Genomic DNA, 71,797 nt, shown 5'->3' with positions numbered 1-71,797 from the left:
GCAAACAAGCAACGCAGAATACACGCACACCAGGGGTCAGACACACCAGAACAACAGTATAGCTGACAGAGAACCCTGGTAAAGAGTGAGTATAAATGCCCCTCCCAGATCCATAAAGAGGCCACGAACACTTAACCGTGTGAGTGCAGGGCAAGAACCCTATTCAAACCATGACAGTACCCCCCTCTTAACGGGGGGCCACTGGACCCCCAGACTTGTCTGGGTATCTGGCGTGGAAAGCCCACACCAGACGATCGGCATGCACCGAACAGGCCGGAACCCATGACCGATCCTCCAGAGAGTACCCCTTCCAGTGTATCAGATACTGGAATCTCCGGCGCACCCACCGGGAGTCGACAATGCGCCCTACTTCATACTCCAGCTGCCCCTCTACCAGCACTGGCGGAGCATTTGATGAGGGATCCTCTCTCACCGTCCCCACAGGCTTTAACAGGGGCCTGTGGAAGACATCAGAAATTTTAAAGGAGGTGGGCAGCTGCAGTCGGTAGGCTACTGGGTTAACAACCTCCACAACTTTGTATGGGCCAATAAACTTGGGGCCCAGCTTTATACAGTAGATGGTATCTTAATCTTGATATTGCAGGTGGATAGCCACACCTTCTCCCCTACTGCAAATGCTGGACCTGACCCCCTCCTCCTGTCAGCAAACCGCTTATAGTTTTCCTGGGCCTTGGAAATATTCCTCTGGACCTCCCTCCAAAGAATTCTAAGACGTTGTGTCGCACCCTCATTTCCAGGACAACCTGAATCCATGCGGGAAAACTCTCCAAAATGTGGGTTAAACCCATAGTTGATCTGAAAGGTAGACTTCCCAGTAGATTGACTCACACGACCGTTGAATGCAAACTCTGCCATGGGCAATACCTCACACCAGTCCTCCTGCCTGGAAGAGGCCAAGCATCTCAGAATCTGCTCCAACGATTGGTTCGTACGCTCCGTCTGTCCATTAGACTCTGGGTGGTAGGCAGAGGAGAAGGACAACGAAATCCCCAGCTATTTGCAAAAAGCCCTCCAGAATCTGGCTACAAACTGTACCCCTCTGTCTGACACCACATTCATAGGCACTCCATGCAACCGAATTATATGCTGCATAAATAAGCGGGCCAGGGTTTCAGCAGATGGTAACGTGGGGAGAGGTACAAAGTGGGCTTGTTTTGAAAACCTATCCACCACCACCCATATCACCGAGTTGCCCCTGGAAGGAGGAAGATTTGTGATAAAATCCATGGACAAATGTGTCAATGGTCTATCCAGAATTTGAAAAGGCACCAACTCCCCGGCCGGCCGGACCTGAGAACTTTTAGAACGAGCGCACACCCCACATGCAGTCACAAACTTTTTAATATTTGTTACCATAGAGAGCCACCAGAAACCCCTCGCAATTTCCCCCCGGGTAGCTGCAATCCCAGGGTGAGCACTCAACATAGAATCGTGAAATTCCTGCATAAGTCCGAGACGGAAACGTTCCGGTACAAACAGTTTACCCGTGGGTTTACCACCCGGAGCCCGAGCCTGGGCCTCCAAAATCTTTCTCTGTAACTCAGATGAGATTTCGGCCACCACTACTCCTGGCTGAAGAATGGAGGAGGGAGTTTCTGGAGGGGACACCGAATCAAAGCTTCGGGATAAGGCATCAGCCTTGATGTTTTTAGATCCCGGGCGGAATGTGATGGTAAACTGAAATCGAGAAAAAAAAAGCGCCCACCGAGCCTGTCTGGGGGTCAATCACTTGGCAGACTCGATATAGGCCAAATTTTTGTGATCAGTGATGACTGTAATGGGATGAATAGCCCTCTCCAGGAAATGCCTCCATTCTTTAAAAGCCAACTTTACCGCCAACAACTCTCTATTGCCGACATCGTAATTTCTCTCGGCAGAGGAAAATTTTTTAGAGAAGAAGGCGCAAGGCCTCAGATTAGAAAGGGTAGGAGGGCCCTGAGACAAAACTGCCCCCACCCCTACTTCCGAGGTGTCAACCTCCACGATAAAATGTCTTGACGGGTCGGGTTGTACCAATACAGGGGCTGAAGAAAAGCACTTTTTTAATGTCATTAAAGAATTTTTTGCAGCTACAGACCAATTTTTTTTACATCAGCTCCCTTGAGAGTGAGGTCCGTTAGAGGCTTTACCACCTGCGAGAAGCCTTTAATAAATTTCCTATAAAAGTTAACAAAGCCTAAAAATCGCTGCAACCCTTTCAAGTCATGAGGCTGCACCCAATCTGTAACAGCCTGGACCTTCTTAGGATCCATGCGGAACCCCTCCCCTGACACAATCAACCCCAGAAAGGATACTTCTTGCATGAAAAATTAGCATTTTTCCAACTTGGCATACAAATGATTCTCCCTCAGTCTCAGGAGAACCATCCGCAAATGGTGCAAGTGAGATTGACTGTCCACCGAGTACACCAGAATGTCATCCAAATAGATGACCACAAAACGACCAATTAAATCAGAGAAAATTACTTTAATAAAATTCTGAAAAACAGCAGGAACATTGGTGAGACCAAAGGGCACAACCAAGTTTTCGAACAGCCCTTGGCGGGTGAGGGAGTACCATACATCCTGCTCGCTCCATCTGCAACAAGCTCCACGTGATCCACGACCTCTTTACCTCTCGCAACCTTTCCTTCCTGGCCCTCACTGAGACCTGGCTGACACCCCCTGACACGGCCTTCCCGGCCGCACTGAGTTATGGCGGCCTCCACTTTGCCCACACTCCTCACCCTGGCAACAGACAAGATGAGGAGTGGGTTTCCTCTTTTCTAAACACTGCTCCTTCAACCCTATCCAACCACCACCCTCCCTTATCCTCCCTTCTTTCGAGGTTCATTCTGTCCGTATCTACTCTCCCTCTAATCTCCAAATGGCTGTCATATATACCTTCATTGACCAATTTTCCACCTGGCTCCTCCACATTCTCTCTGCTGACATCCCCACCATCATCATGGGAGACTTCAATATCCCCATTGACACCCACCAGCCAGCAGCCTCCAAACTCCTGTCACTTACCTCATCCTTTAGACTTACTCAGTGGTCCTCCACAGCCACCCACACAGATGGACATACATTAGACCTCATATTCACCCGCCTCTGTTCCCTATCTAATCTCACAACCTCTCCCTTCCCCCTATCTGACCACCATCTACTCACCTTCTCATCCTTGTACTTCTCACCTGCCCCCCACGTCCAGCCACTAGCACATCCTCGCCGAAACCTCACACACCTAGACCTTCACAGACTCTCAGACTCTCTTCTACCTCTGTCCTCCATATCTTCTCTCCACAAAACAGACAGTGCCACCGCTCTCTACAACACCACCCTCACATCAGCCATAGACTCAGTCGCCCCTCTCATGCATGGCAAAGTGCGACAATCCAATAGGCAACCCTAGCACAACAACCTCACCAAAAAACTTCGACAAGCATCCAGGGTGGGCAGCACGGTGGCTTAGTGGATAGCACTGCAACCTTGCAGCGCTGGAGTCCTGGGTTTGAATCCCACCAAGGACAACATCTGCAAGGAGTTTGTATGTTCTCCCCGTGTTTGCGTGGGTTTCCTCCGGGTGCTCCGGTTTCCTCCCACATTCCAAAGACATACTGATAGGGAATTTAGATTGTGAGCCCCATCGGGGACAGTGATAATAATGTATGCAAACTGTAAAGCGCTGCGGAATATGTTAGCGCTATATAAAAAATAAAAGATAGATAGATAGGGTCGCGAGTGGCGGAAGAAAACACACCTGCCAGATGACTTCACTGCTTTCAAACCAGCTACACTTGCCTTTAAATCAGCCCTCACCTCTGCTAAACAGACCTATTTCACAAACCTTGTATCTTCACTATCCCACAACCCAAAACAACTGTTCAGCACATTCAACTCTCTCCTCCGCCCACCACTGCCACCTCCTGTCAGGAACACCGCACTGAACTTGCTCACTGAGCCAGTGCGCGTGTCCTGAGTAAAGGGCATGTCACACTAAGCGATATCGCTATAACTTGTGACGTTATAGCGATATTGCTAGCGATATTGTTGTGTCTGATACTTACCTACAACCCGCTCCCCCGCTGGTTATCACTGATCGCGCGAGAACAGGCTGGACTGTTTATCGTTGTCAGCTTCCTGCGGCGCTTCCTGCTGTGACGACGAGCGACGCGTGGAGCCGGGCGGGAGGACGCAGGATCGCCTGGTGTGACAGGTAAGTAGCGACCCCCGTCCCCAGCGATGTCGCTAGTGAGATCTGCCTATGTGGTAACTCACTAGCGACCACTTAGCGATGCACCAGCGATCCTGACAGCATAATATCGCTGGTCGGGATCGCTGGTACATCGCTAAGTGTGACAGTACCCTTAAGCAAACTGTGCTCAAAGATACCTGTGGAGCGGGCAGCAGCCGAGTAGATGCGTACTTCAGAACAGCAGGACCTGAAGCTCCAGAGAGCTAGGAGCTGCAAGAGAACTCCTAGCAGGGTAACTGCGAGACAAAGTTACTAAGGGGCATAGACAGGGAGGATAGTCAGGACGTAGCCAATGGGTCATACACAGAGATAGCTGCAAGGTACAAGAGGGGCGAGCAGAGAGTAGTCAGATCATAGGCAATGAGTCATAGCCAGAGAGGGTAGCGCAGTACAGAATCAACAGGCAAACTCACAACGGGAAACAGAACCGGATCAGAACCATATAAACAAGCTATAACAACGAACAGGCGCAGGCATACAGAGGTCACCACACTCGGCGAAAGGCAAAAGTATAACTGGCAGGGATTGGAGCTTCCCAGGGGTTTAAGAAGCTCTCCCAGAACCAAAAAGAGGCCACAAGCATTAACCCCAGGTGTGCAGATCAAAACCTGCACTGAGCTCCAGACATTAACCCCTGACGTGCAGCTCAAAACCTGCACTGGGATCATGACACCTCCAACTCCCCTAATCTCTGCTGAGGACTTTGCCACCTACTTTAAAAACAAGATTGACCAAACAAGGCAAACTTTTACAGCTCCACCACCCCAACTGCTCCACATACCAGACCTCTGCCCTTCCCTTATAGCCTCCCTCTCCAACATCACTGAAGGATCTTACTCATCTCCTTTCCAAATCACGCCTCACCACCTGTGCACTTGACCCCATCCCTTCCCACCTGCTCCCCAACCTCACTAACATGATCATTCCAGCCCTAACCCATCTCTTCAACCTATCCCTAACTTCTGGTACCTTCCCCACTGCCTTCAAACGTGCCACCATAACACCCATCCTCAAAAAATCAAACCTTGACCCAACTGGTCTGCCCAGCTATCGCCCCATATCACTGCTCCCATTTGCTTCCAAACTCCTTGAACAGCATGTCCATGCTCAACTTTCCTCCCACCTCTCATCTAACTCCCTCCTTGACATCCTGCAATCTGGCTTCCGCCCCCACCACTCCACTGAAACTGCCCTGACCAAAATCACTAATGACTTAAGGTACTGTCACACTTAGCGATGCACCAGCGATCCCGACAACGATATGACCTGGTCAGGATCGCTGGTGCATCACTAAGTGGTCGTTAGTGAGCTGCCAGACAGGCAGATCTCACCAGCGACATAGCAGCAGTCGGAGGTCGCTACTTACCTGTCAGACGAGGCGATGAAGACGTCCTCCCGCCCGCGTCCACGCGTCGTTCGTCGCCACAGCAGGAAGCTGACGACGAGAAACGGCCCAGGCCGTTCTCGCGCGATCAGTGATAACCAGCGGGGGAGCCGGTCGGAGGTAAGTATCACACATAGCGATATCGCTAGCAATATCGCTGCTACGTCACAAAACCAGTGACGTTATAGCGATATCGCTTAGTGTGACGGGCCCTTTACTCACAGCCAAAGCTATCAGACAGTTCTCCATCCTCCTCCTTCTTGACCTGTCCTCTGCCTTTGACACAGTTGACCACGGCCTACTGCTACAGATTCTTTCTTCCCTTGGCATAAAAGACCTCGCCCTGTCCTGGATTTCCTCATACTTTTCTGACCGCACATTCAGCGTTTCCCACTCCCACACTACCTCCGCATCCCGCCCCCTCTCTGTTGGAGTCCCCCAAGGCTCTGTCCTGGGGCCCCTATTTTTTTCCATCTATACTCTTGGCCTAGGACAACTCATAAAGTCCCATGGCTTCCAGTACCACCTGTATGCAGAGGACACTCAGATCTACCTCTCTGGCCCAGATTTCACCTCTCTGCTGTCCAGAATCCCGGAGTGTATATCAGCTATATCCTCCTTTTTCACCTCTCACTTCCTAAAACTCAACGTAGACAAAACTGAACTCATTATGTTTCCACCATCTCAGGTATCTTCCCTACCCGATCTATCTATTATGGTAAATGGCATCATGCTCTCTCCCGCACGTGAAATTCGCTGCCTTGGAGTAACTCTCGACTCTGCCCTGTCCTTCAAACCGCATGTCCAACCTCTTGCCACCTCCTGTTGCCTCCAACTCAAAAATATTTCCAGAATCCGTCCCTTCCTCAGTCCTCAATCTACTAAAACTCTTGTACATGCCCTCATCATCTCCCGCCTTGACTACTGCAACACTCTCCTCTGTGGCCTCCCTGCTAACTCTCTTGCACCACTCCAGTCTGTCCTCAATTCTGCTGCCCGACTAATCCACCTCTCTCCTTGCTACTCCCCTGCCTCTCCCCTCTGCAAATCCCTCCATTGGCTCCCAATTCCCCAACGAATCCAGTTCAAACTACTAACACTGACCTACAAAGCCATCCACAACCTCTCCCCTCCCTATATCTCTGAACTAATCTCCCAATATCTTCCCTCACGTACTCTTCGATCCTCCCAAGACCTCCTACTCTCCTCCACACTTATTCGTTCCTCACACAACCGCCTCCAAGATTTCTCCCAAATATCCCCTATCCTCTGGAATTCCATGCCTCAACACGTCCGATTATCCACCACCCTCAGATCCTTCAAACGGAACCTGAAAACCCATCTTTTCAGGAAAGCTTACAGCCTGCAATGACCATTCTGCCGCCTCACCACCGCCTGAGCTGCCGCCTCATCACCACCAGAGCTGCTGCACCCCCGACCTTCTGTCTCCTCCCCACAATCCCGTAGAATGTAAGTCCGCAAGGACAGGGTCCTCTCCCCTGTCTGTCATTGTAAATTTGTAGTGGAAATTTGTTTACTGTTAACGATATCTATAACTTTGTATGTAACCCCCTTCTCATGTACAGCACCATGTAATTAATGGCGCTATATAAATATATAATAATAATCCTACGATAGGGATGAGGGGGGACCATGGGGGGACCATGCATTCTAGGATTGGGGGGTGAGGGGACCATGCATTCTAGGATTGGGGGGTGAGGGAACCATGAATACCAGGATAGGAATGAGGGGTGCCATGTATACCAGGATGGGAGGCCATATACCAATAAAACTGCTTGGTTCATAACTTATATATATATATATATATATATATATATATATATATATACAGCTCTGGCAAATATTCAGTTTGTCTGATTTTACCCTTTATATGTATATTTTTTAGTAAAATGTAAATTGTTCTTTTAGTCTAAAAACTTCTGACAAGTCTCCGAATGGCGGATGTTCTCCTGAAGGATCTCCTCCCAGACCTGGATTAAAGCATCAGTCACCTCCTGGACAGTCTGTGGTGCAACGTGGAGATGGTGGATGGAAAGAGACATGATGTCCCAGATGTGCATGACTCAATTGGATTCAGGTTTGGGGTACGAGCAAGCCAATCCATAGCATCAATGCCTTCATCATGCAAGAACCGCTGATACACTTCAGACACATGAGGCCTAGCATTGTCATGCATCATAAGGAACCCAGGGCCCACTGCACCTGTATATGGTCTCACCATGAGTCTGAGGATCTCCTCCCGATACCTAATAGCAGTCAGGGTACCTCTGGCTAGCACATGAAGGGCTGTGTGGCCCTCCAAAGAAATGCCTCCCCACACCATTATTGACCCATTGCCAAACTGATCATGCTGCAGGATGGTGAAGGCAGCACGGAGTCTCCAGACTCTGCCACGTCTGTCACATGTGATCAATGGAAACCTGCTCTCATCCGTGAAGAGCACAGGCCGCCAATGTCGAATCTGCAAATCTTGGTGTTTTCTCGCAAATGCCAATCACCCTGTATGGTGTTGGGCTGTAAGCACAACATCCACTTGTGGACCTCGGGCCCTCATACCACCCTCATGGAGTCTGTTTCTGACAGATTGAGCAGACACATGGATGTTAGTGGCCTGCTGGAGGTCACTTTATAGGGCTCTGGCACTGCTCCTCCTTTCTCAAAGGAGGAGGTAGTGGTCCTGCTGCTGGGAGATTGACCTCCTATGGCCCCCTCCATGTCTCCTGGTGTACTGGCCAGTCTCTTGGTATCTGCTTCATGCTCTGGACACTTTGTGGACAGACACAGCTACCCTTCATGCCACAGCTCGCATTGATGTGCCATACTGGATGAGCTGCACTACCTGAGCAACGTCTATGAGTTGTAGCCACCGCCTCATGCTACTGTATCTCTAGGGATGAGCGCAATGACAAACTGCAAAAGTGACCAAAACAACAACCAAAAACGATGAGAACAGAGAAATGGTCTGTGGTCACCCCCTGCAGAACCACTCCTTTATAGGGGTTGTCTTGCTCATTACTACCTGTTGTCTGTTCCATTTGCACAACAACAGGAGAAATTGATTCACAATCTGTGTTGCTTCATAACTGGACATTTTAATTTCACAGAAGAGTGATTGACTTGGAGTCACATTGTGTTAAGTGTTCCCTTTATTTTTTTTTGAGCAGTGTATGTGGACTAGTAGCGTGGGTGTTTGATGAAAATAGATGCTAAAAAGACCTGCTCCCCATACCTATAAAACGAGAGGACAAGATTGCAAGTGTACTATCCCACTTCCAGAGGTTTCAGAAGGGAACAAAATGCATACCAGCATTCATTGTAATAAGAATTCCTAATTCCAAGATGGCGATTGCGACGCCGATGAACATAGTGTGCGGCACGACTCTGATGCAACGAGATGTTTCCCCATTGGTCATATACACATTCCATGGCAGACTTACGCAGTAGGGAGTGTAGGATGCCAAGAACAGAGCTGCAACACTCGTAATTGTACCCGATTTTAATTATTGTTGGGTGAATCGTTCTCCCAAAATCAGAATCTACACCTGAGCACACTTGTAACAATTTGAGGCACAAAGAACTTTATTTATATATGAGCAAGTATTTTAGTTATTGAGATATATATATATATATATATATATATATATATATATTTTTTTTTTTTTCAAACAATGTGAAAAACATATAGCCAGCTCACCATAAAGGAGTTCCTCTTGATGCGGTAATCGGTGTTCACCTTATGTTTTGCACGGATCCAGGCAGGGAGTATGCCCCAACAAATAGAGATATGAGAAAATTGGGATCCAGCAAAAGGATGAAAGTTCACCAGATTTGTAAAAACTTCTTTTTTATTAATCCATTATGTCATAAAAAGTATGAGGAACTCCAAGCAATTAATAGCATTCCTTGGAATCTTAGTTTTGCACCGTTCCTATGAGTTTTAGTTTCTCTATAAATGGCTTATGCTTGTCATCTGTTGGTTCTATCACTGCCTTATGTCCCTTTTATTTCTTTTTGTTTTTATTATTATTGTTTTTAAACTTCCTGATTTTTCTGTGTGATTATAGGATTCCTTACCTCCCTTCTTGTGATATATTTAGAACTCTCAAAATCTGAAACGGCTGCAGAATTTTTGAAAAGAACCAAAACAGATGGACATACTATGATGACTCCCTCCTCACCTTCTCTGCAGCCTGTTTTATTGATTTACATATTCTTTGAGCTTTATATCACTTTGTATTATTTGTTCATTGTTTACATTGTATTGTTGTCATGATTGATGCATTTATTCACATTTGTCCTTTATTGTCTTTTCTGCTTTGTTCCTTTTGTACCTTTTTCTTATTTATGTGTGTTTATTTTGTTATATTTGGGGCGGATTACCTGCCTTTATATGCATTATGTATCTTGGGGTTCACCCATATTTATTATTATTATATATATGGTGGCAGATTGTGCTGAGCCAAGGTGGCTGTGCGCGTCCGCGGTGGTGGGCGCCTGTGTTCTCTGGCTGCAGGGCGTCTTTATGCCTCCATGCACAACGGGATAGTTTCTGTCCCGTCTGTGCATGAGATGACATGACGCCCGGGCTGTGTTGAGTACCTGGCGCGCACACCGCGCATGCGCCGTTACAAACCACCGCCATTGGCTCTTCTGCATCACGTGACCCATCACATGAGCTATTTTAAGGTCCTATTCCTCACTACTTACTATCCCCTTGAGAAAGCAGGCTTCAGAGCCCGCGAAACGCGCGTCGGGGGTGGACATCAGGCACCTGGGGCTCCCTCTCTGGCTTTTCAGATCCCGGTAAGCTGCACTATCCATTGGTTAAATCTGGCAGTTCAGGATATATTACGCTATTATTGCGATCCACGATGGGGACTCCCTGACCTGCCTTTTATATATTTTTTCTTTTGGTCACTTGACCTGAATACTTGCTTATAATAGGATTGCCTTGCCAGAGGGGTGGCCCTCGTGTTTTGCCTGTATGTTCCTTGGTGCACTATCTTACTATGTATGATTATTTATATATTTTGTATGCATAATAAACATTTCTATATTTTTATACAAAAAAGCATATTATTTGTTGTCACCGCGTACTCCAGTCTCTCTTGTTATGGTATAACTTATTGGAGTTGGTGCATTTGTTTGCTGGGAGAATCACCAGGTGGTGATGTCATCCTGTGCATTTTTTTGCACACTGGTTCTGTTTTTAATGCTGTTTTCTGTGTTTTTCACAGTTTTTTTCAGTGTCAATATGGACTTCCGTGCACGTGATAATACATGGCGTGCTCAAATAAATGAAGTGCTCCAGGATAGTACGGGCAATTCTAGTGATGGTTCCAACCTAGCCATACAGGAATCTATTTCTCAATTTAAAGATCTCCTTAAAAAGCGGACAAAGGTTTGGTGGAACCACGAGTTTTTAGATAGATATATTCAGTCTGATCTCATTCCAAGGGGACTACGTGTCCAGGTATTCCCCTCTTTCCCTATATCTGATGAAAATTTTAAAAACAGGTGGGAAGAATTAACAAATATATGCTCTAAAGGGTTCATGATCTTATTAAAGGAAATGAACCACAATACATTGGGAACCTTGGAAGCAGAGATTGATCAATTACAGGCTGGCTTGCGTAAAAATATGTCAAGTGATTCCCTAAAAAAATTCAATGAAGAAACTGATATTGAATTACAAAAATGGGCCCATGACATACAAGTAATTAAATCTAAAAAGTTTAAACGGGACATTTTGGATAAACAGCAGTCCCGTGTTTATCACTGGCGTCATGGTTATGAACGTTCAAGACCAAGACACAGAAATACATCTTTCTCTAGGTCAAGGTCTACTTCGATACGTTCAAATAAATAATTTGAGGGTGAATCCTCTGGTAAATCTACTTCTAATCAGGGATTGTCGCCCAGTGATTCCTTGAGTCAACGCATAGCCACACGCCAATTTACAAAGAGCAAGACGTCGAGTGGGAGGTCTACTCAAAATGGATCTCATAATAAACCACAGGTATTGAACCTTTCTCAACACGTTCTGACTGAGGTACAGATTGATGTACTCAGCAGGGGTCTCTCGTTTTCACCTACTAACCAATTTAATTTTTTTACAGCTTTGAAAGATTTACAATTATTTTCTCGTAAATTATTATTGAGAAAATTACATCATCGTGGTCAAACGTCGGCATCTTTGAATACTCTTGAGATGGAAGCCTTACGTAATCTTGAAGACCTACTTGAGGAACAGGCAGCACCCCAGACAAGTAGGTTCCCTGTTGCATTATTGCCCAGATCGACTAAGTTCCCTCCCTTGTCTTTGAGTCCAGCTATTGAGATTTTTACAAAACTCGTCATGGATGATTTTAAGAAATTATCCACTAGAAAGAGATCTGATAATTTAACCTTTAAACAGCGTCAGGCAATCCAACAGTTGCAGGCTCTTCCTGACGTTGTTTTTAAATCTGCAGACAAGGGAGGGAACATTGTCGTCTGGCCTTGTGATAAGTATGAACGTGAAGCCTTTCGGCAACTTAGGGATTCAAATACTTATACTAAATTAACATCGAATCCTATGGCTTCCTTCTCAATTGAGCTTCAAAAGATTTTATTTGAGGCTTATGAATCCAATATTATCTCTAAGAAGGTTCTCGATGGTTTGATTGTTTCTAATCCAAAGGTGCCGACGTTTTACTTGTTACCTAAGATCCACAAGGATGCCCTCAACCCCCCAGGGCGTCCTATTGTGTTGGGAATTGATGGCTTATGTGATGTGGTCTGTAAATTTATTGATTTCTATTTGAAACCTATTGTTGAGACCCTGCCATCCTTTGTTCGCGACACAACGGACGTTCTGGCACGGGTTGACGGCATCCTTGTGGAACATGAGACCATTTTTGTAGTTGCTGAAGTGGAGTCACTTTACACCTGCATCGACCATACTCACGGCTTGGATGCGGTGCGCCTCTTCTTGGGGGCCTCCGACCTGGATGGCCCTTTGTGCGATCTTGTTCTCGAGCTGCTGCACTGTCTTGTCCCACAACTTTTTTGTATTCAAAGATGTCTTTTACCTCCAGAGGCGGGGCACGGCCATGGGCGCGGCCTGTGCGCCCGCGTATGCAAATCTTTTCCTGGGTTCCTGGGAGAGACATATCTTTGGCGACGCGGGCGTGCCGGCCGCTTCCCATGTGTTGTGCTGGTTTCGCTATATTGATGACATCCTGATGTTGTGGGACGGGACGGTGCAGCAGCTCGGAGACTTCATGAATCAACTTAACCAAAATTCCCTTAATATTAGATTAACCTACCATCATAGTAGTACTAGAGTGGATTTCCTGGACATATCTTTGGAGGTTGACCCCTTACGTCGGGTCAGGACAGATGTGTTCAGGAAGCCCACCTCGGTTAATTCTTTGATTCATGCAGAATCTGCACATCATCCAGCTACCATTAGGGCCGTCCCGGTTGGACAGTTCCTAAGAGTGAGGCGCATTTGCTCCTCTGATGTCCTTTTTGAGGCCCAGGCTGCCGACCTTAAACAACGTTTTCGGGCCCGGGGTTACAGTGGCAGATCCATTAAACAAGGATATGATCGGGCCAGGAAAACTCCACGTAATACTTTATTGCATTCCAAGAAGGGCCAAGATAAAGTTGGATTTGATGGTCCCATTCGATTTATTACTACTTTCAATCATCAATGGACAAACATGCGCCAGATTCTCACCAAACATTGGGATGTCTTAAAAGCTGATCTGGTTCTTGAGTCCATTTTGGGTGACCTCCCCGCCATGACATCTCGACGTTCCAAAAATCTGGGCGATTTATTGGTCAAGAGCCATTATGTTCCGGTAATTCGTAATACTTTTGGTTCTCGTGGTCCAACTCCGGGCTTCTTTCCCTGTGGCCACTGCCTCGCATGCGCCAATGTCCAACGAAGTACAAATTTCACCGCTTCGGATGGTCTGCGCACCTTTGATATTCGCCATCGTATTTCCTGCGGCAGCACCAATGTGGTCTATTATGCCACTTGTGGCTGCCCCAGGATATACGTTGGTTTGACAACAAGGGAACTGCGTGTACGAGTGCGCGAACACGTCCGTGATATTGGCGCTGCAAAAGCAGTTATGGACCCCTCGGAACTCAAAACAATCCCGCGCCACTTTAAAACCCACAATTGTGATGCGGGGTCCCTCAGAATACGTGGCATTGATATTCTCCATCTGGGGATTAGAGGGGGGAATTACAAAAAGATTTTGGCCCAGATGGAGACTCGTTGGATTGTTTTGTTGGACACTATGACCCCTAAGGGCCTAAATGAACATCTTAGTTTTGCACCGTTCCTGAGTTTTAGTTTCTCTATAAATGGCTTATGCTTGTCATCTGTTGGTTCTATCACTGCCTTATGTCCCTTTTATTTCTTTTTGTTTTTATTATTATTGTTTTTAAACTTCCTGATTTTTCTGTGTGATTATAGGATTCCTTACCTCCCTTCTTGTGATATATTTAGAACTCTCAAATTCTGAAACGGCTGCAGAATTTTTGAAAAGAACCAAAACAGATGGACATACTATGATGACTCCCTCCTCACCTTCTCTGCAGCCTGTTTTATTGATTTACATATTCTTTGAGCTTTATATCACTTTGTATTATTTGTTCATTGTTTACATTGTATTGTTGTCATGATTGATGCATTTATTCACATTTGTCCTTTATTGTCTTTTCTGCTTTGTTCCTTTTGTACCTTTTTCTTATTTATGTGTGTTTATTTTGTTATATTTGGGGCGGATTACCTGCCTTTATATGCATTATGTATCTTGGGGTTCACCCATATTTATTATTATTATATATATGGTGGCAGATTGTGCTGAGCCAAGGTGGCTGTGCGCGTCCGCGGTGGTGGGCACCTGTGTTCTCTGGCTGCAGGACGTCTTTATGCCTCCATGCACAACGGGATAGTTTCTGTCCCGTCTGTGCATGAGATGACATGACGCCCGGGCTGTGTTGAGTACCTGGCGCGCACACCGCGCATGCGCCGTTACAAACCACCGCCATTGGCTCTTCTGCATCACGTGACCCATCACATGAGCTATTTTAAGGTCCTATTCCTCACTACTTACTATCCCCTTGAGAAAGCAGGCTTCAGAGCCCGCGAAACGCGCGTCGGGGGTGGACATTAGGCACCTGGGGCTCCCGCTCTGGCTTTTCAGATCCCGTAAGCTGCACTATCCATTGGTTAAATCTGGCAGTTCAGGATATATTACGCTATTATTGCGATCCACGATGGGGACTCCCTGACCTGCCTTTTATATATTTTTTCTTTTGGTCACTTGACCTGAATACTTGCTTATAATAGGATTGCCTTGCCAGAGGGGTGGCCCTCGTGTTTTGCCTGTATGTTCCTTGGTGCACTATCTTACTATGTATGATTATTTATATATTTTGTATGCATAATAAACATTTATATATTTTTATACAAAAAAGCATATTATTTGTTGTCACCGCGTACTCCAGTCTCTCTTGTTATGGTATAACTTATTGGAGTTGGTGCATTTGTTTGCTGGGAGAATCACCAGGTGGTGATGTCATCCTGTGCATTTTTTTGCACACTGGTTCTGTTTTTAACTTGTGCACATACCCTGACAGTCCTAGGCCTTCAGACAGCAAATTGTGGAAGTAACCAGCTTTGTGTACAGCTCCGCATTGCATATCGGTGTGCCGGCAGGCCTTGTATGGCATGCATTATTGCATGCTGTTCTTGCATGGCATGCATTATTGCAAACAGCATTTGCATTACATGCATGCATTCTTTTAAACTGCCCTTGCATGGCATGAATTTTTTCGAGCAGCCCTTGCATGGCACGCATGATTGAAAACTGCCATGACATGCATTATAGAAAGCGGCCCTTACATTGCATGCCTTATTTAATGCTGCCCTTGCATCGCATGCAAACGGGATAGCAAAGTGCATGCTGCAATTTTTGCCACCCCATGTTGACCATTGGTTTGTGTTGAAAATTGACTTTGTGCATGAGCCTATTGGCTGTAAGGGGTCAGTATGTGCACTGTGCGATCCGCGCATACACTATTAGAAATAATCTATCAGAGGATTCCGGGTTCTGGAATTCCCTGGCCGGACTTTGGGTCGCCCCATGTCATATAATACAGGCACACTGATGGAGATCCTACTGCAGGCGGAACATTGCAGACGTTTGCCACAGACAAAGCTCTTCTTGTATTTTTTTTTACAAGTTCCCTGTACATGTCAGACGGTATGAGCAGAAGTGCCCGACCTGTGGAGGAAGGCAAGGCGGTTACATGCATCGAAAGGGAAAGCTGATGTGCAAGGGAATCACCAAAGACATTACATTCCTGCCCAAAGGTCGTATCTCTGGAGGTCGTTCATCACCCAGGACCAATGGGAGAGGAAATTACCTTCTGATGGGACTATACAAAATCAGAATGTTAATGGAAACCCCCCAGGGCTGAAGTGTTAATACAGAAAAATGTCACAGGAAATTGATTCTCGTCATTAGTAAAAATTAATAGAATGGAGTACTGGCAATGGGAGGAAACGGGTCCGAAGCAGAGAGAAAGACAAAAATAGGGGGTTGGGGTGACGGCAAAACTGAATTGCTCAGTTGGTTTTAACACTGCCCTAAGGATGACGCAACATGGTAGCGTTGAGGGTGTGCAATCCAAAGTATGTGGTGTAAATTGGGCGCCCACTCCCTGAAATGTATTTAAAGGGAATCTGTCAGCAGATTTATTGTTATTTAATTTAAGAGCAGCATAATGTAGGGGCTGAGAGCCTGATTTCAGCCCTGCGCAGCAGTTTTTTGGTTTTCATACAATCAGTGTTTTATTAGCAGATTATCACTGCAGGACAAGGTCTCACGTGCCAAGCAGTCCAGCTAATCTGTATAAACCCCACCCCCACCACTGATTGGCAGCTCGCTAACAGTGTACACAAGCAGCCCAATCAGGGGTGTGGGCGGGGTTATACACAGCTCAGCATTCTGTCACTGCTACATCTACCTTGAGAAAGCAGGGATTGTGTCAAAACTGCACCAAGAAGCCCAGTAAGTGACACATCGCTGGATCAGGGGGGTCTCTGCTCCTACAATCATGATGCTCTCTGATTACATAGCAAAACCTGCTGACATATTCCCTTTAAATGAAAATGATTTGAAGCATCTAATCCAGCACGGCCACATGGCGTCTGAGTCCCTACTGCTCTGTATAGAGCAAGTGAGTCATTGTGTGTGGCTGCAGACTACCTCCGTCACCGCCATTCAGATAAATAGGATAACTGCAGAAATTTCTGCACCATATCTGCTGCATGTGAATATACCCTTATGAGGAGGAAACTTTCTCAAATAAACGAAGTCTAAGGCACAGAAGAGGTTTTTTTAGAAAGTTTTGGAGCATAAACTGATTGCAAACTTTCCAAATATTCCACAGAAACCTGTAGGTTCTGCTATCAAAACTCTAGGGAAAGACTCCAAAAAAAAAAAAAAAAAAGCTTGAAAAATTGCCGCAAAAAACATTTAGCAGACTTTGGACTTTTAATTTCTGTTGTAAAAACGTTGCTGTTTATATGTTCAATGATTTCAGCATCTTTTTCCCCCCATTACTGAGGCTATGTGCCCACATTGCAGAAATGTTGCGGAAATATCTGCAGCATTTCCGCAACTCCCGCCGCGGGAAAATCGCATGCGTTTTCACACGGAAAACAAGTTTTTTTTCACGCGATTTTCGCGTGCGGAATTCAAGCACATTGCAAGCGATTTGAAGCATCGCTTGGAATGTGATTGACAGGTTGGTCACATTCGTCAAACATAGTGTTTGACAAGTGTGACCAACATTTTACTATTGAGGCTGCCTATGCGGCCTCAGTAGTAAAAGATAAAATGTAAAAAATAAAAAAAAATTAAAAAAAAAAAAAAAGGTTATTCTCACCTTCCGACGGCCCGATCTCCTCTCCACGCTCCCGGCATTTTCCAGTCCCAGTAATGCTTAGCGCAAAGGACCGGAGATGACGTCATCAATGACATTTTGCGCAAAGCATTACTGGGACCGGAAGGTGCCGGGAGCGTGGTGAGAGGTGGGAAAGAGTCCCGGGAAGGTGAGTATATGACGATTATTTATTTTTATTCTATTTTTTACTGGATTATGGTACCCAGGACCTGGAGGTCAGTCTCCTCTCCTCCAGACCCTGGGTACCATCCGCATATTGAGTGCTCATTTTACGCATGGAGGGCATAGCCACATGCATAAAATGAGCGCTTCAATTCAATCCTATGGCGGCGGAATTACCGCGATTCCGCACAAAGAATGAGCATGCTGTGGATTTTACCGCGATGTAATTCCGCAGCGGTAAAATCCGCATAAACACAGCATTGCAGAATCCCATAGAATTGCATGGGATGCGAGTTTTTTTTTGCTGCGATTCTGCAGCGGAAAATCGCTGCGAAAATGCAAAAAAAAGCTACGTGTGCACACAGCCTAAATGTCTGGTAGGAGAAAAGAAAATTCAGGTCACTTCTTTGAAACGGCACCTGATGGAAAATGCTCCAGTCTAGACACTGTTCAAAGGCTGCAAAAAAAACAAAACAAAAAAAACCTCTCCCAAAATGAATACAGAGCCTTTTTGCTGATTTTTTTTTTTTTTTTTAGAGGAAACTGGGCAGAACGTCAACATTTCTAAGGCGTTTTGCATTTAAGAGAATTTGAAAAGTTGCTTGTCAATTTCTAATTTTCCAGAAAATCCTCAAGATATTCTGTGAACTTTTCTGTGCTGAATTTTGAATCAGCTTTTATTTTTTTTTTTTTCCTACCAGGCATTTTTTTTTTTAAACCTGAAGCAAAAAGAAAAAAGTGTCAAGACGGAACAAAAAAAAAGCAGTTTTACAATGGAGAAGTCCTTCCAGTGTTTTTTTTTTTTTTTTGTTTCAGGCTTTTTCTTTTAGCAGACCCACTGCAAAAAAAAACCAAATAACTCTTTCCATATAACCTTAAGTATAATTTTTTTGGGGACTGAAACTGAGTGGAAACTTTCCAAATCCTCCTCAAAAACATGGGATTTTCTGCTTCAAAAACTCTGCACAGATTCAGTATGCACATACCTTAATGGAATGTTCACAAGGAGTTCTTTTGGAGTGGAAATTTTGAAATCCTACTCAAAAACCTCCTAAAAAAAACTTGGAGTTTACGCTCTAAAAACTCAGCAAGAAGACTCAAAGTCAACATACCCTAAGGCTATGTGCACACAGAGTCTTTATGATGAGTGTTTGGAGCAGAAGCTCAAAGCTTTTGATGAGTTTTGAGATTTAGATGAGGTTTTGGAGTCTCCACTCAGTTTCTGTTCCAAAACCTCCATATGCACATTGCCAAAGACTATGTTCTGATGTAGCCCCTCCATTGCAAGCCTTTTGCAGCAGAGGTGCCACAGCGATTTCTGCAGCATTTACTGCTGCGGATATCATTGCAAAGAAGGAGCCGGTGAAGTTCTCATCTACATCTGCGGCCTAAATTGGCAAGCTGCAGCTCTGAAACCTGCGACTCCTGAGGTTACGCTGCGTATATATTTTGCAGCATGTGCACATCTCATGCCCTCTGCTGGCATTGTAAAACACAGATGATCTTCCACCTTTTATCTAAGTTTCCACAGTGCGAAAACAGTGGATTTTTGGCTGTATATCGACTTGTTGAAAATCCGCTGTTTTTAGGGTGTGTGCACACGCTGCGGATTCTGCTGCGGTACTGTGTACAGTACCATAATATCCTATGGATATCAAAAACCGCAGTGCAGACGGTGCGGATTTTTCAGCGCGGATTTGCTGCGGTTTCTAAACCGCAGAAAGAATTGACATGTCTATTCTTTCTGCGGATTCCACTGCGGTTTACCATCTCCTCCATTGTAGAGATGATAAACCGCAGGTCTTTTGACCTGCAGATTTACCTTCGGATTTTACAAAATCCGCGCGGCCAAATCCGCAGAGCATTCCGCGGCGTGTGCACGTACCCTTACAGTGATCAGTCCATTCTTCCAATTGGAAGCGCTAAAATGCTCAGTTGCTCATTATGAGTAACGAGTATAATGGGAGTCAGTGGGAAACCTGAAGAACAAAACTGGGAAAGAAAGAAAGCGCAATAGGGTCTTAATTGGTAACAAAAAGGTGGAAAGGAAAAGGATCCACTCACCTTATATAGTTGCTACAGAGCAACATGTAACTGGCATGAAATAGATATCAGTTGCTGCAAGGACATCAGTTACTAGATGGACTAAACAGTGCGAAACGATCGGGAGGGAGATGTTGCTGCTGCTGATGAATCCACAATGGTTTCCAACGGATAAAAATTTATTAATAAAACAGGTTTAAAGGGTCAACGCGTTTCAAGGTCGCGCACGACCTATTCATCAGGACAGAAATCTAGCTTCCCAGGTTAGTTTGGTTACTACGTCATCCACCGCCTCGTCTTCCACCGCCATACCCTGGTCCTCCTGACTTGATGACTTAACAACAACCTGACTTATCGGCAATTGCGTCTCATCATCTTCCTCCTTAGATAAAATTTGCTGTTCCCCCTGTGATCTTTTTGCGACTTTGACTCCTCTTTGTTTTGTGCATAACTGAACAGCATGTCTGCCTGTCCCTCTTGGAACATGGAGGGTGAAAGGCAACAATGAAGAATGATGTAAAAAGCTCCTTGGAGTGTCCTAGTGTGGGATCACTGGTTGTCTGGGACTTGACATGGTCAAAGGAAGGAGGATCAGGGTTAGGATTAAGTGATCCAGATTGTTGGCTGGTGAGACTAGACTGTGTATAAAGGGCCTGTCACACTAAGCGATATCGCAAGCAAGATCGCTATAACTTGTGACGTTATAGCGATATCGCTGTATGTGATACTTACCTACAACCCGCTCCCCCGCTGGTTATCGCTGATCGCGCGAGAACAGGCTGGACTGTTTCTCGTCGTCAGCTTCCTGTGGAGAGATGAGCGACGAGCGTGGAGCCGGGCGGGAGGACGTCAGGATCGCCTAGTGTGACAGGTAAGTAGCGACCCCCGACCCCAGCGATGTCGCTAGTGAGATCTGCCTGTGTGGCAGCTCACTAGCGACCACTTAGCGATGTACCAGCGATCCTGACCGCGTCATATCACTAGTCGGGATCGCTGGTGCATCGCTAAGTGTGACAGTACCTTAAGACTGGGTGGTGCTGGCAAGCATGCTGGAGGCATTATCTGCTATCTAACCGACCAACTATTTGCACTGGTGTGGCTTCAGAAGTGGTGTCTCGTACCTCCCTGTAAAGTGGGACGGGAAGCTATGTGTCGTCTTCGTCAGCACTTCCACTTCCCTGTCCCTTACCGCATGCCTTAGGCTGGTTTCACATTAGCATTTTTTTAGCGCAGCACATCGTGCGTGTCCATGCGCCCCTATGTTTAACATGGCAGGCGCATGGTGTAGCGTTACCACGCGTTCATATGCGTTTTCATGCGCATGCGGTTTTTTGTAGTGTGCGCCTAAGCGCGCCCGACGCAACCTGGGTCCGTCCAACAGCGTAAAAAAAAAAAAAAAAAAAAAGCTTGTGCACGGAATGCAACAAAATAACACATTACAGTCTATGGGAATGCAGGTGTGCGCATGCCTGCGTTTGAAATCGCATGCGTTTTAAGAGTTAACATGACTAGAAACGGGTTAAAATGCATGCGCCTAAAAAATGAGAATGCATGCCTTTTTTGCATGCGTTTCTATTGCGCACAAAGCGCAGCGCTAAAAACCACTAATGTGAAAGTAGCCTTACACACTTTGTAACTCTGGAAACCAAGTTTCCTTGATTAATTGAATCTAAATTTTTTTAACAAAAAAAAAAAAAAAATTGTCTCGCCTGTAGGAGGCCAAGTGTTTTTAAATATTTCAAACCATCATAAATTCACACAACCAGGCTAAACTGTATGAATGACAATAGACAATTTTTGTAACAAAAAGTTGGGTCACCTGTAGCAGGTCAAGCGTTTTTTTTTTTTTTTTAAATGTTAAATTACAGTAGTTTAACACAAAGCATGTTAAAAAGTATGGATGATTTTAACCCCACCCCAAAGAGAAAAAAATGTGGTCACATGGAGCAGAGATATATATATTTAGCAACAGACTGCAAAGCCCAAAGCCATGCCTAGAGGCTGTATTCAGCCACTCTCCCTGCTCCAGTAGCTGTCCCTAGGCTAAATGCAGAATGTATCGCATAGAAACAGAAAAAGAGAACAAGGTTAGTGCAGAGCACATCCGAACACCCAGAAACTTGAGAGATATCCATGTATCAACAAGCACATTCGCTCATCATTAGTAACAACCACAGAGGACTTTTAAATCTTAATATATTTTTCTGCAAAATACCAGAGATTGTCCTCTGTGTCTGAAATTACATCCTCAGTCTATCTGGAACGGAATCTCTCCAAAACAGAAGTCCCTGTGCTTCCTCCCTCTGCTAACTGACCTATATCGAATATTGCCATTTGCATGTGTAGTTCAACCATAAGTCCCAAGCAGCACGCTCACTGTCTTGGAGAACTTTCCTTTATTCCCTATATCCAGTTGCTCTTGTGACCTGCATCTCAAAAACATCTCTATAATCTGACCTTTTCTCACTATTCAAACTGCAAAAACTCTTTCGCTCTTATTCATTCTTCTCTGGACTACGGCAACTCTCTACTAACCGGTCTCCCTCTTACTAAACTTTCTCCTCTCCAATCCGTCCTGAATGCGGCAGTCAGGGTCATATTTCTGTCCGCCGCCATCAGGGCATTACTGCCCTGTCTTGCATATGGGGCCCGATCAGCAGAGGGGGCCCACTTCGGGCCCCGTCTCTTCTGCTGATCAGGCCCCAGCGGCAGGATTCTGCCGATGCAGTAAATGAACCTGCGTCCGAGACGCAGGTTCAGTAACTCTAGTGCCTTGCAGGCCCGCACGGCAATAGTTAAAGCTGCCAGCATGCACGTCGCCGGCATATGATGTCATTGCTGCTACACCGATGCCTTCACCTTGTGTCAGAATAAGATAATCCACAAGAGTGTGCGGTGAACCTTATTCTATATCAGGCACCACCCAGTCCGTTACACCAGCACCTCGTCAAGTTTTGACCGAGTGCAAGCTAAAGTTTATTTCTATGCTTCACCTTGTGCCAGTCATTGCACTGGTTGCCCATCTGATACAGACGACAATACAAACTTAACACTCTCGCCCACAAAGGTCTCCAAAGTTCTGCACTGCCCTTTGTCTCCTCCCTCATCTCTATCATCCTAACCGCGCTCTCTGTTCTGCAACTGATCTAAGACTAACATCCTCCATAATCCAACCCTGGCACCTCGATCTTCAAGACTTCTGTCTTGCTGCTCCAGTTTTTTGGAATGCACTATCAGAAACAATCCAATTAATACTTCTAAATGTGTGTTTAGCACTTGTTGGTTCTGTCCCTCAGTCCTTGTTCACATTTACGTCACTTGACAAGTGGAAAGGTTTTAATACAAGAGTTAGGCCTGTCCCACAAGGGTGGCCGTGACGTGGCGGGATGGCTTGTACATTCTTTTGATCAAAATTATGTTTACTAAATACCCTTATTATTATTACTACCTTCATGCAATTTTTTATTTTAGGATATTTGTTTTTTCTTTTTCTCTGTGTAAAGGTCATGTGTTTATATGCATTTACATTTTGCATACACATTAATTTACTTTTCAGCTCAGACCTAGTTTCTCTATCCATTGACTTGCATCGCCAAGTTTGACCCATGACTCGAATCAAAAACAGACTTTATTTGCAGAAAAACTTGTCTTCACCCAACTTTTATGGAGAGGCGCTGCCCCTGTCTGACCGCTGCATCACTCAAACTCCCGAACTCCACCCCACTATAGCATTAAAGGTCCTATCACAAAGGATGGATCCCCCGCTATTATCTAGGTGTATGACGTGAATGTGGTTTGGTTCGTTCTCTGGCATTGCCGCTTGGACACAGAAATAAATGGCGCTCTGAATAGAGTTTCAAGTATGTGACCAGTTTTTTGTTTTAATCGTAAAGTTGGTGCAACATTTTTGATTTTTTTTTTTTAAATGTCACAACACTGCATGACCTGTAATGCGCACGATATTTACATTAACTGCATACAGAAAAAAAAATGAAAAAAAAAAAATAAAATACAACATTAGGGACTGAAACAACTACTCCTATCATACACTCTAGCAGAAAAAAAAAAAATTCAATGAAAAGGAAGATCGCATGCACTTTACATAGACGACCAATGTAAAGTACAGAGCGGCGGTGAGAAATACAGAACGCAATAATCGGGAACACTGAGGAAATGGCTTCATGATCCATACAAATGATACAATGAAACTGAAGAAAGATCTGAAAATATTGTCAAGAGAACAGTCACACAAACAGCACAAATAATGAGTAACAGGAACAATCGGAAAAAGTAACACTAAGCAAGCACATCGCTTGACAATCTGTAGGTCAGGGCATTTGATGGGGAAGGGGTCAAATAAGTGTACCCATCACCTGTACTCAGCAGAGGAGGCCATTTTTTTTGGAACCAAATTAAAATCCAAAATAACTTATTGTTTAACTCAGTTTTTTGTGCTTTTTATATGTGAATTTGTTTTGGCTTTTTTTTTTTTATCACAATCTTTATTAAAGAAAAAACCTCTAAATTAGTAATTATGCAATTTACGCAGTGTCCACTAAGGCTTTTTTTAAACTTAATACTTTCAGGAGAGTTTTCAGCAGACTCTATCATCAGAGGCAGGATTACAGTGACAGGTGACATCTCTATACACAGCTGATCACACAAGATCAACCAATCACAATAGGTGATGTTACAGCTCCTCTGCTTCCCCCCCCCCTTCCTTCACAATGACCTTTGAACACGCTCATTCGATGGTTCAACACAAAAGATAGGGGTTAGTACGTTGTGGCTAATGTACATGTGTAATTTCCTGAAAGAACAAGAAGAGTTTAAAAAAAAAAACCCAAAACAAAGACCCAGTGGTCAATGTGAGAATTGCAAGATTTATATTTTTAATATAGATTGGGCTCTATATGTAGCAATGGAATCAGGCGCAGGCGAATCACGTGACTTTAGATGCTCCTTTTGCATAATTTAGGGTGTCTAAATGTTTTTTTTTTTTTTTTCTTAAAGGACTAGCAAATATTGCATTAGTTTGTGCAAGCTTCACTTACTGATGGGCTGCAACAAAGTGGCATTTAATAGCAACTTTGTAAACTATAAAGTGGTTAGGACCTAATCGCCCTAGATTAGGTAAATTGTTGCACAATGTAGAGGAGCATCAATGTCAGAATACTTATCCAATTTTATTTTACAAAAAGTTCCAAGTACCATAAAAATAAAAACAAAAGCAGCAATATGGATATCACTGATCCTTACTGCTCCTGGTCATAGATCAGCGAGCCCGAACGGTAAAGTTCAAGGTTCTTACCGTACACCTAGTGTCTGGCGCAGAACTCAGAACACTCACTTTCCAGGAAGTTTTACAGTTCAGGAGTGAGTGACAGACACAAATATTCCAGTTCCAAATTTCAGGACCCTATTCATTTCAATAGGGTTCAGATTCAAGTTTGGGTACAGTTCTGGTAGCCGAACCAAACTTTGAACTAAAGTTTGGTGCCAGAACCTGAACTTCCACAGATCCATTCAGCTCTATCCCTACTCCTGTTCTTTTGCACCCCTTGATCCTCGCTGGTTTCTGCTTCTTGATCTTGCTAATCCCTCACCATAGCGGTGATCCATCTCAGCCAATCAGAAGCATCTCTAGGGCATAGAGAAGCAGCAGAGATCATCGCAGATTAGGGAGTAAACAGGGATAGGTTGAAGGCAGTATTGCCTCTTCTGGATTGTTCCACTTAAAAAAAAATAAATAAAAATACACGAACACAAAATAAAAGAGAACATAAAGATACAAACATTAAAAAAAATAACTAAAAAATATGAGAAAAAAGAAAAAAAAAAAAAAAAAAAAAAAAAAAAAAAAATCAGTTGGACAATCCATTTATGCAAAACAACTGTTCCAAACTTAACAACGTGCAAGTAGGATTTTTGCAGTTTTTGGGGGCACTGACATGATCCCTACCATTTCTATGAGTAAGGCTATGTTGCCACAATAAGCTTTTGGTGAGTTTTTTTTATGTTGTAGATTTCCTGCACCCGTTAAAAAAAAAAGCTTCCACTACAGAGGGGCAGATGATGGGTACTTTCAATTAGGAGCTTTTTTTTTTTTTTTTTTTTTTTTAAATTTAAATTTTAGATTTTTGCAATCCATCAGGTCCAGAAATAAGAGATGTATATTCACACATGCGCTCACAGCCATGAATTGTGAATTATGAATTTATGAATATACATATGCACAAGTGAAAACGTTTCATTACAATACAATATTGTCGGCTCATTTATACGTAGTGTTTTTTTTTCCTTCTTCTGTAGCTTCACATTTTCACTTTACGTAACATAAATAATTTGGTTAATAAAATAACTTGCATGTTTCAGCCACATTAATATATAATCTGTTAACAGTATAAATACTTTTTTTTTTAAATAAAATAAATCTGTGATATGTTACATAATACTGACAAAAACACAAAATAAAAAAGAAAAAGGAAAAAAAAAAAAAAAAAAAAAAAAAAAAAAAAAAATTGAAAAAAAAAAAAAGGAAGCTACGTTATCAGGTGAATCCACCCTGGCAGCTGCTTGTGACGAGTTAATACTGTGTAATGGAGATGCATGCTTCCAAGGCCAGGCTATGTAGACAGCACACAGTTTTGTAGTGTCAGATAATTAGCAATATAAATATCCATGGCGCAAACTCATCGCCGTGGCTTAGAAATAAAGACAATCACTTCACACATCATCGTATGTGGCGATTAGGAATTTCCTAGGCTGAAAATCAGTGCAATAAAAAAAAAAAAAAAAAAAAAAAAGATGGGATGTGGGAAGTATGAAAAGAGTGGGGTGTAGGGATTAAAAAGGACATGCACCTGCCATGAGGACCATAAAAAGCACCCTAAGGGCGCAGTCACACAACCGTATAAACCGGACTGAAATGCAGGGACTGGCCAGACCAGACTGACAGCTTCATAGAAATATATGAAGCGGTCATGCTCAGGTCGAGAGACATACTGGTCAGTCCGTTCACTGCATTCCAACTTGGCTAGTTTCACACTAGCGCTTTTGAGCGCAGCGACGGCCTGCGCACGGCCGCCGCTAAGCCCCGCCCCCTGCCGCGCCTCCGCCGGTAGCTCCGCCGACCGGCGCATGACGCTGCATGCGTCCCCTATCTTTATCACTGGGGGCGCAGGCCGAGCGCAACCAAACAGCAGCAGGTTGCGTTTGGCGCAGGTCGGCGCACCGTCAAACGCATATTGCGCACGGCCTGCGCCCCCATTGATAAAGATAGGGGATGCAGGACGCATGCAGCGTCATGCACCGGTAGGCGGAGCTACCGGCGGAGGCGCGACAGGGGGCGGGGCTTAGCGGCGGCCGTGCGCAGGCCGTCGCTGCGCTCAAAAGCGCTAGTGTGAAACTAGCCTTATATGGCTGTCTCACTGCGCCGTAACGAGCACTCAGAGGGATACATTGAGTATTTACTCTGGTTTCAGGGAGGTTGAACATTGCCCACTTTTCTCACTGCTGGTGCATGAAAAGTTCTCCACCTAAATAATATTTTTTCTCTTACATTTTTTAAAAAGGTTGTCCAACTTTGGAGGCAATTTTGAATGTATTTCAGGCTGAAAAATATTTTTGCAATTGGGTTTCTTTCATTAGAAATTTTGCACCGTTTGGACTTTGGGGTATGTGCACACATTAAAGCGAACCAGTCATCAGTATTTTGCCAATTAAACTACAGACAGTGTCAGGCTGTCGCTGGTATACTGATTAAAATGATATCTGGTAATGAAATTCGTCTTGTGATTGTTGTTTAATTGGATCTTTCACTGACCCGCCTCCTATTTTACATAATGCGCTTGCACAGTTCATATTGCAGTCTTTGGAATTTATTAAACTACAGCAAAATGTCGCCGATAAATGCTACTGCGCATCTGCCGGCGGAGCCATGTTGTTAGAGGTTTAAAAAAAAATAAAAAAAAAAAATAATTGACTACAGGAAAATCGTGTCGGTGCATGCACATAAGCATCTGTTGCCGACGCCATTTTGCCATAGGTAATGTTTTTTTTCAAAGACCAAATTATGAACTGCGGAAGTGCAGTATTTAAAATAGGAGGCAGGTCACTGACCTGTCACTTAAGCCCATAAGGATGAATATGAGAGCAAAGCACCACAAAGCCCCACCAACAGACCGCCCCGGAGCCTGAGAATCTCAACTGAAATATAGAGATTAAACAACAACCACAAGATGGATTTCATCACCCCAGGTATAATTTTAATCAGTATAACGGCACCATTCTGACAATTCCTGTAGTTTACTTAGCAAAAATCCTGATGACAGGTTCAGTATAAAAGCTGGGATCACATGCGAGGAATACGGCCAAGTCTCGCATGTTAATACCCGGCACTGCCGCCGAGCGGAGCGTGTGGCCGCATAGCAATACATGCAGCTGCACGCTCCGATCCAAGTGCTGGCGCAAATGCCAGGTATTAACATGCGATACTCGGCCGTATTCCTCGCATGTGTGATCCCGGCCTAAGTGATTGGTGCAGAAATGTCTGCATCTTTTGGCATGGAAAACACTTTTTTGGTGCAGGTTTTTCCCCACTCATTAGTATGGGTGAAACCTGAAACAAAAACGATGAAAGAATTGACATCAAATCTGCAAGTCGTAAGTAAGCAACGTGTGCACATGAAACTTCGGGATTCTCATTCACTTTGCTGGCATCAGAAAAACAGGTTGTGACAAATCTGCACTGAAAAAAAAAAAAAAAAAAAAAAAAAGCAAAATGTGTGCACACAGCCTTAAAGGCTCTTTTTTTGCTTTTGATGTTGTCTATGAGCATAAAAGTCTGCTGACTAAAGCTCAGACAAAAAAGAGTTAAATTCTCCCATCATTTGTTCTGAAGGAGCGCACTAGCAGATTCTCAGTTAACTCATTCAGTAGCCAGTAATAGAAAGAGCAACACAGAGGCTATAGAAGCAAACAGTCCAAAACGGTTAACGAAACCAGATTAAAAAAAAATTTTTTGTCCCGAAATACATGTATCTCATCATTATGTTTATTTTACGTTAAAATTCAGTATGGATTTTCAAAGTTAAGCAAAAAAAATTTGCAGGACCCCGTTTCTCATGGTCATTGGACCAGAGTACTGCAAACCTCCTCCTACCTACCAGCATCCCTTCCCTGACTCCACCTTTTGATTAGTCGGTCCGGTGGGGCATGTCGGCAGGAGCTTCGTAAACCCTGCCTCGATGCAATATTAAAAGAGGTGATGCTGGCTACCTCCTGTGGCGACCACCAGAGAGAGCTGAGGAGTGAATTGTATATGGATACAATACTGGATAATAATTGTAGTCATTCCCTTATAAAGGCATTGAATCACAAACAGTCTGATAGCCTGTCCAAAACTACAGGGGGCATAAGGACACTATAATTTTGCCCATTTTTCTAAATATAAAATTTAGGTGGAGAACTCCTTTTTTGTAAAACATGATGTAACTAAGAAACCTCTCTGCTTTACATTTGTAGGAACAGGTTGAATGTTAACCTGGGCAGCTGACCAGGCAGTTGACCTTTTTACTTTTAAGCTGCTGAAAAGCTTTATATTTACGGAAAAGCTTTATTTCTCTATCGCCTTATTGGGGGACACAGAAACCATGGGTGTATGCTGCTGCCACTAGGAGGCTGACACTATGCAAATAAAAAAGTTAGCTCCTCCTCCGCAGTGTACACCCCACCGACAGGAAGCAGGATGTTCAGGTCAGCGTCTGCTTGCGGATTCTGGTCGACATTAGTAGGGTTGCCGGCCCAGGAGGAACTGCGTTCTTTTCAGTACGACGCACACTGCACGGGCAGTGCGTGTCCTCCTGGCGGTACTTTTTGGGCCTTCGTCTGGCTCCTCTGCAGTACGGTCATTGGTCCTCCACAGGTCCATAAGGTTTCTCACAACCCATGCCTAGCTTCGGCAAGTGCCGGTCGGGGTAAAGAAGACCTCGCAGGTGACCTTGCAGGTGACGAGGGTGACTCCCTCGTCCTGATGGGGTTATTTGCTGTTCCCTCCCCTTGAGGACTGCTTTGGGACGTCCCATGGTTTCTGTGTCCCCCAATAAGGCGATAGAGAAAACAGGATTTTTTGTTGCTTACCGTAAAATCTGTTTCTCTGAGCCTTCATTGGGGGACACAGCACCCTCCCAAGTTGAACAGCACCGTTTACTGTATAATATTGTTACAGTATGGATTTGTGTTTTCTGTTTTTATCTCGTTACAGATTGCTTCTCCTACTGCTTTCTCACTAACTGAGCATCCTACTTCCTGTCGGTGGGGTGTAAACTGCGGAGGAGGAGCTAACTTTTTTATTTGCATAGTGTCAGCCTCCTAGTGGCAGCAGCATACACCCATGGTTTCTGTGTCCCCCAATGAAGGCTCAGAGAAACAGATTTTACGGTAAGCAACAAAAAATCCTGTTATTTACGGGAGTTGCCTGGTATGTGTCCACCATAGTGGAGCTATACCTGCAGGGTGACACAATAAGACAGCTGCCCAGGTCAGCCTACCCTTACACTATTGGCCATCGCAGCAACAAAAGATAAAAAATAAAAAGGAATTATTGCAGATTAAAGTTAGCAGAGGACATGCAATCTTATAATTGTGTTGAGACCTCACTCTCCAACAGGTACCTGAAATGGGAGTAAGGGGCTTTCTTGTAAGGTAATGATCAGGACTGATGCGCGCCCCCATTGCGGTCACCTCTGACATTATGATATAAAATAAGTTTTTTTTTTTCACTTTTCATTTTTCTATCACTTAAACATTAACTTGATAGAAACCAAAGAATTTTTGTACACTATTATTGTACAGTAAAAGATAAAGTGTGCATTAAGTCGGCTTGTACATGACAATATCGTACATTATTTACATCTCAGTCCTCGTCATCAAACTCTAGGTCTTCTTATATACACACTGAAAATGTATCAGAAACATCTGACTAATATTCTTTATAATCACAACTGTAGCGTAATAGAAAAAAAACAAAACAAAACAGATCATATCCTTTCAGTCACATGGGTTTTTGTCTTTTTTTAAAGGTTTCCAGCGCCCACCTGCCTAAAATGCAAAAATATTTACCACATATTCACTTTACACCAGGTGGTGACATCTAGAAATATTGATGTACATATATTATTATCAATGCCTATATACACATATATTATCTTAGGAACTGTCAATGTTATCTGGAGATCTTCCTCCTCTTGGGTTTTGGGGGCTTCAGCTGTCGTTCTCTCTGAGGCAACTGAAGGAAAAACATCGGAAAATAGGAATATTGGGGTTATACATTCATGGTTATAAGTTAAAGGACAATCTATTACCTAAAATATAGAGAATTAACCATTGGGTGAGTGGAATTAAAAGCCATGACATGAATAAAAAATATTTCTACAGGTTTGTGGATCAATTTAGTAAGAATAAAAAAATTGCACTAAGTTTCTGTCTGAAATCTTCATTAATTTCGAGGCCCACTGATATGCAGCGTAATCCAAGTTTCATATTTTTGTGAGAGTGTCCCTCTCAGTAATATAGGCTGGATTTGAGGTCTGTGTTTATCCAGGGTGTTGCTGTATTTATTAGCTCATATCAGCACAGCGTCTTGCCTGCACTAGAAGAGTGCACTCCTCCTTTTCAACAGACCACTTCCTCTGCCCTTCCAGAGGCATTACATACTTTCTTGACACTCTTTATGTCTTTGTACAACTCCCTTTCTGCTGCTGTCAGAGAAGAGCAGAGAACCATCAGGAGCTAACGGATTAATAACATTTTCGCTGAGCATTCTGCTAGATTAACCCCTTCACAATGAAGATGCAATGCTATAGGTAGAACAAGCGATAAGACGATCGCAGATACAACCATTAAAGACAGTAAAAAACAGAAAAAAAATTGTTTTTTTTTTTTAAATATGAAAAAAAAAAAAAAGTCTAAATCACCCACGTTCCCCCATTAAAAAAAAAAAAACACAAACAAAAAACAAGTCCAAGCTATCAAAATCTAATAAGTGGACAGAGCATAATGAGAAAAAAAGTCGAAACGCCAGATTTACGTTTCTTGGTCATTGCAACGAGAAGGGATTAAAACATCTCAGACTGGCATCAGTAAAAATGCTCAGGACACAAAAAAATATGCCATCACATAGCCCCATATCCCGAAAAATTGAAAGCGTTACGGGTCTCAGAAAATTGAGAGAAGAATCCTTTTTTTTTTTTTTCACCACTTGAAAATCCCCCCCAAAAATAAAACCTACTCATCTGGTATCTGTGTACTCGCACTGACATAGACCTGGAAAGTTGTACCATATATCGAATATGGTAAAACAAATAAAATAAATAAATTTGTGAAATTGCACTTTTTTTGCAATCACTTTCAACACACTATTTTTTTTCTTTTTTTTGAACGCTTTCAAGTGCATCACATGATAGTGTAACTTTTTCTATTTGATCGAACAAAAAAAACACCCCACAAGCCCTTGCACAGCTTTCTGGACAGTAAAAAAAAGATATGGCCCGTAGGAAAATGGGAAATAAAATAATTAGAAAATAGCTGCGGCGTGAAGGACTTGGACATCCTGCAGCAGCAAATTGGTAGAACATTTTTAATGAAGACTATTTACAAATTTGATTCACTTTGCATTTAGGAAGCAAAAAGTTCTGTGTGAAGTTGAACATAAGTCTTTAAAGAGTAGATGTCACTGTTTTTTCTATTTTAATCCCTTAAATCATCAAGTTCGAGGCCTTGTGTTATTTGCTGGGCAGGTCTCATTCTTTGTAGGCATAATTTTCTCATAAATATGATTACATTTTATTTCCCAGTATGGAGGGGTTATAACTTACATTGCCAGAGATCTTGTCCAGCTCGTTCATTGCCTCATGTATTGCAGCTTCTAAATGATTATTTAGTGTTCCGCTCCTAAAAAGTAAAAAAAAAAAAAAAATCAAGATCATTTTGATGGAAAAATAAGTTTATGTAGGTAAAACGCTCATCTACAAAAACCGACTATTTGTCTTTTTAACCTTTTTTTTAGTGCTAAATACCGTGCATACTCCACAAAAAACGTTGTAAAATTTGTGCCAAAAATTTCATACGTATATAAAATCGTTCTGGATGTGACTAATGAATTTCCGTAAAAATGAAAAAAAAAAAATCCATTACATGATGGACATCAAGCAACGCGTTTCAAACGCAACTGGGGCGTCCCATCTAATAGAGGAAATATTACCGTACATCTCCTCTCCCTTCTGATGGATTTTTTTGCTACAGGAAGCAGTCAACTTAATTCTTTGATATGAATGACACGTTTTTATTGGAGCTGGATTTTTTTCTTCTTTTCAATAATTTTTATAATGGCCATTTAAAAACTGATACCAAACATGGGTATGGACAAAAAGTGGCACTGTGTTTGGCGGTGACTGTGTTCTACGCAGAAGCGTGCGGGAATCCAGCTGTTCTGCATCTCCTAGCCTACTCTAACAGTCAGTGGCTTTCAGGGCATGCTGGGAGTTTCAGTTCTTCAACTGCCGAGTGCCGCTGATTGCTGGGCCTGGTCTGACTAATGTATTTGCGATCCTTACTTCCGGTTGCGCTTCTGTGCTCGATTGTAAGCCTCCAGTCCCTCCGTCAGAGTCTTCAACTTCTCGTGCTCCATCTAAAGGAAATCAAATCAGATTATCCGTTCCCACAGCGGGCATCTATTTCCCGAAAGCAAGTGAATGACAGTGATCCAAGGGGTAATGTTTCTCCTTGTGAAGCCTGACATGCCAATGTGAGGAGGCTTTTAAGCCATGCAATTCTCCTCTGGGAAATTAAATATGCAAATTGCCTGTTCATAGAAGAAGAGGACTAGAACTCTAGTGTCACCGATTGGAAGTAGGAATTCTAGAATTCTAGTCCTGCATATTCAAGTGAACGATCAAACATAAACCCAGGATGTAATGTTACTCTGGGAAAAGGGTCAAATAATTACTACTGAAATGGTCATTTTGCTGCCTACAACATTCTCCTAAACACACACACAAAAAAACCCCTTGAATTCTAAAATAAAAAAAATTCACATTATACCACGACATCCATATATTCCCTGGAACATTGTAACAATTTCAACCGTGCACTTTACAATCATGGGATGGGCACCTCCATGCAATTTCTTTTTCATTAACAAGTTTTAAAAAAAATTAGAAAGTCATGTTTTGTGGGTGGAAATCTGGCCCAACAGATCTAGAGATGCACAAAACCTCATAAAAATCAAAAATCCGGGCGGTGCAGAACTCAAACGTGAACTAAAACACAAAAATCACCATAACCCTCCTGTTATTATTCATCTCAGTAACACCGTTGACAACTTTAGGGGGCAGATGGTGTGCGAGCGTCCTTATAAGACCCATCAAAATAACTGGTAAGAGGGATGTTATCATGAAGAAAAGCTCCAGCAGTCACCGGAAGATTATAGTAACCGACTGATTGATATAGGGTCATATCAAGCAGTATGTGCATCCCTAGGGTCAGAGGGGACAAAAACTGAAGGGGTACCCTGATAGACGCAGGTCTCGGCTCAAAAAGTCATAGCTTGCAACTCTTAAGTTGTGGAGAAGTGGCCTCACACATTTGACGTCGACTTCTACAGGATTTCCAAAAATATAAATTGCTATATAAACCACAAATGTCTGATGAGAAGAAGCCTTTAACAAGGCAAAGATCGCAATTATCATTAGATGCCATTGTGCATTTCACCATTTGCAAAAAAGTTTACCCCTTTAAATCCCCCACTGCTCCAGTTCAGATGCTCATCATCCAGCTCTAAGAAAGTGCTGTACATCCCCGAAACCGCTGCAGTCAATCACTGGCTTTAATCGTGGTTGAACACGTAAAAGAAAAAAAAAAAAAAAAAAAGCAACTTTTGCGGCTAGTAATTGGCTGCGGAAGTCAAGCGGATGTACTAGATGTCATAGGAACACCGGAATGACTGTAGCGAACAAAGTAAACTAAACATAAAGTAAACATTCACTGGAGTTTATGGAGCAAAACTATCAGATAATGCTTTGATCTGTGCAGGACTGAGACTGGAGAAATCCAGCAAATTCACACGACTGAAATTATCTAGTCTTCCATTATTAAAATGCTTCGTGCACACGTACTTTTTTGCGCTGCGGATTTTTCAGAGCAGAAATGAAGAAATCCGCAAGTCAAATGACCTGCATTTTTCCTTTTCTTGCGGTTTTCCCCTGCGGATTTGGAGAATGGAGCAGGTGGAAAACCGCACAAAAGAAGAGACATGCTGCATATTTTGAACCGCAAGAAAACCGCGCGGAAAAATCTGCAGCGTCTGCACAGCGGTTTTTTCTAGCTATTGATTAACATGCTACTGTACATCACAATTCGGATATGCAGCGTTTCTGCGCGGTAAAATCCGCTGCGGATCCGCTGGAAATCTGCATCGTGTGCACATGGCCTAGGGACTTCCAAATTGACGACCTGTGTTTAGTCTGCGATCACACCCGAAGCAGTTTTGTGCCGATGTGGTTTCCCTGGACAATCACTAGCTCTTGCAGGAACGCAGCAGTTTCATCTGCAATACCAAACAGCTGATCAGGTTTTGCAGGTGAAAGCAGCGGAAAAAATTGCAGCAGACTAAGACTGTCGTGATTTTCAGCCACAGCCTTAAGACATATTAGACGAGGGGACGTTGCGCCTTTTCGTGGGTTTTGCAGCTTTATTTATTTAATTGAATAGGACAAAACAAAACTGCAAAATCGGGAACAAAAACGCATCAAGATGTGCCAGGTAAACATTGAAGAGACACGGCATTTGCCAAAGAACTGTGGCACCTTCAATCTGGTAGATCACTGTTGATCCAATATGGCCCGATTGGAAATAAACCCTTGAAAATAGACATTTTACCTTCTGCATTCACTACCTTCACCTCAAAGGGAATATGAGAAGACAATATTTTCTACCACACGCCAGTATCCAGCTCAAACAATTCATATATCCTAAAAATACAAAATAGACGTGTACCTTCCCCTCCTCAGAGTTCTGCTGATACGAGTTGTGGAGGTTGTCCCTCACTAATTTTCCAGGCCATGCGGCCAGTCCTTTAATCTGTCCCCAGACCAAGTCTCCCATATTAAACGTCCTTGGCCTATAAGGCATTAAGTCATTTGATGACGGGGAGTCGGGTATCCTCAGATCGTCCTCACTACTGATACTCTTGGTGTCTGAGGGACTTGGTGCGCAACCGTTCATGCCTTTGGCATGGAAGTCTCCATTGTAATGGATATAGTCTCTTGCTAAAGAACTCTCCAAACTGTTGGAAGAGCTGGGAGATTGTTCCTCCATGCTGATCTCTTGTTTGGGGATGCTTAGCAGATCTCCGTACCCTCTGTGCAGACCGGCCCGGTTCCCGTTCATGTGAGCGCACCGTTCCACCGTGCTTTCCAACCTCTCTTTAAAACTCATCATAGTTCTTTTGTAATGGTTAAACCTGAAGTTATCCTCCAGCATTTTATCGTTCGGACAATGTCTGGGGGGCAACAAAATCTGGCACTGCTCATCTTCAAAGGAGTGCAATATAGAGATGTTGCCAGATCTTGCTTGGTAAGGATTGCCATGGACCTGTGCGTTGTGGTCCAGAACCTCCTCACACTTCCACCTGTTCACGTCTCCAGGACTCTGACCCCCGTTCCATTGTCTTTTAGGTGTATTGCATCCTGCTTTTAAATAATCAAACCCGTCCCCGTCAGCCATATGCTTGCCGTGATCCAAGTTCTTCCTCATCCGGTTACCTCTAGAGTTCCTTGTCCTGACCTCGTGATCAGAGTTTGCCATGTTCCTTCCATGGATGACAGCGCTCACCGCACTCGAGAGATTTAACGGGTCACCGATGGATGCGGTGAAGGCACTCATGGCACTTAGTGCTGGGATGGGGCTCATCTGCGTTGTGCTGGACACGGCTGTAGTGATCACCACCTGCATTCCTTTACTGGCCGCATCTACGACAGCTTTATAGATGGCGTCCACCGAGCCGTCTCCCTCCCGTTTATCTTTTATGTACGGCTCTGTCCTATGCGGCATGGTACAGGATTTCTCTGGAAATGGAGGAAGTGCAGAGTTTGGGTTTTCGTGCATTGAAGACAATCCCATCTGGGCATTTACCTCTTTGTTTTCTTGCATTCTCACCTATTGGAAATAAAGAAAAAATGAATGCACGGGAATAAAGCGGTGATTGGAACAAACGTAGTAATGGTCTAACCCCTTTGGGATAAGAAAGGAGGGCACAAATGATAGGGTAGAGGGGTGATAACATGAAGAAAAGCTCCTGAAGGATGCACCGATATGTATCCCCTGTCATGATAGGGCTGATAACATGTAGAATGGCTCCTGGAAGAAAATGGCTACAAACAGGAAAAAAAATAAACAAAATGTTTCCCCAAAATGGGGGATTTAGCACATGAGAATTTTGTAAAGCTTCACAAAATGTAATTACCTGGAAGTTTTGGAACAAACAGGTCATGGGGTTTATATTGTTCGGAGGCCCGGGAACATGTCCTTTCAAGGCGTGTAGATTGGAAAACCCTTGTAGGAGTTGCTGTTGCTGATTGTTGTTTAGTATGGACTGAAGATGAGACAGCTGATGGTTATTCAGGGTGTTGTTCACGGACGTCAGGTCTCCTAGAAGAGAGACAAGACATTTTAGGAGCACTCTGAGGGGTGTGAGACTGGATGAAGTCTCCCCTGACTTCTCGATTCCAACATTTGTTCCAGTCATAAAACTGCAACTCCCATTATGTCCTGAGAGTCTCAGGCCGATATAGTGGGGGATCCACCTTTCTGGAGACTAGGTGCAGACCCACATTTGTCAAAGATCTAATTAGCCCATGTAAGGGGAACAGTCATCAGATTTGCTGTCACCACTTTCGGCATCACTTAAGATCCTAGCGATCCATTCCCTACAGAAATTAAACTTTATACACCCTCCCCCCAAAAAAGGGACAAAAGCAAATGAAGAGATTGGCTAGAGGTAGGGTCTTACCGTCTCCCGTAGGAGGCTGCAGCATGTGTAGGATATTCTGATTCAGTAGATGCTGCTGATTCATGGGCAGCGCCATCGGCAGGGCATTTAAAAGATTGGGGTTGACAGGTCGCGGAAGATTGTTGTTAGTGTTCCGTGCAAAGTGATTATTAGTGTGCTCTGGTCCTGGAAATGGAAAGCTGTTGCCCATGGGATGGTGGCTCTGCATTGGCGTTCCAGATGCTGTAGTGACTATGACGCCATCTTGGAGGACAGATGTTGTCTTTGTAATGGCTGGTTGACCTGTGCCGGCTATAGCTACCGATGACATTGGTAAGGGACCTCCTAAGGATCAAAGAAAGGTAAATGTGATGAATAGTAATTCAGACACTGTGCAAGTAACATGATTAACAAGGGAGCACGTTCTTCACCCAGTGTGAGCCACGGTCCTACTTCTACTGAAGACCGGCATGTCTCACAAGGCAGCTGCTGCCATTGTATACGTGTAACAGGAGAGCAGTGGGATCATGATGACAGTGGAACAAAGGTCTATGCCTCCTTGACGGGACGGCATTCTTTCACGAGTCAAAGCGCAATAAAGATTCACGGCTTTTTTTGGTCATGATCACTGATGTCATCATGGAAATATCAATTTTCCGATAGGTCATAGGTAGGGAAGAGCGAATAGCTTCGGATAACTCCATATCCGAATAGCTGCATCGGGAACCTGGATCGCTCCTGATGATCAGCTGTTCGACACCGCAGCTGCATGTGTCACGGCTGTGTGACAGTCACAACACACTGGCTCTCCATGTCCTATGGAGCCGTTGAGCTCACCGTCTGTCTGCCGTGGCAGCCAATGCCAGACGCAGGGGACAGTGGTGGAGACTCAGGGGTGGACTGGAGGACAGCGAGTGAAGCACTTTTGTTGTTTTTACACCAAGCTGCGTTCGTAGACAAAAATTCCTTAAATCAGACAACCTTTTTAAGGGTGAAGACAGACAAGTCCATCGAGTTAAAGCTAAAACCTAACCTGTTGAAGAAGGCAAAAAAACTCCGATGAGGTAGAAGCCATTAGGGGAAATTAACATCTGCCTTATTCCTTCCCAATTCCACATACAGCAATCACACTAGTTCCTCGGGTCAACGTCTTGTACTAGTGATGAGCACCCGTGCTTGGATAAGGCAATATCAGAGCATGGTCGTGTGCTAATTGAGTGTCTTTGCCGTGCTTGCAAAATATGTTCGAATCCCCGCGGCTGCATGTCTTGCAGTTATTAGACAGGCACAACACATGCATAGAATGCCTAACAAACAGGAAATCTCTGCGTGTGATTGGCTCTCTAACAGCCACGGGGAATCGAACATATTATTCGAGCACTCTGAAGAGACTTGGTTAGCACACGAGCATGCTCAGAGAACACCTTATTCGAGCACGTTAACGTGTCAGTATCTTGTACTCATAACCTGTAATATTATTCTTAATCAATAAAAGACATCCAGGGTTCTGGGATTTGACCTAGAAGTTAGAAAATTACTTTGACAAAAGAGGTTGAGAAACCTGGGAGGTGGCATCAAACAAAATCCCAAAATACATTTGACATTTTTAAATTTTATGCAACAAGAATAAAAATATGGAGAAAACAAATAGTGGAAGTGTTTCATTAATAAAAAGTGTCACTAAAAAAAAAAAAAAAAAGGTAAACAGTCTGCAATATCTCCAACTGCACCCCCCCGAAAAAAAACAAACAAACAAGAACAAAACAAAACATGAAATCCCAGGTGCAGAGCGTACCTGCATCCGAGCTGTTGGCGATCATTGGTATGGAGGACGACATCTGCATTCTCAGCTGGGATGGGTTGAGATGTAAAGGGTTCCCCGGGTGGGGTAACATTCCGTAACTGCTCTGCATCTGGTTGATGAGCCCAGCGAGATGAGAGTTAGGAACTGGATTGTTGCCATGGAGAAAGTTAGTGTTTGGATTTTGGCAGGGGACGCCCTCCCCTCTAATTGGTATGTTCAGTGCCAGCGAATTATGGAGATTAGCGGCGTTCAGGCCGTTGTCGTTGTAACCCAGCTGGTTGGCAGGACACGGCAAGCTCATGTTCGGGTCGGGAATGGCGCTATTGCTGTTCATGTGGGAGTTCTGACAACTCATGGTTTGCAACAGCTGAGACATTGAATTCAAGGGGAATGAGCTTTGCCCTCGTTTCCGCATCGCGTCGCCTCCCGCTTTTTGTAGGTTGGGATTATCCATAGGCGGAGGCTTCAGAAGATTGACAACTGTTGACGTGGGCTGCTTTCTCTTTCTTAAGTCCTTCTGCTGAGACATCAACTTATCTCTAAGGGCCGCCCGGCCGCTCTGCGCTTCGGACGGTGGTGGTGGTGGTAGTAGCACGTTAGAGGCCGGGGGGAACATTGTGGGTAAAGTGCTATTTCCTTCGTTGCTGCCACAGCTGGAGGCAGATCCGGAATTGCCATTATTACCAGCAAGTTTATTTTGATTTGCTAGCTGTGCTTTGGCTGCTGCTGAAAGTAAGCTGCTCGCTGGGAAAGAGGCAGCGTTATGCTGGTTCAAGATCTGATTTAAAGGCATCCCCAGCAATCCTGTCTGACCTTTAATAGGAGCGTTACCAGCCGAAGACGGGGGGAAAACAGTATTGTTGGGGGGGTTTAATACATTGCTCATTCCAGGTAACAATGGATTATGGATCTCTTTATACTGGTGATGTCCGTCAGGCTTCGTCGAAGGGCTTGATGGCATGGATGGTCTTGGAGAGCCCATGCTTGGTCTTGGAGAACGTGGTGGGAGTTTGAGGCCACTGCAGGTAGGTTGTGTACTGAGCGGCGGCATCATGAAATTTCCATGGTCTGACGAGGTGGAAGAAGAACGTGATCTTTGGGGCGATGCCTCGATTCTTCCGATACCGGGCGGCATTGCATGAACCGGGGAGGTGACTGGTGAAGGGGATAAGGAGGTCGACGCTGGATGCTGGACTCTCTGAATGTGATTACCATGATTCATATGACCAGGTTTGACGGTTGGCAATGGAAGATTACTTGGCAAAGGTACGACGGCAGGTGGCATGTTTACATTCATCACGGGTACCTGAGAGTGAACGTTTGGATGAAATGGGGTAGTGTTCATTACAGGGTTTTGAAGAACTGGTTTGCTGGGGATGGGGTCGAGAATACCAAGTGGATCTTTCTCAGACGATGTTAATGGCTTTTTCTGAAGAGCACAAAGCGGTGGAGGTGGAGGAGGGGGTAGCGGCAGAGGGGGTGGAGGACCCGGTGTTTGTTTATGATGAAACATTGTACGTGACATATCCATGTTGGGTGGGTAATTACAAATGTTTTTCTTTAAGAATGGACTGGCAAACGTCGGAGACAAAGGTAGATTTGTCCTTCCGGCCACTGCACACGACTGCTGCACTGGGGACCCATGCAACATCATGGATTGTGGAGAGATGGGAGTCCTGTTAACGTGAATGGGACTGGAATTGGGGGGAGCATGATAATTGGGATTGTTCCTTGTAAATGCATCAGGGCTTCCCAATGAGTCGATCCTTGGAGACGCAGATCCATCACAGTAAATCTGGGATCCGGATGAGGCTGGACTTGTCATGTTGCTATGGCCGCCACGATACGGCGATTTCTGTCCATGCTCGTTAATGCCTAACCTTTGTGGTGGATATGCAGGATGGAGATCGAGCGGCTGAGAGCCCACATGGTCTTTAACCATCAACTTAAATGGATTTTTACATTCTGGCAGCACAGAATTCACAACGCCCTCCAGTGATTTATTTCTTATGGATCGCGGGGTGGCTGCACGGGAGGACATGACAGGAGCAGAATCTGGGAAGGAAAAAAAACAAAAAAGTTGTAATGTATATAATGAACCAGTCCCCTAGACAAAAAATGTACCGCCATCACTTTATTATAAGGTGGCATAGTCAAATGTCTTAGTGAAGGTACAGAAGACTTTTTTTCTCAAAACAAACTGATGAAGAATCGCAGGTTGGGTCCTATAAATCCACGTTCGATCCTTTGGAGTCAAGTCATCTGCTAGGTGAGTACAGACTTACCTCTGCACCTGCTATTGGCTCAATGACTGCCTCTCTGCCTTTGATTGATGGGGCCAGATTAGACAGTTGAAGTAAAAATTGGTTTGGATGCCACTGATGGCGTTTGTAAAACAAGAACTTTTGCAATTTATTATTATATTAATATTTTCACCCATTCTTGTTTACAGCTCGTTGCCTAGGAGACAGACCACCCTGCTGTCTTGCTTGTAAGCACTGCGGGATTAGAATAGCGCCCTCCAGTGATCCTGGCCGGCTCTAGAACAGTGCTTACAAGCTCTATAGAAAAGAGTTGGTAAGCACTGGGTGAGTTTTGCTGTCTAGAAGTGGCGGTCGGTCTCCAAGGCAATAAGCTGTAAATAAATGAACGGCTGAGAATTTTAGTAAGCAATAAATTGAAAAAGATTTCTTGTATTTACAAAGACGGGAGTAACGCGCAAGTCTATGACGCTGATGAGACAATGACTGCTAAGTCAGAGACCAGCCGCTTCATCTCCCCCATCCCAGTCTTGCAACCAGTGAAGAATGAGGGACACAAGCTCAGTGGGGGGGGTCCATGCAGTTCTAACAATGGAAAAATAATTTGTGAAATCTAGTCTACACCTCAAAAACCACAATTGTAATATTGTAGAAAATGCCTGCATTTTTACTTTGCTCATTAATTTTATTTTAATCTAATAAAAAAAAAATAGGTGAAAAGTCTCAAGCTTTTTATTCCGTAATCCCACCCAATTATGTCTGTAATGGCGTGTAAGTATTAAAATATTTACCGATCGTGGTCTTGCCCAGTTTCCAGAGCGGTTCCGTTCCTCTTCTGGACCACGTGACAGCTCTTGCAGTTTTGTTTGGCTCACAAGACGTCCTATGTGGAGCAGTAGCTACTTTCCCAGTGTAAGTCTAGGAGACACAGAACGAGTCTCAGTAGATTTACACTGAGAAAGCTACTTCCGGTACTAACCCTGTGTGAGCCGGCGAGTCTACGGAGGTCACGAGATCCAGAAGAGGATCAGCGCGGCGCTGGAAACTGGGGAAAAGGGTAATCGGTAAGTTTTTTTAATAAACATACGCACCACAACAGCATAATTAGGAGGAAATACACAGTGCAAAATTTTGCAGAGCCTTCTTCTGTGTTCCCATGAAACTGAAGACCCACCTGTTCCAACAAGCCTACAGCCTGCAATGATCCTCAGTCTACTGAACCACCGCACGACCCGCTCTACCCTCTCCTACTGTATCCTCACCCATCCCTGTAGACTGTAAGCCCTCGCGGGCAGGGTCCCCTCTCCTTCTGTACTTGTGTGTCCCTCGTCTTACACATGTTTATTGTACTTGTCTATATTTCCCCTTTTCACATGGAATAAATGGCGCTATATAAAATAAAAATAATAATAATAATAATAATAATAATAATAATAATAATAAGTACAAATCTACAGCGCTAAGTTTACACATACTCGTTCCTCCCCCAGGACTTGTTAAAACCAGCGAAGGGTGAGGGGCCTCCATGCTCCTGCGTAGTGTGGCCACGGCGATGATCTTGCGCTTGTGGATGCACAGTTTGGTCACGTCCTCGTCTGCTTTGACATCCTCTGCGGTTCTTTGCTTTACAGCGGCTCCGGGGTCAAAGTTAAACACCTAAGTCAGATAAATTGCACAATGCAAAAAAAATAAAATATCAGCAAAAACCTGAAACACAAAAGGTGCTTAGATTGAATAAATGTGAGTAATGCAACGTGGGGTACAGAGTAGTCTAATGAATCACCGTACCTTGTGCAGGATAAGAGGACATTCCAGGCCGCACTTGCAAGTTCCATCCGTGAGAAGGTAAGATTTGACCTTGTCTAAACATGACAGATGGGATCCGCTGGGGCTAAAAACAAGAAGAAAGGGCTGAATCGCTGCAAGTCCCCCTCAGAACCCCTTATTATCTGGACTTCTAACTTATGCATAAGAAGTTTACTCTTAGTTTAGTTATTATACATTATATTAAGGGGGATGTGTAGTGCAAGGGAGGTCACCTACAGTCATACACAAGGAGAGACCCATCAGTCAAAGAGAGCAGGGCGGACAAGCCACCAGGGACCTGCCTTGGACTATTCAGCCAAGAAGCATGGTCTCCGGACGGCTTTTCAACTAATGTTTTCTCTGAATCGTTGCATGGTTTTGAAATTTCTGCATACATTAATAGAATCTAGTAGGCCTGATGTTAAAACCTACGTCAGATTAGCAGTATAAACCCGTATTAAGTTTTCTGTTCTGTAGCTGGACTCCTAATTGCTCAGTTTAATATTGGTATTACACAGACATTTTGTCACGGATTTTCACAGTAAGTTCACCAGTCTCATCAGGGGTTTTTTTTTTTTTTTTTTTAAATAATGTATGAAGACTGTTGTTGAAATCCAGGGAAAAGTTCACTTTAAATATGCTAAAAATAATAAATTATGTAATTCACACCTGAAAGGTGCCCACAATCTTAGTTTATGCAGGTCCTGTGTCCGATACAAGGCAGCGCTTCCTGTATGAGCGCGTGACCAATGCAGTGCACGAAGGAGGCTTCCCTACCTTCTTACATTATATGAGTAGTCAGTCAGCCCCCTTCATGTGCCAACAAAATTAGGTAAAAAAAATTTTGACCTGAAGTGTATAAATGAAGACGGCATATTTTTAGCCAACGTGTCATTTAAAAGGGGCATTCCAGTAGGACAGGAAATAACTGCTTGATCATGGGTATCCAAACACCAGGACACTTACCTAATGTAAAGAACTCCACTTTGGTCCACTCGTCGTTGCCAGCCCACAGGAACCTGCACTGACAGAGGGGCACTGTCATGGTCTCCTCCATCACATACCTTTCCACCATTCATTTTCTTACAGTGATTCAGCAAAGGTATCAATAGAAAGAGGACTGCAACACGCCGTGTGTACTCATGACTCCGAGAGGGCCGATCCTGCACAGTTGTGTAAACTGCACAAAGTGCATTTGGTTCCGTAATGTTCAGGGCAAACTAGAAGAATCGGGCGCTGCTCCTGTAAGCCATTTCTGTAAGATATCCCACATCGCTCCAGGAGCAGAAACCTCTGAGACGGCAACAGTCTCCCCGCGCTATGAAACGGTACAGTCCATCCATGCGCTGGAGCCGATATGATAACAGATACTCAGGTGTAAGGAACATTTCATCCTGGTCCAGCCGAGCGCACCGGGATGGAGATGTCTGCAAGAGTCAGCCACTTATAGGTCGCATCTTCTCGGCCTTTTCTTTATTTTCCATCCTGTAGCCAAAATATTGCAATTCTTCCCAAGGAACTTCATGATGTCACAAATTTGAAGCTTTAATCCTGCAGATGGAAAAGGAGAAAAACATTAGTATCGACAGCGTGAAGATAACCTGCAGAACGTTGGGCATGAACTCTGGATCCGGACAATTATTCTTAGATGCTCCCAAAAAAAAAAAAGTCTCGAGGTGCTCCTCCATCAGAGACAAGAACTTTGCTGGAGGTGCAGGGATCAGACAGGGATAAATTTACCGGCCTAAAAGATCTAAAAACAAAAGTTTATAAAAACAAAAATAATTTTAGTCTCAAAACTAAAAAAAACAAAAAAAAAACAAACAAAACATCCCCAAAAAGAGAGACATCCAGTATCACCACATCCACAGCAACCACTACAATAAAAATAGATTTATCCTATCCTGGCCAGTGATTACTAGCAACCTCCCACCCCCCTTCAAAAAAAAAAAAAAAAAAAAAAAAAAAAAAATAAAATCAAAAAGTAACATGTATCCAAGAAAGGGAGCAATTAAAACTACAAGGCCGTAAGGCAAACAAAATAAAGCATGAAATGAAAAAACCCTCCAGAGAGTTCTGTACTAAGAAAAATGAAAAAAGTCATGGCTCTTAAAATATAATGCAAACAAAGAAAAAAAATATAGTGCAAAACTAGCAAAAACAAAAAAAAAAAAAAATGGAAAAATGGAAAAATGGATGTCATTGTATTGACCTGTGCAGTTACTATTATCTTGGAAAGAGAAAACAAAGAAAATAAAAGGATGTAGACTTTTTTGCTCACCTATTAAAATAAAATAAAAAAGGGGGATTATTAAAGAAAGCATGCATGCTTTCATGGTACTAGTAAAAAAACTACAGCTTAGCCTGCAAAAAAAAACAAAAAAACAAACCTCATACAGTTCTGGCACGATCTGTTTTTGCCAGAATTCTGGAGTAAAACACCTTAAAAAGGAGTAAAATTGAACTTTGGAATGGGCTAACTGAGAATCCGTCAGCGAGCTCATTCTAACATCTGACTTTGAGCTTTCCTCATCTGATTTATGAACAGAGACGGCTTTAAAACTGAATTTGCAGGAAATCGAAGAACCTGTAGAAGCCAAAACGCTGCAAAGTTTTTAATGAAGACGAAATGCAAAACTGATTTTAAAGCCTCAAATACGAGCATACAAGAAAGAAAAAAAATAAATAGCTCCCCAAAGGTGGGCGACCTCTAATGTGTGTGTAGAAAGGAATAAGCTGAAAATCTGCAATAATGTGACGTCTCCCTGACAACAAGTTCACGTCCGCGTCATTTCATTGTGTAAAATTGTACCGCGTGCGCAAAAGCGGGAAATGGTTAAAACTCTGTGCGGTTCATTCACAGCCGGCTATAAATATCCTGCTTATTGCTATAGAAATTATGCTGGGGGAAAAATAGGTCACATAAATAAGATCTTATGATGGTAGTAAAGACGGGAGGCGCGGAGCGGTCATTGTGTGATGTCTGCGGAGCCCACGTCTGCCATCACACTGTGCAAAAAAAAAAACCCAGAGGGACGATGATGGCGGCTGCTCGGGATGCGACATGACAGTGAAAGAAAAATACGTCCGGCCAATCACATTGGGGACGGCAAACGAGAATTCGAGAAAGGGGAATAGTCAGGAGTTTTGGGAATACTGCTAAGGTGAAGAAATATCAAATAAGAGCGATATCACTGCAGGAAGGTATCGTAATATTGTGCTTTGTGTATACAGCTCCTCTGCAGTCCAATGTGTTTCCACGGAGACAGAATTCAAACAAACCCTGTGTAGTCCGATTCAGAAGCGATATTGCCTTTTACCGGTTTACTACTTTGATAATTTACTAAAAGTGAGAATTTTATTAAAAGGGGATGTCTACTATTAACAGTGCTAAAATAAAAATTATACAGCCCTGCTGGGCCGATGCCCCTTCTTTATGTTGCACCCTAGTGAATTTCTATGATGGTGGTGATTCACACTGTGCTGCTGCCAGTGTTCCCCAGCGGTCTCTTGGCTTCTAGTTACTGCTGCAGCCAATCAGCAGGAGGAAAAATGCATGTTCCGCCTAAGGTAGAAGACTGTCTTCCGGCTGACATGGAATGTGACCACTGCAGTCAATCACCTGACTGCAGTGTGGAAAGAGGGGTAATTATGGAGACACACAGGTGTGCATGGGAGCTGTATGGAATCTCAGAAACCCGTAGTTAGATAAGAATCCGTAGTCAAAGATATCAAAACCCACCTGTATTCTCCAAAACCGGAACCATAAAATCTTCAGTCGCCTCCAAGAAATCACACGTCTCCAAGAAATTCTGAAAGTCAGAAGACCTCTATTAATGCAATAATGACCGCTGGATAACGAACTTAACCCCTACTGCCACATTGCCAAGACTTGGGGGGGGGGGGGCAGCACTAAGTATTATCCCTTCCAAGTATCACTTTCACTGCAATCTGACAATCAGAACGGTCTTGTTTTTACCCCCCATGGATTCTTTTGGCCTCAATTTTTCCTTCCCCTTCTCCCAAGACTCATTCCCCCCCCCCCCCTTGACGTAGCCTTGTGAAGGCTTTTTTTTTTTTTTTTTTTGAGGGACGAGGTGTAGCATTGAATGACAGCATTCATTTTATCATATAATAATGAGAAATTCCAAGCGGGGTGAATTGGGGGGGAACAAACAAACAAAAAAAACCCCTTCCCCAGCCTTCCCACACAAGACACACAAGAAAAAAAACCATCCCCCATGGTTTTTGGCTTTCATTTCTATGGTGATTATTGTAAGGTGAAAATATGCCTTGATTAAATCCAAAAGTAAAGAAATTAAAAAAAAAAAAAAAAAAATAGAAGAAACCTAGTACACGGAATTAAACAAACAAAACAAAAATCATGAAAAACACCGAATAATCAAAACTATTATGTGACACTATAGCACCAACCCTAACACAAAAAAAAAAAAAAAAAAAAAAAAAAAAATCACCTGGCGACGCGACTCTCCAGGTCAGAACAACAGCGATGTCATATCTATATGGGATTTTTTTTAGTTGTTTTTAATAATTCTAAAATTTGCAGACAATTTGTTTTGTGTTGCCATTTTCTCAGATACTTTTTTTTTCTTATCGGTGCCATTCTCGGGTACTTTCGACTTTTTGACTTTTTCCATTAATTTCAGACAAGTGATAAATCAGAAACAGCAATTTTGGTATTTAGATTATTTCTTTTCTCTTTATGGCATTTACAGAACTAGTTAAATGAGATACATTATGTGCAAGTATGAGATATATATATATATACACACACACACACACACACACACACACACACACACACACACACACACCCATACACTGCAATGCAACAATATTAATTACAAGTTCAAACAACTGAGCAAAACAAAAAGGAAAGAAATTAGTGACTTAATGGGAGTCCAAAGATGGCGGCGGAGGGGGCCTTTACACAATTGCACATGTGTAGGAGCGGTGCCAGTCTGGAAGGAGAGTGCATTGTTTTTTGTCATTTTTGCTATGTAGTCTGACAGCAGCATTATGCAGGGACAGAGACCCCGATTCCAGTGATGTGTCATTTAGTTTACTGAGTGCAGGATTTGTGATGTTTTCTCTGCTGCAGATCTAGCAGAGCTCAGAATGCTGAGACCTGTATAACCCCATCTACACCACTGATTAGCACCTTTCTGTCAATATAAATCTGCCAATAAGCGTTGAGGGCGTAGTTGGACCAGGAGGCACCAGGCATCTAGTCCTGCAGTGATAATATCCTGCTGATAAAACACTTTGTATTGAAAGCAGCCTAGTAAGTTTACATACACACACACTCAGCACCATGCATGAAACAAATCCGAGTGCATTGCAGGAAGTCTTCTCTCAGGCAGTATGATGAGCCGTGCTGACCAGGCACATATAATGCATCTATACATTACGTGGACGTGCACTGGGGGGGGGGGGGGGGGGGGACACGAGGATTTCTAGCTGGAGATGGAAGGCTCTGGGCCAGTCATGTTTTGTGCATCAATAAACACTGCATTTTCCTGTACGCCTAATGTGCATCGCAATAGTAATAAGAAAGCCGTAATCTTACCATGGCAACCCCTGCACTACAATATCTGCTCTGCCACCTCCGACATACAGCCGACAATGTGCCTTCTGCTGCTCTGCTCAAATGCAGATTTCATTGTATTCCGAGTGCTACGGGTTATAGATCTGTGTTTACTCTAGAAACACCTTGTAAATTCAGGATTGCACACAGCTAGGGAAGTTACCTAGCAAAACCTTGCACAAAAAAAAAAAAAATAAATGTATCAGAGGGGTTATCCTAAAGTAACAGTTGTCATTGCTGTCATCTCGGCAATCTCCTGCAGATCCGACACGTAGGTCCTGCGGGCCACTGCTTACACACGGCCGACACATGCAGCCCATCAGTAGGTGCTAGTAAACATTGGCATGTGACCGCAGAGGCCACGGATATTTGTGAGCAAAGACCCGGCGGATGGTCCAAACCCAGTGGCCATTGTGTAGACTATACGATTTCTATTTATTTATTTTTTAAGTATACATTGTGATAAGAAAAAGGAAACAAAATGCCGTATATAAAATACATTGAAACGAAAACCTGATTTAAACAATAGGTCATATTCGGATGATACTTTCCCTTTAAAGCGATTCTGTCACCAGATTTTTGCAACCTCAACTAAGTGCAGCATGATGTAGGGGCAGAGACCCTAATTTCAGCGATGTATCACTTACTGGGTTGCTTGCTGCAGTTTGGATAAAATCACAGCCTTATCTGCTGCATATCTACCAGTTCTATGGCTCAATTTTCATGGCAGCACATTGTGACGTGTATACAAAACCAGTGCTGCTGAGACCAATGAGCCTACGAGCAGTGCAGGCTCTCGGTTTGCATCTGAAACCGGGTCTATCTGTATACACAGGATAATTAAACGACCGCCAACCATGTTGCCGACCGCTTGATGCTAAACAATGTAAACACACCTTTAGGCTCCTTTACTCTATCTGCAAAAGATTTTACAAAATTTGTTCTGCCAAAAGGTGAATGGTGAAAACAAACCTTACACGGTACAATAATGAGAGCTTATCAGAATGGGGTACAAATAAAGAAGGGAACCCCTAGCAAAACTGACCACCCAGATATATAGAGCGACCTGCGAGGTGCCCGGCATCCTCTACTCTTGATTGATGGCTATGATGATACTGAAGCCATAGGGCATTTTTGCAAGCAAGTTTAGTTATAAGGTGACGGCAGAACCAGCAGTCAAGGCAGAAAAAAAACGAAAAGCAAAATCATGGAAAGCACAAATAAAAAATTAAAAGAGTCCCGAGGCAAAAAGCAGAAATGTGCCATCTATGACTCGCATGTTTTCCTGGAAAGTAAGGTTCATTAAAAAGTCAAAATAAAAACAAACAAAAAAAAAAAAAAATTATAATGAATGTAAGCGATCGCGCTATAGAGGGCCCATCATCTCTCCAGGTACATCTGCTTGTTTCTGTAAGAATTTACATTAAAAAAAAAAAAAAAATAATAATTATGGAAAAAAAACCCCAAAACATTCATTTGTTATTCCTACTGAGAATGTAACAAATATATAAGTAGAACTGTATGAAAAGTAAAAAAAGTAAGACTATTTACTTTGAACATGTCTGGACCAATTTTAAGTTTTTTTTTTTCAATTTTATGTAAATAAAGTTGAGCAGGAATTTGCAGGGCACTCGCCAGTAGTCCGTGGCTGCTGAACCAGAGCAAATCTCCTCCACAGATGTTGCTATACACATTAAAATCCAAGTTCAAAATCTGCAGGAAGAATTGACATGCTGGTGACTTAAAGTCAGCGCCCCGTGTCAATTTCCGTGCAGATTTTTAGATTTTATTTCTCAGCATGTGGATGAGACTTAAAATCTCAGTTTGCCGCTACAGTAATGTGCTGTGGATTTTTGCCTGCACATGCAAATAGAAAATCTGAGGCATTTTTGCTGTAACCAAATCTTTGGGAAAAAAAAAAACAAAACCCAAACCTGCCATATTTGACTCTACCATTCAGGTGCATTTTCAGTGGAGATACTGCAAATTACATTTCAAGGCCCAAATCTATGTAATCCAGAAATAAAAAGGTTTTCTAACCCATAAAATGTCAATTATGCCAAAGAATTCGCTATTTGCACAGAGCAATCTGTTCCAAAATAAATTTCAGCGTGTGATCGGTTAAAATCAGCACCAAGCATGAAGTCAGAGCCTAGATCTGTAGGTAACATTTCTGCAATCCAGCATTTAGGTGACCCAACAGGTGCTAAGAGAGGATACCACAGTGCAAAAAGCGGAAAAAAAAACCACAGGACAGAAACATTACAGCCTAGACATCACTTTCCCACAATCCTTTCCAATGACCATATAGTTGCACACACCAACAAAAAAGATAAGCATACAATACACACAGTGAGTATATGTATGGAAATGTATGCATTGGTTACCTGGCTCATGGGTATGGTCTAAAATTTCCAGAAACATAGTTGGAAGCCAATATATCTAGGAAGGGGTAAGCAAGATCTGCACCATCAGCTGTTTGCTGGAGGTCCGGAACATTAGGACTATTTATATGGCAGTGATGGGGTGCACTACATCACTAAGTCACTATGCTCACATGTCCAATAATCATCTCTAACAACAGATCCAGCAGCAATCCATTGGCAAAAATGTTGTGCAGACATAGCTTCTTTGCCAATCTCAAAAAAACTGATTTCAGTTAAATCAGGTTTTTTTTTTTTTGTTTGTTTTTTAAACATTGAAGTCTATAGAAAACAGATCTGTTCCAAACATCTTAGAGAACTGACCCCAGGTCTTCTGTGTATAAGGCTTGTGCTGATCTTTCGGTCTCTTCATGTGGTCTCAGGCAGACTGAATGATGCACGTTCAGGGCTCTGTGGGACGGATCTTCATCTCCGGGACTCCTCGTTCTTCTTCATGCTGAAGGTAGTCCTTAATGACATTGGCTGGATGTTTGGGGTCGTTGTCCTGCTGCAGAATAAATTTGGAGCCAGATGCCTCCTTGATGGTATTATATTATGGATAAGTACCTGCCTTTATTCCTCAGCATTGAGGACACCAAGAAATGTGTAACACTGAGGACCGTAGAAGTAGTGGTCGGCAGGGCTGTGGGGTCGGAGTCCATTTTGGTGGAGTCGGTATAAAATGGATCAACTCAGACTCCTAAAATGTATAATAAATTGGGTTCAGTTGGACAGTGCGTGATGTTCTGCAAAATGTTTTCAGTATAATTTGGGAAAATTATAAATGTCGGTTCTATTCCTGATCTAAGGATCTCGGCTTTTAGCTGAGGTGAATCTGTGCTGGACTTACATGTTCAGTAGCGAGCAGTGCTGTGGAGTCAGTAGTCAGGGAAATTGAAAAGTCAGAGACGGTTGTTTGGCTTACCGACTCCACAGCCTTGGTGACTGGCCAAGGAAACTTTATGCAGCAAATGAAAGACTTATGCCAGTGTCTTTAGAAACAGAAGATGCCCAGCAGTGCCATCAACTCAGAACTAGTATCAACCTGCGGGTCCCAGCTACAGCCATCTACCGTTCAGAGAAGTCTGGACAGAAATAGTCATCATGGAAGATTTGCTGCATCACAAGCCGTACCGACATGGAAACTAGGCAAAGTGAGTAACTAGGCACAAAAAAAAAAAAAAAAAAAAAAAATAAATAGGAACTAGGGTGCCGAAAAGTGTCAGGTGTAGTGATGAGCGAACGTGCTGGGATAAGGTGTTATCAGAGCATGCTCGTGTGCTAACCGAGTGTCTTCAGCGTGCTCAAAAAAAATGTGTCCACGCTGCTGCATGTCTTGCTGCTGCTGCTGTTAGACAGCTGCATGGACCCGAACATATTATTCAAGCATGCCCAAGATACTCGGATAGCACCCGAGCATGCTCGCTTATCACTAGTAAGGAGTTAAGAACTATCTTCCGTGTAAAGAAGAACAAGGACTCCTGGAAGTGATGATCCGGACCCCACAGAGCCCTGATCTCACATCATCCAGTCTGTCTGGGATGACATGAAGAGACAGAAGGATCCACACAAGTGACAGCCACAGAAGATCTGGTGTTTGTTCTCCAAGATGTCTGGAACAACCTCCTGCAGAGTTCCCTGAAATACTTTGTGCAAGTACAAGTGACTGCAAAAAATTGATGTTGTTTTGAAGGCGCTGGGCGGTCACCTAATAATGATATGACTTAGATTTCTCTTTTGTTCATTCACTTTGCAGTTTGTCAACTAACACTTAATTTTTGAAAGCTTCTTACTCTGACATTTTTTCTACACTTGTGTAAAACCTTTGCCATCACCCGAGTTATTATTGACCATTTTACAGTAGATGCAGCAAGACGAATCCATCATATCGTACATCACTGACAATGTCTGTACATGGCTGCAGACCAAACATCACTACCTGCAAAGAACCAATGCAAACAGACACCTGTCACCCATCAATGTACCCAAGAGACCTAGGCCAATAGTGTGCCACACACTAATGACCTGATGGGCACTCCCTAGGCATGGCCCCGTCCCCCCCCCCTCTACAAGCGCACGCGGCCCAGTCCCCCGACGCCCCCCCCCTCTCCACAAGCGCACGCGGCCCCGGCCCCCGACGCCCCCCCCCTCTCCACAAGCGCACGCGGCCCCCGACGCCCCCCCTCCTCTCCACAAGCGCACGCGGCCCCCCCCTCTCCACAAGCGCACGCGGCCCCCGACGCCCCCCTCCTCTCCACAAGCGCACGCGGCCCCCGACGCCCCCCCCTCTCCACAAGCGCACGCGGCCCCTGACGCCCCCCCCTCTCCACAAGCGCACGCGGCCCCTGACGCCCCCCCCTCTCCACAAGCGCACGCGGCCCCTGACGCCCCCCCCTCCACAAGCGCACGCGGCCCCTGACGCCCCCCCCCCTCTCCACAAGCGCACGCGGCCCCTGACGCCCCCCCCCCTCTCCACAAGCGCACGCGGCCCCTGACGCCCCCCCCCCCTCTCCACTAGCGCACGCGGCCCCTGAGGCCCCCCCCCCCTCTCCACTAGCGCACGCAGCCCCTGACGCCCCCCCCCTCTCCACAAGTGCACGCGGCCCCGGCCCCTGACGCCCCCCCTCTCCACAAGTGCACGCGGCCCCGGCCTCTGACGGCCCCCCCCTCTCCACAAGTGCACGCAGCCCCTGACGGCCCCCCCCTCTCCACAAGTGCACGCAGCCCCTGACGGCCCCCCCCTCTCCACAGCCACAACACCTGACGCCCCACTCTCCACACGCGCGCGGCCCCATTACCTGACGCCCCCTCACCCCTGGTCAGTGCCACCTGCTCACCGCCCTGTTGCCCATCTAGCTCCCTCCCCGTCCTCTCCTGTGGGTGCAGCAGCCATCACTGATCGGTCGCCAGGTGCCCTCAGCCTGACACCCCTCACCAGAGTTGCTGCCCCTCACCAGAGTTGTGCCCCCCACTCACCGGCTCCGGCAGCGATGTCTCCGGCCTCCTCAGCACACGGGCTGGTGGTGCGGCTCCTGAGGTGGGCTCCTGTCCCTCTCAGTGTGCGGCCCAGGCCCGGAGAGCGCTGCCCCCTCCCCCCCGGGTCAGCCCGACCCGCATCTAGCTGGGAGGCGGAGGGCAGCCGTCCCTCTCACACCCGCAGCCCCGGACTGAACGCGGCCGCCCTCAGCACCCCCACTCCGGCTCCCCGGACAGCTCCTGCTTCCCTGGCTCCTTATGAGAAAGATGGGAGTTTTCCAACTGCGCATGTCCGGGCCAAAGCGTAGGAGGCGGGGACCCACAGTGCACCGCGCCGAGGAGATCCCGGAAGTGACGGCATTCCGGATGTCGAACTGACTGTCTCCAGGGTAACGGGTGTAGGGGGCGGAGTCGGAACAAGTTCTTATCACGTGGTTGATGCTGAGCAGCGGGAGCGCCTGAGATCCTGTCAGGAGGTGAGCGGGTCTCTGCCCTGTGAGGACGAGGAATATTCTCTACACTGCAGTGAACCATGAGCAAAAGGAAGATCAAGGAGAAGAGCTTCGTTGTTGGAGAATGCATTTCTCAGGTAGATGTGCGCTTACAGGGGCATTGTGCAGAAAAACATGGCTGCTTTCATACAAGGCCAGCGCCACCCCTGCCCTCAGGCTGTGTGTGGTACTGCAGCTCAGTCCCATTCACATCAATTGAGCCGACCTGCAGTTTCATGGACAGGGGAGGCGCTGTACCTGAAGCAGAGCAGCCATGGTGGGGATTCTCATCACAAACAGCACCTTTAAGGGGTTAATTCCACTCTAATAAATGTTTTGTCAGATAATGTTTGTAACTACGGGCAAAAATCTTCTTCCGATCTTAAGATATTGACCCTTTTCTTTTGTTTACAGCTCGTTGCCTTGGAGACCGACCACTGCTGCTAGATAGCATAACATGTGCAGCGCTTACAAGCTCTCTTTTATTGAGGGTGTCGGGCTGACACCTTTTTATTACTAAGCCTAGGTGTCAATGACCACTGCTGACACCAAGCCCTAATCCCATTACCCTGATACCACTGCATCAGCTGGTGTTGTACCAAGAAATTCCATCACAAAACTTTTTTTTTAATTTTTTTAAATATCTTAATTTAGCTCAAAAAAGCTTCATTGCTGTACAAAACCGCGGCAAAAGTGCACCAAAAATTGCGGCAAAATGCGCGTTTTTGCCGCCAAAAGATGCAGAAACCTTGCAGACGTTTCTGCAAGAAAATACTCAAAGTGCGCACAAAAAGCCTAAAAGTCTGATCGACCAAAATCTGAAATTATTTACCCATATGTTGAACGCCGTAAAGAAAAGCAAAATAATCAGACCTCCAAAATTGATGTATTTTTTTTTCTAAAAAAAAAAACTAGTAAATTAAAACATTGCAGGTATACTAAATTGTACCAATAAAATAAAAAAAATGTTCACCCCGCCATAAAGCAAGTCCTCGTACGGCTACATCGATGGCGGGATAAAAAGTTATGGCTCTGGGAAGAATGCAAGGGGGAAAAAACTAAAATGTAAAAGCAAACATTGTCTAAGGGGGTAGAAGGGCCACAATGTTCACTTGATGTAGCTGTGTATTAAATCTTCTACCACTAAGTTCTGTGAGCCAACGATCGTTCCCACACACCACTGTGTAGCGATTGTTCTGTGACTGGTGGGTGTTGTCTACATTATATCGGCCGTATCATGTTGGCGACTCCTAAGCAAATTAACATGTAGGGGGCTCTGTCTGTCAGTCTGTAGCAGCCAGGGCTGTGGATTTGGAGTCGGAGACCATTTTGGTGGAGTCAGTGTCATGGAAATTGAGGAGTCGGAGGTTTGGCTTTCTGACTTCACAGCCCTGGTAGCAGCTGGGGGTATATTGAAGACCCTTGGGACTATCGCTGTCTATGTAGTGCTTGCCACAAGAGCGTCTTCGGCGTGCTTGCCACAAGAGCGTCTTCGGCGTGCTTGCCACAAGAGCGTCTTCGGCGTGCTTGCCACAAGAGCGTCTGCGGCGTGCTTGCCACAAGAGCGTCTGCGGCGTGCTTGCCACAAGAGCGTCTGCGGCGTGCTTGCCACAAGAGCGTCTGCGGCGTGCTTGCCACAAGAGCGTCTGCGGCGTGCTTGCCACAAGAGCGTCTGCGGCGTGCTATTCATATCCATTTTTATTAGTCCTAGCATTTATACAAGTCTTGGTCTGCAAAATAAAATACATAAAAAAAAAAAGACACAAACTTTCTAGAGTAATCTATATAATCTGGTGATGATTTGTGTTGTATCGGTTAGTTGTATAGTTTGTGTTGTAATATTTGTCCAATACACACTTTAGGTACAGGCTCATCTGCGACAGAGGCTTCTGCAGCGTGGCCGTCCTGGGAAGAGATGTGGGGTGGAGGCTCAGCACAAGTAAGTTTATCATGAAAATCAATGCGACTCCAGATCCGGGTGGCATTCTGCAGTGAAGAAAAGACATAGATGCAATTTCTTATTATCAGGTTTATGCATTTTAGCAGTGAAATGGATTGAAAAGTGATTCTTTACTGTCCTAGCAGGTCACCTTCCCACAATCCATTTAGGAAAATGTGCCCTGCTCAGTCCTGAAGTGGCAGCCACATAAGAGCTCCATGCACCTGAAACCCCCCAGTCAGGGAAAGGTCGTGTGTCTGCTGGTTCTCTGAACTCTCCATTTACAGATCAGACAGAGCATTTATGAAACGCTTTGCTCGATCATAGAGAGGACTCTGGTTGTACCGATACAGCAGCACAGTTCTGTCTTTCTCCCTCTTTCTCTTTTTTTTTTTCTATCTTTTTCTCTTTTTCTTTCTCCCTTTTTCTTCCTTTTTTTTTTTATAAACCTGGGACCACCGCCCAAGTAGTCAGCTTTGCACTTCTAAGTTTCCTTTGAGCTAATCAATCTGTTCAGAATTCAACTTACTGTATAAAAAAACCTCCCCAAAGTTTAGTTACTCCTAAAGATGCTCCAACGTTGTTATTTCTGTCCTGGAGCACCACGGGTGGGATCATTAACGTTTTTTTATTTTTTTCTTGCTTTAGATCAACGAGGGATATTTATAATAACCCCCTTTGCCACCCAGGATCTTAGCAGAAAGGCTACTTTCACACGTCCTTGTGCTGCACAATTTTTTTTTTTTTTCTCAGACAGCACACGGACTCATAGAGTTTCATTGATTCGTACATGTATTGTAAAAACTGATCTCTTTGTGGGTTCGTGTGACTCAGAGCATGTCCTGATCTCAGTTTAAATGGTGCTCTGGTATTGGATTCGCTTGGGGTAAAATAGTTAAAGTGACCTCCACTCGAAAATTAAAAATTGGCAAAATATATAATGTATAGAAACTCTGCCTGGTGTCCATCGTCCCCCCCCCCCCCCCCACTGCCTCTTCTGCTGAGACCATCGTTCCAGCCCTGCATCCAATAAAGTTTGTTTTGCAAAAAGTGAAGAGCAGAACAGGAAGATTTCCTAATCATCCTGAGTGCAGTTTCACCTGTAATATTATTTTTCTTGGGTCATCTCTCAACTATGTGAAGGAAAAAACCCCCTTCTCCTTGTGCGAAGGACGCGTTCTCATGTGCCGCACAGGACTCTTCAACCTCATCGTGTCTTTGTTGTGAGCTCCCGCATGAGTCAAGCGGCGGCTCAGCTGTCAGAAGTCAGACAGAAGCCTCTTCTCTGATGACTGCCGCTGCTCGTCTTCTTCTCTTTACTCGGTGCTATTTCCAGACTGAGCCGCTCGTCCTTTGTTATTATAATTTCAGGCACTTGGTTGAGCTTCTGAAGAGAACAGTGATTCATGGGGAGAGTAACTCTGCGCTGATCATCGGTCCCAGGGGATCGGGCAAGAGTATGGTAAGATTACTTCTCTTCTCTGCTGCCGGGCCGCTGCTCGTGTGTCTGCATTCATATGTTATAATGGGTATATATAATGCTTGTGGCTGCTGCATACCCCCCAACCTAAGCTGTGCCTTTTCTTTTTTTCTCCTCTACGCACTCATCTATATTATTAGATCACCCCCCACAAATACTGATACCCCATTCTGATGAAACATAACAAAGCTTGTCTGCATCCCATGAAAAACTATAATAAACGTCATACAGTTGCAGTCAAATTTATTTAAATCCCATTGGCCTATTAGGTTTTTTAACAAAACTTGCAAACTTTCTGCTGCTTGAAATAAAAAAAAAAAAAAAAAATTTGAACGGCTCAAGACAACAAATATCACAAGTGGTTTTTCAAAATTCAGCACAAAATACCACTTTTACAGACTTTTGCAGTCTCTGAATTATTCACATCTTCATGATGGGAGTCATCAATAGTCAGTAGAGCCCCTCTGGCTGTTATGACCTGCTGCGATAATTGTGCATAGCCGGATACCAGCTTCTCGCAGCGTTACTGAGGAATCTCAGCATACTCCTCATGTGCAATGGCCTCCAGGTCACTAATAGTCTTGATTCAACTGGTTCTTCAAATCCCAGTGAAGATTTTCCATGAGGTTCAAGTCAGGCGACTGATGGCCACTGCAGAATCTTCCAGCAATTTCTTCAAAAACCAAACCTTGGTGGACTTTGAGGTATGTTTGGAATCATTGTCTTGTAAAAGATTCAATGGCACCTAGGCTTCAGCTTCCTCACAGAATGCATGAGGTTTTCTCCTAGGATTTCATGATACTTAATTAAATCTCATTTGCACTCCACACTCTGCAGGTTTCCTGTGCCAGAGAAAACAAAGCCACCCCAGAATGTTGCCAAGACACCACCATGCTTTGCTATAGGCATCACCAAGCCACCACTGTGCTTCATTGTGGGCATTACCAAGCCACCACCGTGCTTTACTGTAGGCATCACCAAGCCTCCGCCGTGTTTCTCGGTAGGCATGGTGTTCACGCTTCCACCTCCAGATATACCGCTGATCCACAAGCACAAAAAGTTCTTGTTTTGTTTCATAGTTCCACAGAACAGAATCAGAAAATATCTGTCTTATTTATATGGTTTGAACATATTGGAGCCGACTTATCTTGTGATTTTTGGGTCAGTAGAGGTGACGTCTTGTCATCTGGGAATGGAGACTTCGCTTTTAGCATTTGCTTTCCTCAATATCTAAAAGCCTGTTATCCAGCATGGTGCACTACATGTAATAGTGTACCGTTACTGAAGCCTTTTTTGTGTGCATTCAGAAAACTCAGCTTCCATCTACCTCCTGGATGATAGGTCAGTGAATGGATGGTTCACATGTAGCCAAGAACATGGTGTTTGTATGTTCTCTCCACTTTCCTTCCCACACGCTGAAGACTTGCTGAAAACTTAGATTGAGCCCCATTAGGGATAGTAAGTGATGACATGTCTGTACACCGCTGCGGATCATGTTGGCGCTATATAAGCTACATATGTTCATAAATTATCACGTCTTGTGTGATGTCTTTCAGCTCTTACACGACGCCCTAGAAGAAATATTTGCAGTTAAAGAAATAAAGGAAAATGCTCTGCAGGTCCAGTTGAATGGTAAATGACTGGATCCACTCTCCTTCATGCTGCTCTGCTCAGCCCTACTACCTTATACATGTGTATGTCCTGTAGTAGTAATAATTAGTGGAGTTTATTTATTGCAACTTGTTGTTGTTTTTTTTATATATTTATTAATTTTTTATTTTTTAGGGCTTTTACAGATTAACGACAAGATTGCTTTGAAGGAAATTACCAGACAGTTAAACCTGGAGAATGTAGTTGGAGACAGAGTATTTGTGAGTACTTTCTGTGTCCTGGCGGCTGCTCACTTTTGGTCTTGACGCAGCAAGTGGCTTTTATTTGCAGGCACTCTCCTCAGTGTTTAAAGGATTATGACCCATTTTATGGTTCGTTATTCTATGGATCTGTAATGCAACACATACAAATCTATGGGCTCCATGCTGTACCTTTGTAGTCCTAAGATTTTAGATAAAGGTTAGATGATAGTTTGGCCGACAGCTATCTCACCCGACTCTCCCATATAAAGGAGCACTCTGTGAGAGAGTTGCTGGCAGACACCTCTCCTGGTGGCTTATCAATGGGATCGACAGACTGAAATATGATATTTAACTCTCCCGACAATCCTCCGGGCCACCATACATATTAGATTGTCGACCAAACCCATCGATACTAGTGGGTCCATCCGATGTTTGACTAATGTTATTGGGGTGCTTAATCCACTGGCAAGCCGCTGTCAGATATGTGTATCTGCCTGGAGAAAAGCATTGGTTGCTTTAGTTGTTATTGCCTGGTGAGGGAGAGTTGGGAGGATCCCTATACACGTCGTGTGGTTGGGTGGTCCTGCAAAAATTTGGTAAGTTCATTGACTATAATCTAATGATTATGGGAGTTTAAAGGGATTATCAAGTTACTAGATATTAATGATAGGTCATCGATATCAGATCAGGGGGGGTCCGACTTTTGACACCACCACCGATCACCTGGTCCTAGCTCCAGCCTGAAGACAACACATAGAACAGAGGTACACTGGGCAGCTGCCAGATGCTCTCATCTGCGGAACAGACAACGCCTCCTTCCGGAAGGTTATGGCATGATTTATTTCAGATTAGCAATGCTTGCAGGAAGGAATAAAGACAGGGGACCAGAGTAAGTTAAACTGCAGTCATTATGGGCAGTATTTGGCGTGCAACATCTGAATGCAGTCTTAAACCTGCAACGTGCAAGTACACTGGCGCATGATTAAAGCCAGTGACCAGTGAGCACCATAATGGACATCTTTCTCTTTTTTTTTTTATGTCCGTCTCTATCATAGCCACTGTGATAAGTGTCCTGCTTTGTCTTCAGAGGACTTGTTCTGTCCTGCATTACACTGAAGACCTCTGATTGTACTGGGCAATTATAGCGCTATACCTGGCCATGTATACGTTAATTACATGTTGTCACTATTCACAAGCTCAGTTTTGTGTAGGTGATAAGTTGTTCCTGGCAGGCCCGTGGTGCTCAGCGCTGCCGTGGGCTCACACTGAAGCTTGTTCTATTTCTTCGCTGTAGATTATCGCTGTTGCATAACTCTTATGTGCTTTATTCCCGGCAGGGCAGCATTTCAGAAAATCTTTTTTTTCTACTTGAAGCATTAAAAACAGGTAAATGAGCATAATATATAACATCTGCTTAATACCCACAACAATTATATGATAATTTGTTTGTTTTTTTATTCCTATTTTCACCCTCAGGGCTGTGTCAATATAATGTCTAAAAAAAAAATAGATTTGCAAATTCCATCTTCAGAGAGTAAGAGGCCTTGAACTCTATTCCCACATACAGACATCCTTGGATTTCAGTCCGATTACAGACCAAAATGCACATATTCGCTGCTGGTCTCCTGTCCTGAGCGTGACAACATCATAGAAAAATAGAAACCTATCATGCTGCAGCCTAAGACCTGCGGGGAGTCTATAATTGTAAAGAGATCCATGAACGTTTGCTTGAGCCCTTAAAGTCAATATCCGACTCTAGGATGAACCTTGCCTCATGACTTGAGATAAGAAACCAAACTAGACACACTATTTTCAAACTTGTGTTTCGGAGTGTTTGTTCCTCATCAGTGCAAAGCAGGAGATCTGATTTGGCTGGTGCAAAAGGCCTCTGGTGAAGGTCTAAGGTGAAACTTTTCTCCTTGCTTTGTTGCTGTATTTGAACCTATCCTGTTTTGTTTCCAGGTGACCGCACAAGCAGCTGCCCGGTGTTATTCATATTGGATGAGTTTGACCTGTTTGCCCATCATAAGAACCAGACGCTGCTGTATAACCTCTTTGACATAGCACAATCAGCTCAGGCCCCTGTGGCTGTCATTGGGCTCACTTGTCGACTGGTAAGTGTGCACCTCATCCGTTCTGTTGTGATTTTACTGTTTAACTAGAAAATATCTGCCCGAATATCCACCAGTAATAATTTTACTTCTATAGCGCCAACATATTAGTTTATTGATCAAATGATGATCAGACCTTACAGAATAACACATAATTCAACAATTCACAAGAAGAGTGAGGCCCCTTTTCGCAAGAGCCTACAATTTATAAGCAAATAGGGGAGGCACAAAAGGTAAAAAAGCGCTTGTAGTGTACCGTCCAGCCATAAATAGAGGTAGTCCTAAAATGCTGCATGGATCGGTCACCAACCCTTATCAGTGGGAGCCGCTCCCGAGAGCCTCAGCAAAAGGTGGATTTTGCCAAAGGAAGACATTGAGTGCCAACTGATGGTTAGGAGAGTTGTCGATCAGACATGTCCGATTTCGGACTGCTGATCGCGTGGTTCTCCCAGCGGTAAGCCGGCGGCTTTCTCATTAAGAACACGAGCGCTTGGCTGAACAATCACTTCTGTGTATGACTGTCTCGGCTGAGATGGCTGTCAGCTGAATGATCCGCCAGCAGCCATTTGTATGGCTGATTTCTTTTATTCTAGTAGCCCATGGATGTAATAATGGGCTGGCTGATCTCTTGCAGGATGTCCTGGAGCTTCTGGAGAAGAGGGTGAAATCTCGCTTCTCCCACAGACAGATTCATCTACTGAACTCCTTCGGTTTCTCAGACTACCAGGAAGTTTTTGAAGATCTTCTCTCTCTGGCTCCCGGATTTCCAGAAACGCAATTTGCAGAGCAATGGAATTCAAATCTTCAGGTAAAAAGACTAAGGATGTGTCAACATGTTGCGCTTTTGCTGCGTTTTTTTAATGCAAATTTTAAGCTGTGTTTTACAGTATCGGCAAAAGCTATGAAGTTTAGGAAATGTCTTGCACACTTTTTATTTCTCACTGAATTGAAAAACTTCTGTAGCATGTTAATTTTTCACCCACAGGCTTTGTCCAGACGTTGCCTTTTTTCTGCCTTTTTTGCAGGCAAAACCTGCTTTTTTGGCAGTAAAGAAGCAGCTTACAAAAAATAGGTTTTGCTGTGTTTTTGTTATCTCTTGTGCATACTGATAAAGTTTAGTGGCCCCCAAAAAATCACGATGCAACTTCTTAAAATTTTTGCATTAAAAACGCACCAAAACCTAATACTGGTGGTTCTTGCTGTGTTTTTGCCGTTATCCATCACTTTTTGGGTGAAAAAAATGCTGAAAGAATTGACATGCTGCAGTTTGCAAAAACCTATCCTTAGGATAAATCATCAATATTAGAGCAGCGGGGGTCCGACAGAGTTTGAATAGCACAACTCTGTACATTGTGTAGCGGCCGCTTTCAGGGACCACAGCTCTGCTTCCATTGAAGTGAATGTGAGATGAGTACCAGTACCCGAGTACATCCACTGCACAATATCTGGTCCTATGCTGTCTGGCTCCTGTGTACTGTATACAGCTGGTGACCACGAGACCTATCAACAGATGACTTGTGGGGGGTACAAAATGTCCAACCCCTACGGAACTGACAGGGATGACCGAAGTCCTGGACAACCGCTTCAACGTGGCAGTTTACTATGCCATTTATTAGACGAGCACATTTTGTAAACCTGACATATACAAAGTAAGGAAGGACACACCTGTAATATGTGAATGTCGTGCTCTTGTATAGATCACGTGAACCCGACAAAACCTTCCCCCTGGGACCTGTGTAATCTGTCGCAGGTCCTTCTTCATTGACTGTGTCCATCGTCCACTTGATTGCTGCAGCCATTCGCTTGCCTCAAAGTTGATGTTTACATGTGTGGCACAAGACTACGTGAATGACAAGACGTTATGTGCGACACCCCAATCAATACATCGATAGTCAGAGTGCCCAATTTCCAAGAAGCGTAGTGGAGGAACGGCATAATACTGCAGAATTTTTATTTCATGGGTACTTACTAAAACTGACATCAGAGCTGACAACTGACTCCATACCTATTATTCTCTAATGAAAAGTTCTGTGTATATTTTGTGTTTAAATGTTTTGCTATTTCAAGATCCCTGCTTGCTGTATACATAAAATGTAAAAACCCGCATACACCCGATACCCGTCACAATTGCCTCCAGTCTAGACAATAGTCCGTGAGCTACGGTAAATCATCAGCTGCACAAAAACTGAAAGCTCCTGTGCCTGGTGTCTGACCGTCTACACTGTTTACATTGTAACTACCTTCCATTATCCTGGATCCATTCCCACTGTCAAGAGCTCTGCTTGCTGTCATTCAGTCCTGCTCATGTACTGGTCACATAGCTCTGATAACTGTGCAGCTACTAGCCGAACATCTGCGTCCTGTAATGAAACGCAACAATTGGTGTCCGTGGGGATAGATTATAAAAGTTTCAGCAAGCAGAGATCATGAAAACTGCAATGAACTGAAACCAAGTATATAGGAAAACTATGCAAATTTCCGGTAAACAAATGATAATGTGTCCTCCCCTGTAAACCATTGTGACTTGTCTCTGCATGCTGCACAGAACTGATGTGTGAGCCTGTCTTTGTATAAGTGGTGAGTATGGAATGCTTCTTATTTTTTAATCACATCTTCTATGATTTGCTAAAAAGTTTGTTTTTATCTTAAAAGTTAAACAAGTTATCCAACTTTCGAAAAAAAAAAAAATGAGATAGAGAGAGAGAGATATATATATATATATATATATATATATATATATACATACACACACAAACACATACAGCCCTTGTGTTCCGGTTGCCATGTTGAGTGGTCACATCACTGACATTACCGCTCGGCGCTGCATCCAGATGTAGCAGAGTCGGGCAGCGTCGTGGGATGGATTTACGACAGACCCATTTAGATTATTTTAATTGATAAGGTAATAAATGGGTAAAAAAGGGTTGGGGGGGGAGAGTACTTTGTACAAATAAAGGACTTTTTTGTCTGTGTGTATTTATTGCTTTTCTTTACGGGGTTAGTCTCCATTACTAAACCCTGGGCTTGATGTCAGCGGACACTATACAGGCATCAACCCCAAAACCATTACCCTGCTTAGCCCTGTTTCACACATCCGTTTTTTTGTGTCCGCCAAACGGATCCGTTTTCTGCTGCTAACGGATCCGTTTGGATCCGTTTTTTTGACGGATCCGTGGTAGCCGCTAATGCAAATCTATGGGGGAAAAAAACGGATCCGCCAAAAACATGGCGGATCCGTTTTTTGACGGATTTAAAAAAACGGAAGTGTGATCCAGGCCTTACCAAAGTACCAGAGCAAGTGGGGAGAGCCAATGCTAAGTGCCAGAATTGGTACATTTAATGGTTGTGCCATTTCTGGGGCAGCCGAAGGCTGGTGTTATTAGTCTGGGAGGGGGCCAATATCCATGGTCCTTTTCCAGCCTATTTAATATAAGTCTGCTTAGCCTTTGCTGGTTATTAAAAATAGGGTGGGACCCCATTTAATGTTTTCTTTTTTATTTTATTTTTTTGGGAGGGGGGGCATTTTTTTTTATAAAGGCTACGTAGACAGTTGTGAACTGTTATTAAAAATAGAAATAAAATATTAATATCCAGCTAAGGGAAAGGAGACAGATGCGGGCTTATAGTACTAGGCTTGGAATGCCCATGGTTATTGGCCATGCCCAACCTACAAATATCAGCCTGCAGCTGCCCCAGAAGTAGTATCATTAATAATGCACCAGTTCTGGCGCTTAGGGTACCGTTACACTTAGCGATGCACCAGCAATCCCGACTAGCGATATGACGCGGTCAGGATCGCTGGTGCATCGCTAAGTAGTCGCTAGTGAGCTGCCACACAGGCAGATCTCACAGCGACATCGCTGGGGACGGGGATCGCTACTTACCTGTCAGACTCGGCGATCCTGACGTCCTCCCGCCCGCGTCCACACGTCGCTCGTCGGCGCCACAGGAAGCCCCAGCAGGAAGTGGCCGACGAGGAATGGTCCAGGAGCTTCTCGCGCGATCAGCGATAACCAGCGGGGGAGCCGGTCGGAGGTAAGTATCACATGCAGCAATATCGCTAGCAATATCGCTGCAACGTCCCAAAATCGGTGACCTTACAGCAATATTGCTAGCGATATCACAGTGTGTAACGGGGGCTTTAGCCTCAGCTCTTCCCAATTTGCCCTGGTGTGGTGGCAATCGAGGTAATTGTTTTTGAGGTTAGTAACGGAGAGGTGTCAGTCAGAACCCCCCATTGCTAATCCAGTCAGTGACCGCTGCCAGTCTCTCGCTGTACTACTGGCATCACTGTTCCCATCAGTCAGTCGCAGTCCTAATATCCTTTCACTGCTGAGCCCGCTGCTTGTAGACAGACCGGGAGCAATACCAGAGCATCAGCACTGGATTTGCAATTGAAAATGATGCGTGTATTGTGTGTGTGTTTTTTATTTATTATTATTATGTGTGTATATATATCTTGCAGAATTTTTTTTTTGTTCTTTTTCTGATCCTATCTTCTGTTCCTCAGACTCTGCTGGAAAACAAGACAGTGGAAGATGTTCTTCTGAAGCAGTTTAACGCGTCTAAGGATATACGATCCCTGCAGATGCTATTGGTCAGTACCTTTTTGATTTTACCGTGTTATCAGAGCATGCTCGGTTGCAACATCAGCGTGCTCAAAAAATATATTTGAGTCCCCGTGGCTGCATGTCTCGCTGCTGTTAACAAGCAATCCCTGCACATGTTGTGGCTGTCAAGCAGCCATGAAACATGCAGCCACGGAGACTCGACCATATTATTCAAGCACGCCGAAGACACTTGGCTAGCTCAAGAGCATGCTCGGATAACACGTTTGCTCATTGCTACTCATGAAATCAGCAAGGACCCTCTAATAAGTCAGTGAGGTCCACCTAGCACTGTGCCACAAAAACCACACTGTGGGTGAACAGTCCCCAGCCTTCATGTCTTAGTAGCGATGGCCTCCGTAAGTCAGAAGTGTGTCCCTAAGGCCGGATTCACACACACGACATTCATCGTCTGAGCATGGACCGGCCTTGAACGTATGTGAGGTGGTTGCGATCAGGTCAGGAGCTGCAGGTGGCCCGATGTGTATGGCCGGTCTTGGGGTTGGTGTGCAGTATAGGCATGTAACGCACCTCCCCAAATGACTGATCCTGACTTGAAAGTTGATTCAAAATTGGCCTCTGGTATCAGAGCTGCGGTGACTCATTTATCAGATTTTTTTTTTTCAACACTTTTCCAAACTTTCTGATGAAGAGAAATGGTGAAGCCTAAAAATGTGATAAATCGATGATTTTTTTCCCCAGTGGGTCGCCGTGCAGATCTCTGCATTCGGGCAGCTGTTATAAGCGATTTGTGTCTTGTACGTACGCTCATCGTATGTGATCTGCCTTGCAGCTTTTGGCCCTGTGTCGAGTTAATGTGTCTCATCCTCACCTGAACGCTGCCGACTTTGTGGAAGCTTATAGACTCCGCAGCATGGACTCCAAAGCCAACATCCTGCACGGTGAGTCCCATCAGGTCCGATAAACACCAGTACTGAGAAAGGTCACTGACGCTCTCTGCTGGTGCTGTCAGGAACTGCATGCAGGATTACTTCCATTTAGAAATGTAATCATTTTGGAAATTAAGCAGACGTCCTCTGTCCTCAGGCCTCTCTGTTCTGGAAATGTGTCTGGTGATCGCCATGAAACACCTGCAAGATATTTATAGTGGGGAGCCCTTCAATTTCCAGATGGTTCACAATGGTAAGATCTGTGATTACCTCCAGTCTAATGGTAGGATCTGTGATTACCTCCAGTCTAATGGTAGGATCTGTGATTACCTCCAGTCTTTCGTCCTACTCATTCACCAGATTTTTTTTTTTTGGTCCGCTGTTTTGCTTTTAGCCCCTTCCTATATCCTTATGTCTTGTTACATCATGGCTTTAGGTAATTGAGGCACCTTTATGTTCTGTTGTTTCCAAAGTGCTGTTGTGCCATCACGATCACCTGCAGGCGGACCGCCGTAATAAACCGCTTCACTTTAGGGGGCGCTGCTGGTAGGATCGTACTTTCCGTTCCTGGCAATTAACCTTTTCACTGCCAATATCAAGGTCGAGTGCATCACTGTGCGATTATGCTGGGTTTTTTTTTAAACCCAGGTGTTTTTTTTTCCTTTGAGCCACAGCATGAAGTGAGTTCAGCAAGAAGAACTTTACAATTTCTATTTCTTCTGAATCCACTTTGGAGCATGACAACCCCCTACCACCCATCCAAAAAAACCCCAGCATATTTTGTTAAAAAATGTAGGGAAACCACCTGCAGGGGTTAAAAAGAAATTTGTTAAAATTCTGGAACAAAAATTTGTCCAGTACACAATGTTTAATCCCTAGATGTGGACAATTTTTTTTTTTTTTTTTTCCTCCACTTGTAAGAGCCATAGATCTTGTTTCCGTGTAACATAGGAGGTGTACGGGGGGCTTGTTTATTTTGCGGGACAAGTTGTAGTTTTGATACCAATGATTTTGCCTTCTAATATACTCAAAAATGGAGTTTGGAATAAAAAAAATTACAGATGGCGTGGAATTTAACAAAAATATTTTTTGCTATTTATGTTTTTCTTTTCTTTTTAGTAGGAACTTGATATAAACTTTTTAGATTTTTCTACATGAAAAAGGGACTCCCATCCTCTCTTCCAGGTTCTAACCTCTTAAATGTTGCTGTCACGATTGACAATGACATCTAAGAGGTAGAATCTGCTCGGATGGCAGCAGTTACTCCGGAGCCCACCCATAATGCAGATTGGTCTCGTGACGTTGTTTGTAGCGTAATCTGCGGCTGTTGATTGGATTCAGCGCTCACACGATATAATGAAGGTTCACAACACTTGGAGCCGAGAATCTTTTTTTTTTTTTTTTTTTTTTTGCTCTTCGGGGCACATTCGGGTCATTGAAAAGGGATTGTTCGCTAGAGGTCAACCCTTCTAGGCTCCTGTTCCTGTCAATTCATTTTGGTTTTTTTCCCAGAATTTCAGAAATTTGTTCAAAGAAAATCTCATTCTGTCTACAATTTTGAAACCCCCGTCGTCCTGAAGGTGAGCACTTTTAATCCTTTGTAGCATTAGTAATTACATTTTCCCATTTCATTAGTGGCAGCTTTTAGTGTCTGCTCATACTGAACACAACGCCCTCTGCTGGACACAGTACAAACTGTCTCACTCCTCTGCAAATTCGTCATTTAATATTCTAGATCCAAGCCCCCCACTCCGATCGCTTTGTACTCCAGGCTGCAGTAACCCAGTGTTGCTAAGAGGGCTCCTGATTTCTCACTATTTATGCTTTCTTGCTTGTGATTATTGAGAGGGAATGGACCATCAGGATGGCTCTGATCACGTCAACTTATAAAAACCTAACATTGACCTGAAATGCCGATGGGATGATGCCCACCACACAATTAGGGTATGTACACATGTTACGGATTCGTGTACGGAATTTGCTGCCCAGAATCTGCTTTTTTTTGGCAGAATCCACGCATTTTTCCTGTGGATTTAGCCTGCGTTTTTACACCTGCGGATTCCTATAATGGAATGGGTGTAAAAACGCTGCGGAATCCGCACAAAGAATTGACATGCTGCGGAAAATAAACCGCTGAGTTACCACGCGGATTTATCCGCAGCATGTGCACAGTGGTTTTTATTTCCCATAGATTAACAACAGCAAATCCGCAACGTGCGCACATACCCTTACCTCTGAAGTTGTGCCAGCCATTTAGCATCACCCACTGTACTGTCATATACTTGCATTTAGCAGCCGCCACAACTGAGGCCATTTATCCTCAGCGCTGGGTAACAGTAATCTATCAGCTCTGGTGGAGGGGCACACATACACTTACAGGACAGCGCCGCTTTATTAATCTCTATATTTTCAGGCTTTTGAACATCTCTATCAGTTGGAGCTGATTAAACCAATGGAAGGTCTGTCCGTCCGCACGCAGAAGGAATATAGACTGATGAAGTTACTTCTAGATAACAGCCAAATATCAGAAGCCCTTCAGAAATACCCCAATTGTCCCACAGACGTAAGGCAGTGGGCAATGTCCTCTCTGAGTTAAATGTCTTTATTTTTTTCATATGTATAAAATGGTATATGAACGGCTATGTCTCTGCTTCTTAGATTTTTGTTTTTACTAAGTAAAGCTTCTACTTGCCTACTTTTTAGGCTATGTGCACACGCTGTGAATTGGTCTGCGGATTTTGTCGTTTATCTGCGGACTAGCCTGCGGTTTTGCCCTGCGGTTTATCATCTATAATGGAGGAGATGGCAAACCGCAGCGGAATCCGCAGAAAAGAATGACATGTCAATTCTTTCTGCGGATTGGAAACCGTAGCAAAAACCGCACGGAAAATTCCGCACCGTCTGCACTGCGGTTTCCATAGGATATAATGGTACTGTACAACGCAGCTAATTCCGCAGTGTGTGCACACACCCTTAGCGTTGCAGAAGAAGAAGGTCAATCCTTCCTTGACTTGTTCAGTTTTTAGCGTCTATTTTACATGTACACCAGAATGAAATCGGCCACTGATCTCAGTTTCATAATCGCCTCTGCTCTTCCGTACCACATAAGAAGGTATATTGTTGCAGGCCGTCCCCAAGTTCTGTATGCCTTTTCATAACTCTAATTTGTTGGTAACTTAGAACAAGCCTGACAAAAAAAATACTTCATCGGTGACCTCTACAGCCGCCTCGCTGCTCTCAGTCTGATCCTTTTCTTAACGCCGTAGTGCACAACATCGCCGGCCTTTTCGTGATAGGCCAGTACCGTGTCCAGGCCTCGGATGTGACCATCACAGGGCAAAGCAGGTATTTTAGTTCTGGTTAAAAGAATTAATTTATTCATATCAAATTTAAAAGAAAACTCAATATCATCTAGCGACAAGATCCATCAAACTGCCGGTCCTAATACAGGATAGAAGGTCCATCACATGGAGGACATTAAGCAACGTGTTTCAAACGCAATTTGGACGTTCATTGACAAAGACCACCCAAGTTGCGTTTGAAATGAGTTGCTTAATGTCCTCCATGTGATGGGACCTTCTCTCCTGTATTATGACTGGCAGTTTGATGGATCTTGTACCTAGATGATATTGACATTTAAAAAAAATATATATTTT

The 71,797-nt window shown here is 44.1% G+C and overlaps 2 protein-coding genes and 1 long non-coding RNA gene across 5 annotated transcripts in view; 2 read left to right on the top strand and 1 right to left on the bottom strand.

The window, feature by feature from the left end:
- The window catches only part of LOC141049304 (uncharacterized), a 46,503-nt gene extending 36,439 nt beyond the window's left edge, over positions 1-10,064 (top strand). For both annotated transcript variants that reach the window (XR_012220326.1, XR_012220327.1), the window contains exons 2-3: positions 7,571-7,746; positions 9,727-10,064. This is a non-coding gene — a long non-coding RNA (uncharacterized lncRNA). The remainder of the gene's footprint in view (positions 1-7,570; positions 7,747-9,726) is intronic.
- Positions 10,065-23,707: 13,643 nt separating this feature from the next.
- Positions 23,708-55,001, bottom strand: MBD5 (methyl-CpG binding domain protein 5). Its single transcript, XM_073545585.1, has 12 exons — positions 54,771-55,001; positions 47,506-47,575; positions 44,730-45,314; positions 43,746-43,848; positions 43,433-43,613; positions 39,688-41,751; positions 37,914-38,237; positions 37,368-37,552; positions 35,900-37,060; positions 33,460-33,533; positions 32,722-32,797; positions 23,708-31,133 (listed from the first exon to the last, which is right to left on the bottom strand). Exons 3-12 carry the CDS (start codon positions 44,840-44,842, stop codon positions 31,071-31,073), a joined length of 4,344 nt encoding a protein of 1,447 aa, XP_073401686.1. The 5' UTR covers positions 44,843-45,314; positions 47,506-47,575; positions 54,771-55,001; the 3' UTR covers positions 23,708-31,070.
- A 168-nt stretch (positions 55,002-55,169) lies between these two features.
- Positions 55,170-70,783, top strand: ORC4 (origin recognition complex subunit 4). Of its 2 annotated transcripts, XM_073545586.1 has the most exons (13): positions 55,170-55,359; positions 57,124-57,200; positions 58,572-58,662; positions 60,237-60,312; positions 60,466-60,551; positions 61,871-61,919; positions 62,496-62,647; positions 63,279-63,452; positions 67,155-67,241; positions 68,045-68,153; positions 68,299-68,394; positions 69,654-69,721; positions 70,555-70,783. In XM_073545586.1, the coding sequence occupies exons 1-13, from the start codon at positions 55,303-55,305 to the stop codon at positions 70,735-70,737; spliced, it is 1,305 nt and encodes a 434-aa protein (XP_073401687.1). In that variant the 5' UTR covers positions 55,170-55,302; the 3' UTR covers positions 70,738-70,783. The 2 variants fall into 2 exon arrangements, with proteins under 2 accessions (XP_073401687.1, XP_073401688.1); XM_073545587.1 differs by lacking the exons at positions 55,170-55,359; positions 57,124-57,200; positions 58,572-58,662 and having other exon boundaries at positions 60,242-60,374.
- Positions 70,784-71,797: the final 1,014 nt, after the last annotated feature.

The sequence above is a fragment of the Dendrobates tinctorius genome, unplaced genomic scaffold (assembly GCF_039654945.1).
Source record: "Dendrobates tinctorius isolate UK_male_01 unplaced genomic scaffold, ASM3965494v1 ptg000143l, whole genome shotgun sequence".
Lineage (NCBI taxonomy): Eukaryota > Metazoa > Chordata > Amphibia > Anura > Dendrobatidae > Dendrobates > Dendrobates tinctorius.
This window is presented reverse-complemented; position numbering and strand designations above follow the sequence as displayed.

Excerpts from the sequence above, each read along its gene's own strand:
- MBD5 (XM_073545585.1), bottom strand. The coding sequence starts at position 44,842 with ATGAATGGTGGAAAGGTATGTGATGGAGGAGACCATGACAGTGCCCCT. Across the intron at positions 38,238-39,687 it reads CGCCAACAGCTCGGATGCAG|GAGGTCCCTTACCAATGTCA; the intron begins GTACGCTCTGCA and ends TTTGATCCTTAG. Across the intron at positions 33,534-35,899 it reads AGAACTCTGAGGAGGGGAAG|ATGGAGCACGAGAAGTTGAA; the intron begins GTACACGTCTAT and ends GATTTCCTTTAG.
- ORC4 (XM_073545586.1), top strand. The coding sequence starts at position 55,303 with ATGAGCAAAAGGAAGATCAAGGAGAAGAGCTTCGTTGTTGGAGAATGC. Across the intron at positions 61,920-62,495 it reads ACTTGAAGCATTAAAAACAG|GTGACCGCACAAGCAGCTGC; the intron begins GTAAATGAGCAT and ends TTTTGTTTCCAG. Across the intron at positions 69,722-70,554 it reads AAACCCCCGTCGTCCTGAAG|GCTTTTGAACATCTCTATCA; the intron begins GTGAGCACTTTT and ends CTATATTTTCAG.